Genomic DNA, 72,089 nt, shown 5'->3' on the forward strand with positions numbered 1-72,089 from the left:
CGCGGTAGAAGGGAGTAGGCAAAAGCAAGGTCGGACGTAGCAGAAGGTCGGGGCAGGCAGCAAGGATCGTAGTCAGGGGCAACGGCAGAAGGTCTGGAAACACAGGCAAGGAACACACAAGGAACGCTTTCACTGGCACTAAGGCAACAAGATCCGGCAAGGGAGTGCAGGGGAAGTGAGGTGATATAGGGAAGTGCACAGGTGAACACACTAATTGGAACCACTGCGCCAATCAGCGGCGCAGTGGCCCTTTAAATCGCAGAGACCCGGCGCGCGCGCGCCCTAGGGAGCGGGGCCGCGCGCGCCGGGACAGAACAGACGGAGAGCGAGTCAGGTAGGGGAGCCGGGGTGCGCATCGCGAGCGGGCGCTACCCGCATCGCGAATCGCATCCCGGCTGGCAGCGGAATCGCAGCGCCCCGGGTCAGAGGACGTGACCGGAGCGCTGCCGCGGGGAGAGTGAAGCGAGCGCTCCGGGGAGGAGCGGGGACCCGGAGCGCTCGGCGTAACAGTACCCCCCCCCTTGGGTCTCCCCCTCTTCTTAGAGCCTGAGAACCTGAGGAGCAGACTTTTGTCTAGGATGTTGTCCTCAGGTTCCCAGGATCTCTCTTCAGGACCACAACCCTCCCAGTCCACTAAAAAAAAATTTTTCCCTCTGACCTTTTTGGCAGCTAAAATTTCTTTGACCGAGAAGATGTCCGAGGAGCCGGAAACAGGAGTGGGAGGAACAGATTTGGGAGAAAAACGGTTGAGGATGAGTGGTTTGAGAAGAGAGACGTGAAAGGCATTAGGGATACGAAGAGAGGGAGGAAGAAGAAGTTTATAAGAGACAGGATTAATTTGACACAAAATTTTGAAAGGACCAAGATAGCGTGGTCCCAACTTGTAGCTAGGGACACGGAAGCGGACATATTTAGCGGAGAGCCATACCTTGTCTCCAGGGGAAAAAACGGGGGGAGCTCTTCTTTTCTTATCCGCGAACTTCTTCATGCGTGATGAAGCCTGTAAGAGAGAATTTTGGGTCTCTCTCCATATGATGGAAAGGTCACGAGAAATTTCATCCACAGCGGGCAGACCAGAGGGCAAGGGAGTAGGGAGGGGGGGAAGAGGGTGACGGCCGTACACCACGAAAAATGGGGATTTGGAGGAAGACTCAGAGACCCTGAAGTTATACGAGAATTCGGCCCATGGGAGGAGATCTGCCCAGTCATCCTGGCGGGAGGAAACAAAATGTCGCAAATAATCACCCAAGATCTGGTTAATCCTTTCTACTTGTCCATTGGACTGGGGATGATATGCAGAAGAAAAATTTAATTTAATCTTGAGTTGTTTACAGAGAGCCCTCCAGAATTTAGACACGAATTGGACGCCTCTATCCGAGACAATCTGCGTAGGCAACCCGTGAAGACGAAAAATGTGTACAAAAAATTGTTTAGCCAACTGAGGCGCAGAAGGAAGACCAGGAAGAGGGATGAAATGTGCCATTTTGGAGAATCGATCAACGACCACCCAAATAACAGTGTTGCCACGGGAAGGGGGTAAATCAGTAATAAAATCCATACCAATCAGAGACCAAGGCTGTTCGGGGACAGGCAGAGGATGAAGAAAACCAGCGGGCTTCTGGCGAGGAGTCTTATCCCGGGCACAGATAGTGCAGGCTCGCACAAAGTCCACAACATCCGTCTCCAGAGTCGGCCACCAATAGAAGCGGGAGATGAGTTGCACAGATTTCTTGATACCCGCATGACCTGCGAGATGGGAGGAGTGACCCCATTTGAGGATTCCGAGGCGTTGGCGAGGAGAAACAAAGGTCTTTCCTGGAGGAGTCTGCCTGATGGAGGCAGGAGAAGTGGAGATCAGGCAGTCAGGTGGAATGATGTGTTGCGGAGAGAGTTCAACTTCTGAGGCATCCGAGGAACGAGAGAGAGCATCGGCCCTAATGTTCTTATCGGCAGGACGAAAGTGAATCTCAAAATTAAATCGGGCAAAGAACAGAGACCACCGGGCCTGGCGAGGATTCAGCCGTTGGGCAGACTGGAGGTAGGAGAGGTTCTTGTGGTCGGTGTAGATAATAACAGGGGAACTTGATCCCTCCAGCAGATGCCTCCATTCCTCAAGTGCTAATTTAATGGCTAGAAGCTCTCGATCCCCGATGGAGTAGTTCCTCTCCGCTGGAGAGAAGGTCCTAGAGAAAAAACCACAAGTGACAGCATGCCCGGAAGAATTTTTTTGTAGAAGAACAGCTCCAGCTCCCACTGAGGAGGCATCAACCTCCAATAGGAAGGGTTTGGAAGGGTCAGGTCTGGAGAGGACGGGAGCCGAAGAAAAGGCAGACTTGAGTCGTTTAAAGGCGTCTTCTGCTTGAGGAGGCCAGGACTTGGGATCAGCATTTTTTTTGGTTAAAGCCACGATAGGAGCCACAATGGTAGAAAAATGTGGAATAAATTGCCTGTAATAATTGGCGAACCCCAAAAAGCGTTGGATAGCACGGAGTCCGGAGGGGCGTGGCCAATCTAAGACGGCAGAGAGTTTGTCTGGATCCATCTGTAGTCCCTGGCCAGAGACCAAATATCCTAGAAAAGGAAGAGATTGGCATTCAAACAGACATTTCTCAATTTTGGCATAGAGTTGGTTGTCACGAAGTCTCTGAAGAACCATACGGACATGCTGGCGGTGTTCTTCTAGATTGGCAGAAAAAATTAGGATATCGTCCAGATATACAACAACACAGGAGTATAACAGATCACGAAAAATTTCATTGACAAAGTCTTGGAAGACGGCAGGGGCGTTGCACAGTCCAAAGGGCATGACCAGATACTCAAAGTGTCCATCTCTGGTGTTAAATGCCGTTTTCCACTCGTCCCCCTCTCTGATGCGGATGAGGTTATAGGCGCCTCTTAAGTCCAATTTAGTGAAGATGTGGGCACCTTGGAGGCGATCAAAGAGTTCAGAGATGAGGGGTAAGGGGTAGCGGTTCTTAACCGTGATTTTATTAAGACCGCGGTAGTCAATGCAAGGACGTAGGGAGCCATCTTTTTTGGACACAAAGAAAAATCCGGCTCCGGCAGGAGAGGAGGATTTACGGATAAAGCCCTTTTTTAGATTCTCCTGGACGTATTCGGACATGGCAAGAGTCTCTGGGGCAGAGAGAGGATAAATTCTGCCCCGGGGTGGAGTAGTGCCCGGGAGGAGGTCGATAGGGCAATCATAAGGCCTGTGAGGAGGTAGAGTCTCAGCTTGTTTTTTGCAGAAAACATCCGCGAAGTCCATATAGGCCTTAGGGAGACCGGTTACTGGAGGAACCACAGAGTTACGGCAAGGGTTACTGGGAACCGGTTTTAGACAGTTCTTGGAACAAGAGGACCCCCAACTCTTGATCTCCCCAGTGGACCAATCCAGGGTAGGGGAATGAAGTTGAAGCCAGGGAAGTCCAAGGAGAATTTCCGAGGTGCAATTGGGGAGGACCAAAAGTTCAATCCTCTCATGATGAGATCCGATGCTCATAAGAAGGGGCTCCGTGCGGAAACGTATGGTACAGTCCAATCTTTCATTATTTACACAATTGATGTAGAGGGGTCTGGCGAGACTGGTCACCGGGATGTTGAACCTGTTGACGAGAGAGGCCAAAATAAAATTTCCTGCAGATCCAGAGTCCAAGAAGGCCACTGTAGAGAAGGAGAAGGCAGAGGCAGACATCCGCACAGGCACAGTAAGACGTGGAGAAGCAGAGTAGACATCAAGGACTGTCTCACCTTTGTGCGGAGTCAGCGTACGTCTTTCCAGGCGGGGAGGACGGATAGGACAATCTCTCAGGAAGTGTTCGGTACTAGCACAGTACAGGCAGAGGTTCTCCATACGGCGTCGTGTCCTCTCTTGAGGTGTCAGGCGAGACCGGTCGACCTGCATAGCCTCCACGGCGGGAGGCACAGGAACAGATTGCAGGGGACCAGAGGAGAGAGGAGCCGAGGAGAAGAAACGCCTCGTGCGAACAGAGTCCATATCTTGGCGGAGTTCCTGACGCCTTTCGGAAAAACGCATGTCAATGCGAGTGGCTAGGTGAATAAGTTCATGTAGATTAGCAGGAATTTCTCGTGCGGCCAGAACATCTTTAATGTTGCTGGATAGGCCTTTTTTGAAGGTCGCGCAGAGGGCCTCATTATTCCAGGACAATTCTGAAGCAAGAGTACGGAATTGTACGGCATACTCGCCAACGGAAGAATTACCCTGGACCAGGTTCAACAGGGCAGTCTCAGCAGAAGAGGCTCGGGCAGGTTCCTCAAAGACACTTCGGATTTCCGAGAAGAAGGAGTGTACAGAGGCAGTGACGGGGTCATTGCGGTCCCAGAGCGGTGTGGCCCATGACAGGGCTTTTCCGGACAGAAGGCTGACTACGAAAGCCACCTTAGACCTTTCAGTGGGAAACAGGTCCGACATCATCTCCAGATGCAGGGAACATTGGGAAAGAAAGCCACGGCAAAACTTAGAGTCCCCATCAAATTTATCCGGCAAGGATAAGCGTATCCCAGGAGCGGCCACTCGCTGCGGAGGAGGTGCAGGAGCTGGCGGAGGAGATGACTGCTGAAGCTGTGGTAGTAACTGTTGTAGCATAACGGTCAGTTGAGACAGCTGTTGGCCTTGTTGCGCTATCTGTTGTGACTGCTGGGCGACCACCGTGGTGAGGTCAGCGACAACTGGCAGAGGAACTTCAGCGGGATCCATGGCCGGATCTACTGTCACGATGCCGGCTGGCAGGTAGTGGATCCTCTGTGCCAGAGAGGGATTGGCGTGGACCGTGCTAGTGGACCGGTTCTAAGCCACTACTGGTTTTCACCAGAGCCCGCCGCAAAGCGGGATGGTCTTGCTGCGGCGGTAGTGACCAGGTCGTATCCACTAGCAACGGCTCACCTCTCTGGCTGCTGAAGATAGGCGCGGTAGAAGGGAGTAGGCAAAAGCAAGGTCGGACGTAGCAGAAGGTCGGGGCAGGCAGCAAGGATCGTAGTCAGGGGCAACGGCAGAAGGTCTGGAAACACAGGCAAGGAACACACAAGGAACGCTTTCACTGGCACTAAGGCAACAAGATCCGGCAAGGGAGTGCAGGGGAAGTGAGGTGATATAGGGAAGTGCACAGGTGAACACACTAATTGGAACCACTGCGCCAATCAGCGGCGCAGTGGCCCTTTAAATCGCAGAGACCCGGCGCGCGCGCGCCCTAGGGAGCGGGGCCGCGCGCGCCGGGACAGAACAGACGGAGAGCGAGTCAGGTAGGGGAGCCGGGGTGCGCATCGCGAGCGGGCGCTACCCGCATCGCGAATCGCATCCCGGCTGGCAGCGGAATCGCAGCGCCCCGGGTCAGAGGACGTGACCGGAGCGCTGCCGCGGGGAGAGTGAAGCGAGCGCTCCGGGGAGGAGCGGGGACCCGGAGCGCTCGGCGTAACAACAACCCAGTGACTCCCATGCTGTATTTACTGCCAAAAATACATAAGGATTTGAAACGACCACCGGGCAGACCAATTGTTTCCGGCCGTGACTCTATTATGTCTAATATTTCTATCTTTCTAGACAAAATTCTACGAAAATACGCCATGGGAGCCAAGTCCTTTGTTAAGGACACAACAGATTTCCTGTCTAAGTTCAGAACCATACTCTTACCAGTAGGGGCCTTCATTGTCTCATTCGACGTGGTGAATTTGTACACATATATTCCTTATGATAGGGGGACATTGGCGGTTGTTAGGATTCGGCTAGCTGGATGTGGATCCTCTGTGTCAGCAAGGGATTGGAGTGGACCGTGTCGGTGGACCGGTTCTAGGGTTGCTACTTGTATTCACCAGAGCCCGCCGCAAAGCGGGATGGTCTTGCTGCGGCGGTAGCAACCAGGTCGTATCCACCGGCAACGGCTCAACCTCGCTGACTGCTGAGAAGGCGTGGGACAGAAGGACTAGGCAGAGGCAAGGTCAGACGTAGCAGAAGGTCGGGGCAGGCGGCAAGGTTCGTAGTCAATAGCAACAGCAAGAGGTCAGGTACACTGGTAAGGCAAACACAGTAACGCTTTCTCTGGCACAAAGGCAACAAGATCCGGCAAGGAAGTGAAGGGGAAGAGAAGTCATATACACAGGAAGCAGGTGGAAGCTAATTAGACTGATTGGGCCAGGCACCAATCATTGGTGCACTGGCCCTTTAAATCTTAGAGAGCTGGCGTGCGCCCCCTAAGGAGCGGAGCCGTGCGCGCCAGGACGTGACAGCCGGGGACCGGGACAGGTGAGTGACTTGGGATGCGATTCGCGAGCGGGCGCGTCCCGCTATGCGAATCGCATCCCTGCCGGCAGAGTCAGTGCAGCGCTCCCGGTCAGCGGGTCTGACCGGGGCGCTGCAGAGAGAGGAACGCCGCGAGCGCTCCGGGGAGGAGCAGGGACCCGGAGCGATCGGCGTAACAGCGGTTAAGCAAGCATTGTTAGCTGATGAAAAAGGATCTAGGGAAATAGAATTGATTGTCACACTGCTGGAGTTAATTTTGAGAAATAACTATTTAGTTTTTGATGACCAGTTCTTTTTACAGTGTAGGGGAGTAGCAATGGGGAGTAACGTGGGCCCAAGTGATGCTAATATTTTTATGGCTTATTTGGAGGAGACGGTTCTCTGTGTCCCACCACTTCAGGCATGTCCTGGGGTGGTGGAGATACATAGACGACGTCTTCCTCATCTGGTCGGGATCGGAAGTAGAACTAAATGCTTTTTACACCTTTTTAAATACAATGGATGAGGATGTCAAGTTCACGATTGTTTACTCACAGGACACTGTACAATTTCTGGATGTGGCGGTCTCGATCATGGGAGGGGGGGGGTGGATTGACAACGGATCTATATGTGAAAAGCACGGATTGTAACAACCTACTAAGAGTTGTCATCCATGCCCCATGGTCTAGTCATTACCTTACAGCCAAATGCTAAGGGCCCAACGCATTACCGACACGAATTGGACAAGGCCTTGACAAAAATGTCTGATGCTTTTAAATCTAGGGGATACCTGACCCGCCTTGTGTCGAGACATAGGGAGCGGATTGAACGGGGAGACATAGGGAGTACAAGAGACCCAGAAGTACAGATAAGGATCCCATTTGTCTCCACGTTCAATGACAAGTCTAGCAAAATTGCACAGATCATTAATCAGCACTGGCACTTGGTGGGTGAGGGGCACCCCCGGATTAAGGAATTCCAACAGTGACCTTTCATTTCTTATCGGAGAGCTCCTAATCTAAAGAATAGATTAGTCAAGACGGATGTATCCACCAGACCAATTAATAAACAAACATTCCTGGCTCCACAGAAAATGGGATGTTTCCCTTGCTGTGCATGTATTAATTGTAAATATGTGCAGAGGGGCCACAGTTTTGTACATCCACAGACAGGAATTGAATATAAAATAAAGTTTTATTTGACATGTAATTCTAATTGTATTATCTACATCCTTTGGTGTCCATGCAGATCGGTCTATGTGGGGGAAACGACAAATTATTTGAGTTGAGTTGATTTGCCAGTCTCTAAACATTTCTTAGAACACAACCATCAGGAAGGTGATTTGAAGGCTATGATATTGGACCATATCCCCCCTCCGAAACATGGTGGGGATAGGGTTTCCATGTTGAAAAAGAGGGAATTACAGTGGATATTCAAATTGGGTTCTCTCAAGCAGGGAGGACTCAATGTTGAATTTAAAATCAATAACTATATGTATACTAGATAATTTAAAATCAATTACAATATGTATACTAGATAACTCCTGTCATAGCTCCATTATATCTGTTCACTCGTTTTTAGTTTGAGAGTTGGAAAACTGAATGAACATATGTTGAATATATTTTTTCACCTTTATGATTCGATACAGGGGGAGAGATTTTTATACAATTACTAATTTCATCTCTTTGTATATTTTTACAGATTTGGAATGAAATGAAAGTGGAACACTTCGCCTATCAACAAACCCTTATATAGTTTTTGTACAGTTTTTTTGCCTTGTATTAGGGACCGGAATTCACATTGAATGTGTGGGAAGATGAATGTGGCATTACCATTGGTTCAGCCTTTTCTCTGTTAAAAATGAATAATATATACTACTTTATGTGCTGTGGGGGAATATGTCAGTGGCTACAGGGGTTTCAGCGGTACCCAGCGGGCGCCACTGTGCCCCTAGTGCCATCCTGACAGTGGCTGGATCTTGGGACCCTGCATTCTGTTGGGAGCTGACACCTCCATCCACGACTCACATGCAAGTACTGTTTGCCCCTATGTAAGATGCCACGTAGTGCGCCGTAATAGATATGCACAGGCGCAAGCCGCAGTGCTGGCTTACACCATGGTAATACAATGCTACTGTCTGATTAGTCTGCATTGAATGCGGAAGTCATCCCGTCCCGTCATCCAATAGGAGCGGTGTGCGCAGCGACGTGATTACGGCGATGAAGAGACGCAGCAGAGATGGTCCAGGGACGCGGCTACAGCGATGGAGGGCGACATCCAGGGCAGCGGTTAGCGGCGGGGACAGGTGAGTACTGTATAACCTCCTATACCAGTGGTCTTCAACCTGCAGACCTCCAGATGTTGCAAAACTACAACTTCCAGCATGCCTGGACAGCCCTTAGTTGTCCGAGCATGCTGGGCATTGTAGTTTTGCAACATCTGGAGGTCTGCAGGTTGGAGACCACTGTCCTATACTTTACATTGCACGGATCCCTCAACATACGATGGTTTCAACTAACGATCTTTCATTTGGAACGAATTACCATCGTATGTTGAGGGACCACTGTGTGTGTATGTATATATATATATATATATATATATATATATATATATAATGTGAATTCAGGTAGAAGAAACAGACATGGTCGCACATCTGCATATTATATTTTGATCTAATTGCTTCTCAGCATAAATTCAAAAACTAACAGGTTGTTAGTATACATTTTGATCAAAAGGTACAAGCCCACTCACCACGTCAAGGCCACCTAATTTGAGTGGGTCCCTAGCATAAAATGGCATAGCACTGGGCGGCGACCACCACCGCCGCGACACCAGTGCCCACAGGGGGAACGACCCACTGGCAGAGCGGCCCCAATGCCACTCAAACCAGTCCATGGGTCGCACCTCCCCGCAGACACGGCGCCACGGACGCCCCACAGCATCACACCAGTGTGAACATGGTGTAAAAGGGAGGCTGCTAGTAAAGAAAAGGCCCTTGTGTACCTAACTACTACTTATATAGGGTTGGGCTGAGGGGGTGGGGCAGAGTGCACACACACACATATATATATATATATATATATATATCTAAAAACACACTAATATAACTCAGCGCTGGTTGGGATACACACACAAAAGGGACTACAACTCCAAGCCTGTCCAACCTCCCCCCCTTCACACATAGAAATCATCCCCAGACTGAGATTTATTACCCAGTCCCTGCAGTCTAAAAATCCCCAGCCCGTGCACTTTGTCATCCTCCCCTGCTCTGTCTTCTTTCTCCAGTGGAGACCTGCGTCCTCCAAAAGCAAAGCAGGGGGAGGGGAGATGCGTGCAGTCTGTCCCCCTTCACACATAGAAATCATTAGGGAGGGGGAGCTGTGTACGTCCTCTCTCCCCCCGCTCTGCCTTCTTTCTCCCCCTGCTCTGCCTTCCCTCCCCCAGCTCTAGGTTCGGAAACCTTCGGAGAGCTGAGGGGAGAAGCGGTCGCAAGTTTCCACCTCACACCGGCGCCATTGTCTGCAGGTGAGAACGCGGAGCTCCGCTGCCCATGAATGAAACTGTCACACTGGCCCCGCCCACTGTCCTGCTGACAAATAAGACTAGAACAGCTTGCCGCTCGCTGATTGGCTGTGCTCCACAGTGTGCTCCAATCAAGAGCGGCCACTAGAACACCCCCTTCCCCCACCATGTAGACGTAGTGGTGAGGTGACGCCTCCTCCCGGGCTTCCTGGTCGGTGGAAAGTTTAGCCGGGGGAGATGGCGGCGGCCGTGAAAGTAATGTTGGCTGTGGTGATCCTGCTCGCTCTGTGCGGGGGGCTCTCTGACGGCCAAAAGAAGAAAGAGGTGGGTCCGGCACAGCAGGGAGTTATCAGAGGGCGCCTTCAGATCATGGTCCTAAGAGCAGAAAGTGTTCCTGGAAGGACTGGCAGCCTGTAGAGGTTCCCTTGTCCTTTATCCAGCTACATAGTGTAATGATGAGCAGTGCAGAGACTGTGAGGAGCACGTGACAGATGGGAGCTCTGCTCTGGATTCTCCTGGTGGACTCTGATGACAACATAACATAGTAGGCCTAATGTGACGTCACACTTCCTGCATTATACAGCTGTGGTCTTCAAACTATATCCTTCCTGATGATGCAAAACTACAGCTCCCAGTATGCCCGGACAGCCGTTGGCTGTCCGGGCATACTGGGAGCTGTAGTTTTGCAACATCCTGGGAGTTATAGTCTAGCAACATCTGGAGGGACATAGTTTGGAGAGCACAGCCATAAAGTGATTGTGTGTTCCAGTGCAGAGAAAATGAGGGTATCCTCCTCCATGTCCTTGCTGTGTGTCATCCCTTTATAAGGTGGGATTTCCCCACACATACAGGATCCTGCACAGATTTGATGCGCAGGATTTGTAACTGCAGATTAGAAGCTGTGCTCAGTCATTTAGTTTACATTGAAATCTGTAGCAGAAAATCCTGCGCATCAAGTCTGTGAACCTAAAGGGTATGTTCACATGGCGGATTGGTGCAGAGTTCCATTGAATTCAGTGGGATTCTGCTGCACTCTTCACACTGCAGAATTTCCACGCAAGATGTTTTTGCTGTGGAAATTCCGATTGCGGCATCTGCAGAAAGAGTAGACATGTCTATTCTTTCTGCGGAGTCACAAGGAACTGCATTGTTGTCTATGAGGCAACGCATTTCAAAGCAGTGCCAACAGGGCAAATGTGGGAATGTCCACAGGTATTTTCCGTGCGAACCTGCCGCACATATTGCCTTGTGTGAACCCGACCTAATGCTCCCATTTTTCCATTGAGTGTCTTTCCTCAGTGACGTCTCACCTGTCAATGATTGGCTGAGCAGGGCAGTCCCTCATAGTGTGTATGGACACCTAGTGACCATAGTAGGCCCCATAAAACCTAGTCACAAGGAGCCATGGCTTCTCTGCACTTGGCTGTTCAGCAGCAGTGGTCTCTTATTGTTTTGGAGAGGGCTTGTGAATTCGTGTAAATTCTGAGCTATTTAATGTGTACTTGAACTTACCATATTTTTCGCCATAGAAGACGCACTTTTTCTTCCCCAAAACTGGGGGGGAAAAGTTGGTGCTTCTTATACGGCGAATACACCCCTATCGCGGCGGTCCCTGCGGCCATCAACGGCCGGGACCCGCGGCTAATACAGGACATGCCCTGTATTAACCCTTCAGACGCGGCAATCAAAGCTGACCGCCGCGTCTGAAGGGAAAGTGACACTAACCCGGCTGTTCAGTCGGGCTGTTCGGGACCGCCGCGATTTCACTGTGGCGGTTCCGAACAGCCCCGACTGAATAGCCGGGTTAGTGCTTACGGGACACCGGGAGGGACCTTACCTGCCTCCTCGGTGTCTTCTCCATTCAGGGATCCCCTGTATGGCCGGCGCTCTCCTTCCACGTCGTCGCGTTCGTGCGTCAGCGTGCGTAACGACGTGATGGCGGCGACGGAGAGCGAGGATACCCAGCCGGCAGCAGAGATGTTCCGGAGCGACGGGGACACGGCGACAGCGATGGAGCGACATCCAGGGCAGCGGTGTCGGGTCCGGAGCGGCGGGGACACGAGAGTATTACCTCCTATGCAGTGGTCTTCAATCTGCGGACTTCCAGATGTTGCAAAACTACAACTCCCAGCATGCCCGGACAGCCAACGGCTGTCCGGGCATGCTGGGAGTTGTAGTTTTGCAACATCTGGAGGTCCGCAGGTTGAAGACCACTCTTGGGTTCAAAATCTTTATTTTTTTAGATTTTGCACCTATAAATTGGGTGCGTCTTATACGCCGGTGCTCTTTTTAGTTTAGATTGTTTGTACAGGTATATATTGGAGGAGTTTAAAAGTTTACTATCTGAAGCCTACGTAAACTTTTAAAGTTATGGAAGGAGATTAAAGGGGTACTCTGGTCGAAAACAAATTTTTTTTTTTTTAAATCAAATCAAATTTTTTTTTTTCTCTCTTCATGCAGGCATGGCATGGGGTGGTGGGGCTAGTATGGACTATGTTTGGGGAACATGTTGTATGTAATCATAATGTGTAGTATTGTATATTGAAAAACTATTTTGAGATAACATGTCCATGTTGGAAAACGTCTTGCTTTTGTAAATTGAAATTTACCAATAAAAAGATTATTAGAGGGAAAAAATAAATAAAATCAACTGGTGCCAGAAAGTTAAAAAGATTTGTACTTCACTTCTATTCAAAAATCTTAATCCTTCCAGTACTTAACAGCTGCTGTATGCTCCACAGGAAGTTCTTTTCTTTTTAGAATTTTTTTTTTGTCTGACCACAGTGCTCTCTGCTGACACCTCTGCCCATTTTAGGAACAAATCCCCATAGCAAACCTCTCCTGCTCTGGACAGAGGTGTCAGCAGGGGGCACTGTGGTCAGACAGAAAATAAATTCAATAAGAAAAGAACTTACTCTGTAGCATACAGCAGCTGATAAGTACTGGAAGGATTAAGATTTTTAACCCTTAAGGACCGAAGGTTTTTGCATTTTCGTTTTTCCTACTTGCCTTTAAAAAATCATAATTCTTTAAATTTTGCACCTAAAAATCCATATGATGGTTTATTTTTTGCGCCACCAATTCTACTTTGTAAAGACGTCAGTCATTTTGCCCAAAAAATCGATGGCAAAGCGGAAAAAAAATCATTGTGAGACAAAATTGAAAAAAAAACAAAACGCTGTTTTGTAAGTTTTGGGGGCTTCCATTTGTACGCAGTGCATTTTTCCGTAAAAATGACACCTTATCTTTATTCTGTAGGTCCATACGGTTAAAATGATACCCTACTTATATAGGTTTGATTTTGTCGTACTTCTGGAAAAAATCATAACTTCATGCAGGAAAATTTATACGTTAAAAATTGTCATCTTCTGACCCCTATAACTTTTTAATTTTTGCGCATATGGGGCGGTATAAGGGCTCATTTTTTGCACCGTGATCTGAAGTTTTTAGCGGTACCCTTTTTGCATTGATAGGACTTATTGATAGGACTATTTTTTTTGCACGTACGCCATTGACGTGTGGTTTAATGAACGATATATTTTTATAATTCGGACATTTCCGCACGCGGTGATACCATATGTTTTTATTTTTATTTACACAGTTTTTTTTTTATGGGAAAAGGGGGGTGATTCAAACTTTTAATAGGGGAGGGGTTAAATGATCTTCACTTTTTTTTCACTTTTTTTTGCAGCGTCATAGCTCCCATAGGGACCTATAACACTGCACACACTGATCTTTTACATTGATCACTGGTTTCTCATAGGAAACCAGTGATCGATGATTCTGCCGCTTGACTGCTCATGCCTGGATCTCAGGTACTGAGCAGTCATTCGGCGACCGGACAGCAAGGGGGCAGGTAGGGATCCTCCAGCTGTCCTGTAAGCTGTTCGGGATGCCGCGATTTCGCCGCGGCTATCCCAAAAAGCTCCCTGAGCTAACCGGCATACTTTCACTTTAGACGCGGCGTTCAACTTTGAACGCCATGTGTAAAGGGTTAACAGCGCGCGGCACCGTGATCAATGCCGGGCGCTTTTAGCCACGGGTCCCGGCCCGCTATGACGTGGGGCCACGTCGTGGCCCCGCGTTATAGATCGGGAGCGGACACATGACGTTCCAGTACGTCATGTGTCCTTAAGGAGTTAAGGACCCATGACGTACCGGTATGTTATGAGTCCACTCCCGTTCTATAACGCGGTGCCGCACGCTATTAACCCTTTAGGTGTGGCGTTAAAGGTTGAAAGCCACGTCCAAAATGACGGTTAGCTCAGGGAGCTGTTGAGGATCGCTGCAATGAAATCACAGCATCCCGAACAGCTTACAGGACAACCTTAGGGTCCCTACCTCCCTCCTCGCTGTCTGATCGCCGAATGACTGCTCAGTGCCTGAGATCCAGGCATGAGCAGTCAAGCAGCAGAATCATTGATCAGTGGTTTCCTATGAGAAACCATTGATCAATGTAAAAGATCAGTATGTGCAGGATTGTAGCCCCCTATGGGAGCTATAACATTACAAATAAAAAGTGAAGATCATTTGGCCCCTTCCCTAATAAGTTTGAATCACCCCCCTTTTCCCATTTAAAAAAAAAAAGTGTAAATAAAAATAAACATATGTGGTATCGCCGCGTGGGGAAATGTCCGAATTATAAAAATATATCATAAATTAAACATTTGCAAAAACATTCCAAAGACCAAAAAACCCGATCAATACAAAAATGGTACCGCTAAAAACTTCAGATCACGGCGAAAAAATAAAAAAGTTATAGGGGTCAGAAGAGGACAATTTTAAACGTATAATTTTTTCTGCATGTAGTTATGATTTTTTCCAGAAGTGTGACAAAATCAAACCTATATAAGTAGGGTATCATTTTAACCGTATGGACCTACAGAATAAAGATAAGGTGTCATTTTTACTGAAAAATGTACTGTGTAGAAACGGAAGCCCCCAAAATTTACAAAATTGTGTTTTCTTTTTTATTTTGTCTCACAATAATTTTTTTTTCCGTTTCGCCATAAATTTTTGGGTAAAATGACTGACGTCATTACAGAATAGAATTGGTGGTGCCAAAAATAAGCAATCATATGGATTTTTAGGTGCAAAATTGAAAGTTATGATTTTTTTTTTTATAAAGATAAACCTGGTAAGGACTCATGACGTACCGGTACGTCATGAGTCCGCTCCCGTTCTATAAAGCGGGGCCACGGCATGGCCCCGCATCATAGCGGGTCGGGCCCAGCCTCTAACAACTGCTGGGACCCGTGGCTAATAGCGCGCGGCATTGATCGCGGTGCCGCACGCAAAGTTGATCGCCGCGTCTAAAGTGAAACTAAAACGTTGCTAGTTAGCTCAGGGAGCTGTTCGGGATCGCCGCGGCATCCCTAACAGCTTACATGACAGCCTACCTGCCTCCATGCTGTCTGATCGTCGAATGACTGCTCAGTGCCTGAGATCCAGGCATGAGCAGGCAAGCAGCAGAATCAGCAATCAGTGGTTTCCTTTGAGAAACCAGTGATCAATGTAAAAGATCAGTGTGTGCAGTGTTATAGGTCCCTATGGGAGCTATAACACTGGGAAAAAAAAGTGCAAAAAAAAGTGAATAAAGATCATTTATCCCCTCCCCTAATAAAAGTTTGAATCGCCCCCCTTTTCCCATTTAAAATAAATAAATAAATAAATAAAACGTAGTATCGCGGCGTGCGGAAATGTCGGAAATATAAAAATATATTGTTAATTCATGGTCAATTGCATACGCGGAAAAAATTACGAAGTTCAAAATAACGTATTTTTAGTCACTTTTTATATCATGAAAGATGAATAAAAAGCGATCAACAAAAATGGTACCGCTAAAAAGTCCTCATACCACCCCGTACATGGAAAAATAAAAAAGTTATAGGGGTCAGAAGATGACCATTTTAAACGTATAAATTTTACTGCATGTAGTTAGGATTTTTCCAGAAGTCCGACAAAATCAAATCTATATAAGTAGGGTATCATTTTAATCGTATGGACCTACAGAATAAAGAGAAGGTGTCATTTTTACCGAAATATGTATTGTTGCAATATGGCGTTTTTTTGTTTTTGTTTTGTTTTTTTCAATTTTGTCTCACAATGACTTTTTGAAAGAGTTATGATTTTTTAAAGGTAAGGAGGAAAAAACGAAAATGCAAAAATGGAAAAACCCCGGGTCCTTAAGGGGTTAAATAGAAGTAATTTACAAATGTGTTTAACTTTCTGGCACCAGTTGATTAAAAAAAAAAAAAAAAAAAAGTTTTCCACCAGAGTACCCCTTTAATACTTGTGTAGAGGAAAATTTGACCAGTTGCCCATAGCAACCAATCAGATTGCCTTTTTAATAAATAAAAAAAAAGCCTCTAGACAATCAAAGAAACAATTTGATTAATTTCTATGGGCAACTGGTGAAATTTTCCTCTACTTTTCCTCTTCCTGCCACAAAAAGCTGTGTAAGAAATTCCCCATACAGGTTTTCTTTGTTTTACAACTGAAGTCACGTGGTAGGTTTATTTGATTATTTATGTACAGTACTTTTATTGGCAGAGATACCAGACAGTTGCACGAGTACTTGTAGGTAGCGGGGGCATTTGCACGAGTACTTGTAGGTAGCAGGGGCATTTGCACGAGTACTTGTGCAAATGTCCCCACTACCTAATCAGATGCCTGGGTGCTTATATAAAATTGCCTGGCGTCCAAGCAGCAGAAAACAGCGCTGCCCGGACAATTAAGCATACTGTATCATCACTGTGCTCTGTTAGCGGGATGTTTAAAACTCCCGGGCAATCCCCCTGGCCTAAGACTAACATGATCAGGAGATTTACCGGATGTCCCCCTGGACTTGCTTGGGAATTCAGTATGTCTCCTGATCTCATTAGTCTTCTAAAGGTATGATCTTCTTAAAACAGAATATATGATATGCGGTAAAACAAAAAAACTCTCATAAAAAATGTGGTCTAGGTAAGGGGTTGCTCATCTCATGTTTTAAGGAGCGGTTTCACTTTATATAAAAACCTCTTTATAGACATGTGGTGAACAAAAGCTGAGGATCACTGAGGATGGCACATGGTCAGTTTGTATAGCCTGGGAGGTGGGTTGCAGTGACATAGGTTCTTGTGTATATTCACATAGAGAACATGTAAATATATAACCCAGTGATCATGGTTCTTACCCATGGAAGAATTTCTTATGATGAACAGTCCTGTCCCCATATCTGCAGATCAAATGATCTCCCGATTCCTTGAGCACCTCTATAACATTTTTTTTTAAAAGCAACTGATGCCAGAAAGTTAACCCCTTAAGGACCAGGCGTTTTTTGTTTTTTGCACTTTCGTTTTTCCTCCTTACCTTTTAAAAAATCATAACTCTTTCAATTTTGCAGCTAAAAATCTGTATTATGGCGTATTTTTTGCGCCACCAATTCTACTTTGTAATGACATCAGTCATTGTACCCAAAAATCTACGGCGAAACGGAAAAAAAATCATTGTGCGCCAAAATTGAAAAAAAAATGCCATTTTGTAACTTTTTGGGGCTTCCGTTTCTACGTAGTAAATTTTTCGTAAAAAATGACACCTTTTCTTCTCTAGGTCCATACGGTTAAAATGATACCCTACTTGTATAGGTTTGATTTTGTATTACTACTGAAAAAAAATCATAACTACATGCAGGAAAATGTATACGTTTAAAATTGTCATTTTCTGAGCCCTATAACTTTTTTTTTTTTTTTTTTTTTCCATGTTCAGGGGGCTGTGAGGGCTAATTTTTTGCGCCGTGATCTGAAGTTTTTGTCGGTACCATTTTTGCATTGCTCAGACTTTTTGATCGCTTTTTATTCATCTTTTCATGATATAAAAAGTGTTGCAAACTACAATCAGGGATACTGGTGTGCAAAGGGTAAGCGTGGTTCACCTGAGCGCTCTACTCTCAGTATTATGCATCCACAGAAAAAATTGTAACACACGCTTAATTACTGCTCAATATTCTTCTTTTATAAAGCTTCACAGAGAAATACAATTCTCGCAAAAAAATATATTACCCCATGTGCACAAAAAATATAACAGCAGTGTCCGGCGGAGATCTTTTAGCAGCTCACCAGGTTCTTTGTAGTCATATAACCTGTGTCTAGAGATGAGCGAACTTACAGTAAATTCGATTCGTCACGAACTTCTCAGCTCGGCGGTTGCTAGCCTGCATAAATTAGTTCAGCTTTCCGGTGCTCCGGTGGGCTGGAAAAGGTGGATACAGTCCTAGGAAAGAGTCTCCTAGGACTGTATCCACCTTTTCCAGCCCACGGGAGCAACCGAAAGCTGAACTAATTTATGCAGGAAAAGCCCTCAACTGCCGAGCCGAGAAGTTTGTGACGAATCGAATTTACTGTAAGTTCGCTAATCTCTACATGTGTCCATTGGAACGGCCATCTCCTGCACCCGAGGGTGTGGAAGTCCATACAACGTTTCAAAGGCAACGCCTTCTTTGTCAAGCATAGTGTGAAAAACGCCCATCACCAGATTAAATACATCTATTGTTCTCGCGAGATCTCAGTTCTACAGTGGGAATACAAAGTTACAAAATGTATCAAAAATAATTTAAAACACACTTAAAAATATCAAAGCTCCAGTATACATATATTTATAGAAAAACATTAAAGTTACAGATCTCATTAATTCCGTCCGCTTTTAAAGTGCCTAATTTCTGTATCCAGCGTACCTCATTTCTCAGTAGTTTCATTTTGATTTGTTCTTTATTTTCTCCTTCAACATTCTCAAGTATCTGCCATCTAAGTTAATTCATGTGGTGTCCATGCTCGAAAAAATGTCTCGCTATGCTTGTTTCAAATTTTTCTTTATTTACCGCATCACCTTCATTACTGTTCCCATTGTCCTGTTTTTTTAAAAGTTCTAATTGCGCTCTTGTGTTCGTTAATTCTTTGTTTAATGCTCCTTGTGGTTTGGCCAACGTAGACTTTACCACAAGGGCATTTAAAAAAATAAATCACTTACATGCTGTTGCATGAGTGCCACCCTCTGATGGGAATTTTCGTCCCCTTCATCGGGTGCACCACGACATCTCCTTTGATGATAGCATTGCAGTTCTGGCATGACAGGCAGGGAAACGTCCCTGACTGTCTAGCTTTTAAGAAAGTCTGTTTGCTCACTTTTCTTTTTTACATCTGCTCTTATAAGGTGGTTTGCTAGAGATTTATTTTTTCTATAAGCAAATCTCGGGCGATTACGAAACAGACGGGCGATCTTGTCGTCCTCTGTTAGCAATCCCCAGTATTTACAGATAGTCTGTTTTATAAGTTTAGAATGGCAGTCATAAACAGAAAAAAATGTCACATCATTGTCTTTTCTCTGATCTTTCTTTTTATGTTTCCTAAGCTCTTCTCTCAGTATTTTATCAACTTCTTCCGCTATCTCCTCCACTTCTCTTCTATCATACCCTCTGTTGACAAACTTTTTCATCATAATTTCTTTGTTCTTCTGGAATTCTGTCTCCTCGCTGCAAATTCTTTTAGTTCTTATAAGTTGCCCTTTTGGTATTCCCTTGAATACCTGTGGGGCATGGCCGCTATAAGTTATAACGATCGCTATCTTTTACATACAATGTAGTATCCAGTCCCCCTTCTGCATTTTTGACCACTTTCACGTCCAGGTAGCTGATTTCTTTTTTGTTCACCTCGCATGAGAACTCTATCAAAGGATGACATTTATGAAGATATTCTACATATGTATGAAGCTGAGACTGTGGACCCGCCCAGAGGACGAACACATCGTCCACATAGCGGACCCACAGCCTCAGCTTCCCACCTAAGTCATGTCCAATAATAAACTGGCTCTAACTTACACATGAAAATATTTGCAAGACTAGGTGCCACAAGGGACCCCATCGAGGTCCCCTGTTTCTGGAGGTAAAATTCCTCCCCAAATCTAAAGTAGTTTTTCAACAGAACAATTTCTAACAGTTCAACCAGAAATGCAATTTTTGAATTGGAAAGACTACTATCCAACATTAGATGTTCCTTAATAGCCAGGATCCCCTCCTGAGTGGGGATGTTGGTATAAAGGCTCTTAATGTCAAGGGTACAGAGTAGAACCTCCTGTAATCCAGTTATATCTACAATGCAATCCAAAAATTGATTTCTGTCCCTCAAACAGTTCGGTAGGGTAGTCACTATCTTTTGCAAATGGCTATCTACATAAGTTGCCAAAGGGCTAAGAATGGAGTTCACCCCCGAGACAATGGGGCATCCCGGGGGCTTCTCCATATTCTTATGCACCTCTGGCAACAAATATAGGACCGGAGTCCTCGGGTTATCATTCATTAGTGCACTTTTTTCATGTGTACCAATAATACCATTTTGACATGCTTCTTTCAATATCATATATAGATTTATTTTTTAAACTCTATGGTTGGGTCGTTTTTCAGTTTTATGTTTCTCGTTGGTCACTTAGCTGACTATAAGCTTCACTCATACATACTCTTATCGAGAATCACCGTTACACCTCCTTTGTCTGCTTTTTTTTTAATAATAATTCTTTCATCCATTTTAAGTTGTTGTAAAGCTTTTCTCTCCTCCCCAATAAAGTTTGGTTTCTTATGATCTTTAATCTTATCCCATTTCTCAGTTAGGTTGCATTCACACCTCGTTTTTGCAATACGGTTGCGGTATCCGGTTTGGTTTAAAAAACCGTATTGAACCGGAGTGCAAACCGTATACATAGACATTTCATTGTAAACCGTAGCATCAGGTTGTGTACGTTTTGCATCATTTACGGTTGTATACGGTTTTTAACAGTACTCCAAACCGTAGTCTATTACGGTTTTGTGTCCAGATCCAACCTGTATACGGTTATTTTAAAATGGAGTTCTATGGTAACCGTATGTGCATACGGTTACATCCGGTTTGCACAATACGGTTTTTAATTTATTTATTTATTTTTTTGGGAAACTTAATAAAAAGAAGAACTTTATTTAAAATGTTGACAAACTTTAAAACCGTATATATTTTTTTCAAGAAAAACGTATTAAAACGTATGCAAACGTATACCTGTTTTTAAACCGTATACAGTTTAAAAACGTGAGGAGGCTTATATCCGGTTGCATACGTTTCGGTCCGGTTTGGTGACATGCGTTTTTTTTTTTAACAGAAACTGGATACGGCAACAGTATTGCAAAAACGAGATGTGAATGCAGCCTTACCTCTTTGATCACCACCTGCTGGAAAGAGTCCAGCAGGGGACAGTGAATCGGAGGTTCAAATCTACTTTTCTTTTTTATTTATTTTTTGTGCACATGGGGTAATATATTTTTTGTGAGAATTGTATTTCTCTGTGAAACTTTATAAAAGAAGAATATTGAGCAGTAATTAAGCGTGTGTTAAAAATTTTTCTGTGGATGATATAAAAAGTGACACAAAATACGCAATTTTGGACTTTGAAATTTTTTGGCGCATACACCATTCAATGTGCGGTTTAAAAAGCGGTATATTTTTATTAGGGGTGTGAATCGCCAAGAATTTGGCGATTCGATTCGAATCGCGATACCAGTGTGGCGATTCGATATATCCCGATATATCGCGATACCGTCTAGGTGACGATACATCGCGATATATCGCCCACCTGGGAGCATTCATAGATCCCAATAGACGCCGCTGTCAGCTTTGACAGCGGCGATCTAGTACTCCGGTGCTCACTTTTCTCATGTTATCCCGTCCGGGCTGCAAAATAAAATAAAACGCACTTTATCTTACCTGCCAACGAGCCCGCGGAGCTCCGGTACACTCCGGTACAGGTGTTCGGTCCCCGGGCTGTATTCTTCTTACTTCCTGTTAGTCCGGCACGTCACATGGAGCTTCAGCCTATCACCAGCGGAGGCGGGACATCGCTGCGGCCAGTGATAGGCTGAAGCTCCATGTGACGTGCCGTACTAACAGGAAGTAAGAAGAATACAGCCCGGGGACCGAACACCTGTACCGGAGCTCCGGGGGCTCGTTGGCAGGTAAGATAAAGTGCGTTTTATTAAAATTTCCACATCCCTAAAAGAATCGATTCAAAAATATTTTGAATCGATTCTGTATCGGCAAATGAAAAATCGCGATTATCGCGAGAATCGATTTTTTTCTTACATCCCTAATTTTTATAATTCGGACATTTCCGCACGCGGCGATACCACGTATGTTTATTTTTATTTACACTTTTTTTTTTTTTTATTCTTGGAAATGCCGGGTGATTCAAACTTTTTTTTTTTACACTTTTCTTATGCCATATTATAGCCCCCAGGGGGGGCTATAACATTGCATGTACTGATCTTTACCACTGATTGATCCATCTCCATAGGAATGCATCAATCAGTGTTTTCAGCGATTGAATGCTCAAGCCTGGATCTCAGGCTTGAAGCATTCATTCGTTGATCGGACTGCAGTAAGGAAGGTAAGAGACCTTCCTCCTGTGCTACAGCTGTTCGGGATGCCGCGATTATACCGCGGCGATCCCGAACAGCTCCCTGAGCTAGCCGACACTTTTTACTTTCACTTTTAGCCGCGCGGCTCAGCTTTTAGCCGCGCGGCTCACTATGACGCCGGGCCCGCCGCGATATGATGCGGGGTTACCGTGTAACCCCGCGTTATATCAAGGGAGCGGGACTAGGGGCGTAAGTTTACGCCCTTGGTCCTTAACAGGTTAAACAGATTTGTAAGTTAATTCTATTTTAAAATCTTAATCCTTCCAGTACTTATCAGCTGCTGTAAATTACAGGGGAAGTTCTTTTCTTTTTGAATTTCTTTTCTGACCACAGTGCTCTCTGCTGACACCTCTGTCCATCTCAGGAACTGTCCAGAGCAGGAGAGATTTGCTATGGGGATTTGTTCCTGCTCTGGACAGTTCCTGAGGTGTCAGCAGAGAGCACTGTGGTCAAACAGAAAATAAATTAAAAAAAAGAAAAGAACTTCCTGTGGAGCATACAGCAGCTAAATACTGGAAGGGTTAAGATTTTTAAATAGACGTAATTTACAAATCTGTTTAACTTTCTGGCACCAGTTGATTTTAAAAGAATCTATGAAAAATGCATGAAATCAATGAAAAAAAGGATAGCACACAAAATGGATCTATAAAATAGTGTATACAGTCCTCATTGTAGCTTTCATACCACTTCCAATACCATGTATATTTCTGGACATTTGGCTTCCTCACTTTTGCAGACTAATAAGTTTTATAGCACAATAACTTCTACTTGGTCCAATTATGCTTTGAGCTTGCACATAACTTGGCTTCCTCCATTCCCTCTAACCCTTCTCTTTTTCTATATGTAGATGTTATTATCCGAGAAGGTGGGGCAGCTGATGGACTGGGCCAGCAAGAGACCTGTTATTCGTATGAATGGTGATAAGTTCCGGCGGCTGATCAAAGCTCCACCAAGAAACTATTCTGTCATTGTCATGTTCACAGCTCTGCAGTCACACAGGCAGTGTGTTGTTTGCAAGTAAGGATATGGAAAAGTCATCTGTATTTATAGATGGGGCTCCATGCTGCATTATGGCCCCCAAATAATTCCTCAGTTTATGTACCGTATTTTTCGCCGTATAAGACGCACTTTTTCTTCCCCAAAACTGGGGGGGAAAAGTTGGTGCGTCTTATATGGTGAATAAACGCCTATTGTGGCGGTCCCTGCGGCCATCAACGGCCAGGACCCGTGGCTAATACAGGACATCCCCCGATCTCTGTGCTTGGTCCTGGCAAGGTTCTTCAGGCTTCATTTATCCGAGTGGGATGGCACTACAGATAACCCTGGGAGTTTCTGCAGTGGCGAATTGTCATGTTGGTGGCACAATCACATATAGTTAGCACATAAATGGAAATATTCGTGTTTTCACTGTTTATCTGGCTATAATACATTAGGGTTAGAGATGAGCGAACTTACAGTAAATTCGATTCGTCACGAACTTCTCGGCTCGGCAGTTGATGTCTTATCCTGCATAAATTAGTTCAGCTTTCAGGTGCTCCAGTGGGCTGGAAAAGGTGGATACAGTCCTAGGAGACTCTTTCCTAGGAATGTATTCACCTTTTCCAGCCCACGGGAGCACCTGAAAGCTGAACTAATTTACGCAGGATAAGTCATCAACTGCCGAGCCGAGAAGTTCGTGACAAATTAAATTTACTGTAAGTTCGCTCATCTCTAATTAGGGTGTGCCCCTCTCCGAAGCCTTCAATAGGTCTTTTACTCTGGACACTAAACAAACCTTTGCGAATACTGAGAATGTTTGTAAATCCTAATAGTCTGGAATTTCTTCATAGCTGCAGTATTTGTCTGTCAGCGACCTGATTCACAGGGAAATATGACTGCCCAGATATTATTAGTGTTTTCAAATTTTTTTTTTTCTATTTATCTCCTTTTAGAGCTATGAAATAGAAATGTCTGGAAATGTTCCCAGTATATAAATTTTCTTTCGTGTATGCACAAGATCCACTGAACATAAAGCACAAAGCAGATCCCGCTACTTTTTTGTAAAGCTAGTTATAGGGATTCGTTTTATGTTTTGGTATAAATTAACAAATGTATTCTACATTGTGTAAATGCAATAAACCTTAAAATAAACTTGTTCTCATGCATGCTATCTTGTATAGGCAAGCGGACGAGGAATACCAGATCCTGGCAAATTCCTGGCGTTACTCAAGTGCATTTACCAACAGGATTTTCTTTGCTATGGTGGATTTTGATGAAGGATCAGATGTCTTCCAAATGGTAAAGTGTGAAATGTGTTGCCTTTGTGTTGGTAATGTAGCATTCATCAGGGTATTATTGTAATGGTGTCGTCCTTCTAACCAAACTGCTGTTTGATTCCATTGAACCTGCGCACAAAATAACAAATGGTATCATGTTGCTTGTGTTCCCATTGAAATTTTTTTTGACACACCTGTTCAGACCTCCAAAGAAAAAGTGCTAGAATTGCAAATGTATGTATGTATGGGCATCTAGAAGTATAGGGAAATGACTGTAGAGTACAGTGAGCTGAAATAAGATGTCTACCATATAGGATTGTACAGGACGGTAGATAGCAGTGAACCCTTCTGTGCCAGATAAAGTCCTTAAACATAAAAGTAAGAAAGAGCTGCTGGAAGCAGTAAATCAGTCTATGTAGAGGACATTAGACTTTTCAGGGCCCTGTACGGTATGCAGTGTCCTAAAAAAAATTAGGAGCCACCCAGTGGTGCTGCCAGGGTTGGTGTCACCCATTGAAAACGGCTGTGCTGGGAGTTGTAGTTTTACAACAGCTGGGGGCACCCTGGTAAGAAAAGGGGGGGGGGGGGGGATGCGCTGAGCAGGGATCGTGCTGGAAAGGGGACAGCATTGGTGCTGTAAAAGGGGGGGGGGGTTGGGGGGACACAGTTTACCTGCCTCGGAAGTCTATCTGCTCTGCTGAGCTCCTGTATCCTCCGTACTGATCAACAGTTCTTCCTGCTTGCCAGGGTTATGTGATGTTATGATTAGAGATGAGCGAACTTACAGTAAATTCGGCAGTTGATTACTTTTCCTGCATAAATTAGTTCAGCTTTCAGGTGCTCCGGTGGGCTGGAAAAGTTGGCTACAGTCCTAGGAGACTCTTTCCTAGGACTGTGTCCACCTTTTCCGGAGCACCTGAAAGCTGAACTAATTTATGCAGGATAAGTCAGCAACTGCCGAGCCGAGAAGTTCGTGACGAATCGAATATACTGTAAGTTCGCTCATCTCTAGTTATGTCACATGACCCAAGCAGTGCGGGGAAAGCTGCCGAACAGAAGAGGAGATGAGTAAGTCCCCTGCTAGAGCTCTATACTCCACAGGCCTCCGACCATTCCGGTCACAGGCTGTTTCTGTATGTGCTCATTGTGCAAAACAGTCTGCACTGCAGATTGAGCTTACAAACACAGCTTGTGACAGGGATGGTCTGACGCACCTGGGTCGGGGTGTCACCCTACCAGAGGGTGTGACCTGGTGCAGGAGGCGCTACCAGACAACCAGTCAGTACATGCACTTAAGTAATACAGGTGTTTTACCAGTGACATGTCAGTTCTGATAGGTCAGTTCTTCTGTAGATCTGGACTGTCCGTAGCATTGTATGTGGAGTAGAGATGAGCGAACTTACAGTAAATTCGATTCGTCACGGCAGTTGATGACTTATCCTGCATAAATGATCCTGTGGACTGGAAAAGAGGTGGATACAGTCCTAGGAAAGTCTCTCCTAGGACTGTATCCACCTTTTCCAGCCCACGGGAGCACCTGAAAGCTGAACTAATTTATGCAGGAAAAGTCATCAACTGCCGAGCCGAGAAGTTCGTGACAAATTGAATTTACTGTAAGTTCGCTCATCTCTAATGTGGAGTATGGTTTTAAGTTACAAGGTCCAGAAAAGACCATTGTATGTTGAGACCATTGCCTCAAGTTGAGGGACCACTGTATGACTTTCTGTAGCATAATAACTCTATGATGTGACAGATAATTTTAATTTAATTTTTTTAAAGGTTAGCTCCCACCATCCTTTTATTTATTTATTTTTTGTTGTTTTTTTTTTCTGTCCCAGCCTATTGCCCATCTATCCCTAACCCCCTCCCTGCCTTTAATTATTTTTTTTTAAATATATTAAAAATGCCTTTTGTCTGCCTGGTAGTGTGCTCACTACCAGGAAGACTTCCCCAGCAATCACGGTCACTGATACCTGCTAGGGCTGACACTTCTGCACTTAGTTCACCTATTCAGTGTACCTCTAGCTGTTTCTCCACTACAACTCCCAGCTTGCCCTGACATCAATTAGCTGTCAGGGCATGCTGGTAGTTGTAATGGGGAAACTGGAGGCATACTGTATAGGTGAACAACCCCCCCCCCCCCCCCCCCCCCCCCCACAACATATTTTACCTGTCCCCAGGAGCCGGGGCCAGCATGCGAGGCCAGGGAGCCTGCGTGCATCCTCTTCCTTCAAAATGCTCGCTCCCGCCTGTCTGACAGGCCGGCATCTGTCCGAATTCAAGCGTGACGTCATGCCAGGCTGCAGCCGGCCACTAGGAGGGAGACCCCTAGGGCCTGGTTTTTAAATGTAGATTAAACCATTTAAATGAAAAGTGCCCATTTAACCCCTTAACGGCAACAGGCATAAATGTACGTCCTGACAAATCTACTATTAAATTGCGGGGTAGGATTGATAGAAGACATTTGATTGGTGTTAAATAAAGAACTTGCTAATAAAGTGTTATCACTTATTATACTGTCTTTAGCACGCTTTAGCTGAATTACCCCTGACAGAAAATTGTGTAGTCCTTTTTATTTTCAGTGTCTACAGCTCCTTCCTCCTGACATGATGCATCATCCAATACTGTCTCCAGAGGCTTGGCCAGAGATTTTGTTTGAGCTCAAGCCCCGGACCATGAGTGATGTCATCACCGGCCCTGCCATACACACATATATATAGCTGTTTTTTTTTGTTTTTTTTTACTTGTGGGGGAAAAGTTAAACTTTGAGACATGTAGGGAAAGATCAAGTGTGTCTATACTATCCTGCCTCGTGGTAAAGGATTCCTCAGGTAGAGGAACAGTAGGAATGAATACATGAGGTACTGTTTCACTGACTCTGTAAGGGGATGTTCACATGTGGCAGATTTATTGCAAACATTTTGAAACTCAAAAACAGTTCCATAGGAACATTTCTGATGAATGGGACAGTTACAGAAATTTCTGCAAATAATCTAACGTGTAAATTCACCCTCAGGGTATTATATATACTGGGTACGCTGTAAATCTCATGTTGTGTTCATGTCTTTTTAACAGCATGTAATCTGCATGCTGTGAATCTTCTGTAGATTTGTTATAAATATTTAGGGTCTCTGCACCAAAAAAGAGAATGTGATTAAGGATTCTTTCACACAGTTGGAACAGAAGCTGCTTTCAAGCCAAGGGTTTTAGCCGTGGCGGGTTTTCCATAGAGAAAAATCTGCAGCAGAGCCCATTGAAGCCTTTGAAATCTGCTGCATAAGTTCTGCTGCGGCTTAAACCTGCAATGGGAAACTTGCTTCGGATCCACCCATGTAAATGAACCCTAAAATCAATTGTAGATCTACAGCTGATCAGTTGCAGAAATTTCACAGCGTGTAAACATACGCTAAAAGAAACAGTCTGTAGCAACTGTGAATGAAGTGCATTCTGGGAATTGTAGTAGTAAACAGCTGCTCAACCAGCAAGCAGCGAATAGTGATGATGGCTGAAAGGAGGTACATATCCACAGAACAAATTAATTTTGGTGGTTACAGATCTGACGACCCAAGGTAAGCAATGCTGTATGCATCTGCAGAATTTAAATGTATGTATTTTTTTTTTTTTTTAACCTGACATCGGAATACTTTTTTTTTTTCTCTTAAAGGGGCTATTCCAAATTAAAAAGATTATCCCCTAGCCACAGGATAGAAGATAGCAAGCTGATCAGTGGGGTCTGACCACTCAGACCCCCACACATAATGAAAAAGGGACAAAATTCTCCTTTAAAAGTAGAGCTTGCAAAGTTCAGGAGCCTCATAGAGCTTTAAAGGAGAACTCCAGATTACAAAAATTGTTTACTGCCAGCAGTAAAAAAATAGATGCAAACCTTCCTTCACTCCCCCGGTGCCTCCGGTAACCGGCTCCGGTCTCCGCCGCGATCCTCTTCATGGATCAATCGCCGGCCGCAGCGAAGTCCTGACTCAGCCAGCGATAGGCTGAGTGGCAGTGTGACGTTTTCGGCCCCGGCAGCAGGTGCCGGTGTATTGAAGAATTTTGTGTCTTGAAGCGTTTTCATACTGCCGCTCAGCCTATCGCCGGCTGAGTCAGGACTTCGCAGCGGCCGGCGATTGGCTGAGTGCAGTATGACTCGACGACCACCGGCAACCAGGACGAGGATCGCGGCGGAGACCGGAGCCGGTTACCGGAGGCACCAGGGGAGCGAAGGAAGGTATGTATCTTTTTTTTTTTTTTTTTTTTTTTTTTTTTTTTTTTACTGCCGGCAGTATGGAGGACAATTTTTGGATTCTGGAGTTCTCCTTTAATGGATTGCTAGTCATTTACACTTGCTGAGTTTCATTCATTTAGGGAACAGTTTTCCTCCATTCTCGTGATTGGATGGGATGCCAACAGTAGGACCCCTACTGATCAAGTAATGCCTTATCCTGTCAAATAGGAAAAACATTTTTTGCGTTAGTAATACCCCTTTAAAGTTATACAAAATAAAGAAAACAAATTTTTTTTTTTTTTTTTTTTTTTTTTTCCCCTCAGCTTAATATGAACTCTGCACCGACCTTCATTCACTTCCCACCAAAAGGGAAGCCCAAGAGAGGGGACACGTATGAGTTACAAGTTCGAGGTTTTGCTGCAGAACAACTTGCTCGCTGGATTGCAGATAGGACAGATGTCAATGTAAGAATAGCAGCATTTACAGTAATATATATATTTTTTATCATTATGTATGTAACAAGGGATGTTAAAAATTATCATGTTTAATATCTTTACAGGTACGTGTAATAAGACCTCCAAATTATGCTGGCCCTTTAATGCTTGGTCTGCTTCTGGCTGTGATTGGAGGTTTAGTGTATTTGAGAAGAAGCAACCTTGATTTCCTGCACAACAAAACTGGATGGGCCTTGGCTGCCTTGGTAAGTAAATGCTCTATTTTACTTATGAAAAACATTAGGCTTAGTTTGTACTACAATAGCATGTATTTATATGTAGTTTTGCAATGCTTAAGTAATAACAGAGATGGGCTTGACACTGCATCAACCCCTTAAGGACGAAGGGTGTACAGATACACCCTTGCGTTCTGGTACTTAAGGACCGAGCAGAGTGCTTTATAACTGATGGGTCCCGACTGCTATCAGCAGCCAGGACCCACGGTTAATACTGGACATCGCGCCGATGCCTGGGATTAACCCTATAGATGCCACAATCAAAATGTGGCATCTAGGACATCCGCGGCAAAACCACAGGTCTCGGTCAGCGGAGTGGACGGTGGGAGGGCCCTCACCTGTCTCCTCGCTGTCAGATTGGTGTTCTGATGCTGCAGTCAGGCTCTGCGGGCTAGAGAAGCAGAGCACCGATAACACTGATCATGGCTGAGCCAAAGCCCAGCAATCGCAAGATTACTATTTAAAATATAAGGTTAAACCGCATGGTCAATGGCATCACGTTAAAAAAAAATTCCAAAGTCTAAAATTGCACATTTTGGTCACTTCATATACCATAAAATTTCATAAATAGCAATCAAAAAGTCCCATTAAAACAAAAGTTGTACCGATAACAACTACAGATCACGGCGCAAAAAAGTGTGAAAAAGAAAAAAAGTTTTAGCACAATTTTAAGCATACTAATTTTGGTGCATGTAGTTTTACAATTTTTGAGTAATATAATAAAACTCACATGAATTGGCTATCCTTTGTATGGACCTACAGAAAAAAGTTGTAATTTTTACCGAAAAGTACACGGCGTAGTAACGGGAGCCCCCAAAATTAAAAAAAAAAAAAATTTTGTTTTTCAGTGTCACCACACAAATTTTGTTTGTTTTTGCTGTAGATTTTCTTATGAAATGATTGATGTAAAATATACAAATTACAATCGGTGATGCAAAAAACAAGCCCTAATATGGGTCTGTAGGTGCAAAATTGAAATGATTTATAGAAGGGGAAGGGGGAAAAAAAGTGCAATAACGAAAATTGGCCTTAAGGCCAAAATCGGCTAAGTCTTTAACGGGTTAAATATCCCTAATTCGGTTGGAAGCTTAACCAGGTAGCTACAGACTTTCATATGGGGGGTGTGTGTTTTTTTTGTTTGTTTGTTTGTTTTGTTTTTTAAATAGTATAGTCCTTTGGGGCAAGGGAACACTTCTCATAGCTGCTTTAGGCTGGGTTCACACTACGTTTTCTCCCATACGGGAGCGCATACGGCAGGGGGGAGCTAAAAGCTTGCGCTCCCGTATGTCACCGTATGCGCTCCCGTATGTCATTCATTTCAATGAGCCGACCGGAGTGAAACGTTCGGTCCGGTCGGCTCATTTTTGCGCCGTATGCGCTTTTACAACCGGACCTAAAACTGTGGTCAACCACGGTTTTAGGTCCGGTTGTAAAAGCGCATACGGCGCAAAAATGAGCCGACCAGACCGAACGTTTCACTCCGGTCGGCTCATTGAAATGAATGACATACGGGAGCGTGAGGTTTTAGCTCCCCCCTGCCGTATGCGCTCCCGTATGGGAGAAAACGTAGTGTGAACCCAGCCTTACTCTGGCTGAAAGGTCTGAATTGAAAGACCCGAATAAGATTGTTGGGGGTTTCAGCAGTCGTACAACCAGCAATTGCTTCCCATTCCTTGCCTCTTACAGCTACTAATGGTTTTCTGTGTATGGTTCTTTTTTCCTGTCTCAGTGCTTTGTGTTGGCCATGACATCTGGACAAATGTGGAATCACATCCGTGGACCCCCTTATGCTCACAAGAACCCACATACTGGTCAAGTGGTAAATAGTCTGTTTTTCATTGCTTTAGTTTTAGGAGGGTTATATGTTTCTTATTTCCCCTAAATTGTAGATCAAACAGAAACTACAAACTTTAAGAGCATATAAATCCGTGGATGCAGCTGCCATATCTAAAAGTTGGGATTCTGTTACCTCCATATGCTCTAAACGGTCGCAGGTCTTTAAGCTGTGGTAGTTTCTCAGTATGATCAAAGATTATTTAATAGTAAATTTTATTGTTACATTCACATAAAAAGTGCAGCTGCCTTTTCTCTGTCATATTGTAATGCTATCCGTTACAGAATCTCTTCACTGTGAGTGTGTCCACCTATGGTCTACAAGGTTTAGTAAGGAAGAAGAGTTACTCTCTTATGTAGAAGCTGTGAGAAGCAGATTATAGGATATGCGGTCCATCATAAATTTTCAACCTTTAAAAACTACCTTATAAGTCCCACCACTAGGAGTCCTCATTTTGTCATGGGGTTTATTATCATGGGTCACCATGTAACATAAATATTGTAAGCAGAAGGAGAATCCGGATCAAGGTGCAGTAAAATTGAATGTTCATTGTATTATCCTTGGATGTGTACTTGCTGTACAGGTTGTTCTTTGGATGATACAGTAAGGATTCCATTTACTGCGCCATGAGCTGGATTCTCCTTCTGCTTACAAGACAGTGATTGGTCTGGAGATGCTGCCAACTGGTTCTGGGCTCAGGTGTAGAGCGGTGGAGGTAGAAGCGGTCTACTCACTTTTCTGGATAAAATTTTTATAAGCAAGTGACAGGTCCTCTTTAAGAAGAACCTGTCAGGTCCACTACTTTGATCTGCATTATGCCCACTGTCGAAAGCAAATAATAATGCCATCCACTTAGATTTTGTGCACACAGCTCTCTTGCCTTGCAAAAAACACATAAGGGAAACGGCAGTCTAACATAATATGGGAAGTGGCATGAATGGCTATTATAATGGTTTCTCCTTAATTGGCAATTAAATTGACAATTTAAAGTGTCCCTCATTTACAAAGTCTTTTTACATTCCACAGGAACATGTCAAAAGTTTTGATTGGTCAGGTTCTGAGTGTTCAGACCCCCACTGATGGTTAGAGCAAACGGGAAGAAGTGCGCAGTTATACACTTCACTTCCTCACTTGCAACGATCATCGTTCAGTTGCACTAGTTGGGCTTCACAGACTTATAATGGCATCTGTTTAGTGCAACTGGCTAGCTTATTCTAACTATCGGTTTGGGTCTGAACACTTAGACTCTGACCAATCAAAACTGTCGACATGTCTCTGTAAATGACGAAGAAAACCTATGTACTTCTGCAAATTCTGTTGACTAGTATAACCTGTGATGGTGAATGTGCAGTGTATTATCTGCTCAGTTACTTTTTTTTACTTCTAAACAGCAGAACTATTGGGCTGTTGGTGCCTTACTTCTAATGTAATGCCTCCTTACTACATTCATCTTCTAATTACTATTGATTTTCTCATCTTTCCTGCAGAATTATATTCATGGAAGCAGCCAAGCGCAATTTGTTGCAGAAACCCATATCGTTCTCTTGTTCAGTATCCTTTTCTTGGTTTAACTACTTGGGGACCCAGGGCAATCAGGTACGCACTGGTACTTAAGGACCCAGGGTGTACTTGTACGCCCGTTGGAATTACAGTCCCCGCTGGGCAGTGACCGGACCGGGATGACTGCTGATATCGATCAGCAGGCACCCCGTGCAAACCCCTGGGAGGGTCCTGAGACCCCACATGTCGGCTATCTACGGCCATTCCGGGTCATATGGGTCTCCGGTGACCCGGAAAATAAGGGGGATCGGGGTTGTCTAAGACACCCTCTATCCCCCTGAAGGTGTCTGGGGTCAGAAGCGACCAACCAATAGCAGATCGGGGGAGGGGTAAAGTTCAGTTCCCCCGTTCTGCCCACCCACGGTAATCCGGTGACCGGCGGTGGAGGTCACTTACCGGCGACGATCGGTGGGCAGCGATCCTCTCCCTGGTGCAGTGATCCTGCAACTACGAAAGCCAGTAAGTTGTTGCCTAGCAACATCGGGAGGGCTACAGTTTGGAGACCACTATAGAGTGGTCTCTAAACTGTAGCCCTCCAGATGTTTCAAAACTAAAACTCCCAGCATGCCCAGACAGCTGTTTGGGCATGCTGGGATTTGTAGTTTTGCAACAGCTGGAGGGATACAGTTTGGAGATCACTGTGAGGTGGTTTCTAAACCATGACCCTCTAAATCTTGCAAAACTACAACTCCCAACATGCACGAACAGCAAACGGCTGTCTCTCCATGCTGGGAGTCGTAGTTACGTACCTCCAGCTGTTGTATAACTAGATCTCCCAGCATGCCCTTCGGCGATCAGTACATGCTGGGAGTTGTAGTTTTGCAACAGCTGGAGTTAGATAACAGAACCTAACTGAAGGTTTTCCAACCAGTGTGCCTCCAGCTGTTGAAAAAGTACAACTCCCAGCATGCACAGTCTGTCAGTACATGCTGGGAGTTGTAGTTTTGAAACAGCTAAAGGTTTGCTCCCCTATGTGAATGTACAGGGTACATTACCACGGGCGGGTTTACAGTAAGCTGACTGCTTGAAGTTTGAGCTGCTGCAAATATTTTGCATCAACACAAACTCTTAGCGGGAAACTCGCTGTAAACCCCCGCCAGTACGAATGTACCCTAAAAACAATACACTACACTAACGCATAATAAAGAGTAAAACACTGCATATATACCCCCTTACACTGTCGTCGTAATTTTTCATTTGCACAGCCCACTGTTCCAAAGATCTGTCAAATGCCAGTGGGGTGTAAATGCTCACTACACCCCTTATTACATTCTTTGAGGGGTGTAGTTTCCAAAATGGAGTCACATGTGGGGGGGGTCCACTGTTCTGGCACCACTGGATTGGGAGGCAATTTTTGGGAGGCATTTTCTCCTATTACCCCTTGAAAAAATGTAAAATTTGGGGGGGGGGAAATGCATTTTAGTGAAAAAAAAAAAAATAATGTATTTACACATCTGACTTTAATGAAAAGTCTTCAAACGCCTGTGGGGTGTTAAGGCTCAATGGGTACCATTGTTGCGTTCCTTGAGGGGTGCAGTTTCCAAAATAGTATGCCATGTTGTTTTTTTTGCTGTTCTGGCACCAAAGGGGCTTCATAAATGTGACATTCCCCCCAAAAACCATTTCAGAAAAACTCACTCTCCAAAATTCCATTGTCGCTCCTTCCCTTCTGAGCCCTCTAGTGCACCCACAGAGCACTTGACATACACGAGATATTTCCTTACCCGAGAGAAATTGGGTTACAAATTTTAGGGTGATTTCTCTCCTTTTATCCTCTGTAATAATTCAAAAACTTGGTCTACAAGAACATGCGCGTGTAAAAAATGAAGATTTAGAATTTTCTGCTTCACTTTGCTGCTATTTTTGTGAAACACCTAAAGGGTTAGCACACTTACTGAATGTCACTTTGAATACTTTGAGGGGTGCAGTTTTTATAATAGGGTCATTTATGGGGTATTTCTCTTTTTTTATTTTTTATTTCTATTTATTTTTTTAATGTGATTTTTATTAAGGTATTGTACATAAAAATAATCCAAACAATACAAAACAAAGGAACAAGTGACAAACATCAAAAGGGGCCAGGGCCTTATAGCTATAAACCATAATGCTGACTGTGAGAATGCAAGAAAGCAGAATCTGCTTGTCTGCTGCAATAGCCAACCAGGCCCATAGGGTCACATGCAACAAAGGAGGGGAAAGGGGTGGGGGGGGGCGGAGAGGACAGTAGAGATGGGGGGGGGGGGGCAGTAGGGACGAGAGGGGGGAGGCGGGAGGACGTAGACAAGAGTACATGTAACACTCAAAACAGACCAGGAGGAGGAGGAGGAGAAGGAAGGGAAAAAGAAAGAAGCTGGAAGATATAGAAGGGGGAGGAAGTCAAGGTGGTTGCCGATCCGAAAATCGATCCCATGGCTCTGAGAGAAAAGAAGGAATAGAGTTATTTAAAGAAGCTGTGAGAGATTCCAGGGAACCAATCTAATGAATACGAGTAAGCAGATCGATCTCAGAGGGAGGAAGAGTTATCTTCCAGCACTTGGCGATAAGGGTCTTAGCAGCCAGGGCAATGTGCATAAAGAGCCTAAAAGGCTTCTTGGACAAAGTGGGATGGGAAAGGTGGAGAAGATAAATCAAGGGGTCTAGGGGGACTGAAACACCCAGAGCCTCGGAGATGAGGCGCTACACCATTCTCCAATAATCCGACAGGAGAGGACATGACCAGAAAATATGAAATACCGTGCCCAACCCCACCCCACAGCGCCAGCACTGAGGAGGGATGGAAGGGTTAAGTATATTCAGAAGCTCTAGGGTGTGATACCAGTCCATAAGCAGCTTGTACTGGGTTTCCTTATATGCAGTGCAAATAGACGCCTTTCCCAAATCACCCGCCACTGAGGCAATGTAATGGCAGTGTTTAAAACCTCCTCTCAACGGACCGTCAGGGGGCTGTATGAGTAGTGAGTTTATATCGGAGAGAAGGCCCCTCGCCTGAGGTCCACCACGACATAACCGCTCAAAGCCAGTGGGCTGAGAGACCGTCGCAGAGCCGGTAGTGGAGGACATAAAGTGCCTTAATTGTATATAGTGAAAACGCTCAGATGAGGGGAGATCCCAATGAGAGGCCAGTTGCTCAAAGTGCAGCAGGGAGCGAGAAATAGGGTCAACTATATCAGCCCAACACGAGAGGCCCCGGGAACCCCACTCTCACACCATAATAGGGGACATACCGGCGGGAAAATCATGATGATAAATGAAAGATCTCATAGGCAAGAAAAGAGAAAACTGTTAAACTTCCTGGAACAATACCCCCACACATATCTAGAGAAACACATAGGGCTTAGGAGAGGGGAAAGAGAAAGAGCTGACACTGGAGGCTACCCTAGGAGAGAGGGTGAATAGGGGCCAACCATAGCTTTTCCAGCTCCATCCAGCGGCTATATGCATGGTACGCAGACCAAGCCGCAAGGCGGTGCAGGTGAGCAGCCCAGTAATATTTAGTCACGTCAGGAACTGCCAGGCTCCCCATGGCCCTGCCCGCCATCATGACTAACCTGGGTAAACGGTGTCCTTTCCTGTCCCAAATAAAACAAAATATAGCCGACTGAAAAGAGCCAAGGGCCGACAATGGTACCAGGGTTGACAAAGTTTCGAAAAAATAGAGCAGTTTTGGGAGGATCGATACTTTAACCACTACTATAAGGCCGAAAAAAAATATTTTGCAACCGCCACGTTTCTAAGGGAGCTCTGAGTTCCCTAAATAGATTGAGATAGTTGGCATAGTAGAGGCAGGAATAGCGGGAAGTGATATGGACCCACAAATACTTAATAGCAGAAGAGGACCATTTAAAAGAGGAGTTGGAGCGGAGAAGAGTACACCGAGACAGGGGTAGGTTAAGAGGTAGCGCTTCTGTTTTAGAGAGGTTAACTTTATAGCCAGAAACCATACCATAGGCTTGAAGAGCTTTATAAAGATTAGGAAGGGAAAGCAAAGGGCGTAAAAGTGTGAGAGGCACATCGTCAGTGAATAAGCATATCTTAAATTCCCTATCATGCAGGGAGATGCCAGTAATGTCCGAGTCCCCACTAATCATAGCGGACAAAGGTTCCATGCATAAAGCGAAGACCAGGGGGGAAAGCGGACAGCCCTGACGGGTACCACTAGACCGTGGAAAGGCAGGAGAGGGAGCGTGGGGGAGTTTGAGAGAAGCAGTCGGAGAGGAAGAGAGACCCCGCAGGGCAGTGAGAAAGTTACCAGTGATCCCAAATTTCTGGAGGGTAGACAAAAAATAGAAGCCAAGTGCAATTGGGCGGGGTGGGAGGGGCCGCCGTGACCGAATGACTGTCCAGGGGAGATGAGAAAGGAAGATTAAAATCGCCCCTCAGCAACCACGCAGAGGAGGGGTATCTATGGAATCTAGCAAGGACTCTACATAAAACCGGTATTTGCGATGTGTTGGGGGCGTAGATATTAAAAAGCAGCAGTGGGACCCCACCCAGGACACCCTCCAACACCACATAGCGCCCCTGGGGTTCGAGAAAGGTAGATGAGACTTGAAACAGGCAGGATCGAGAGATAAGGATGGCAGTCCCAGCTACTTTCCTATCAGAAACGGCAGAGTAGGTCTGTTGATAGAGATGGTGTAGGAATTGGAATGATCAATGACGGTCAAAATGTGTCTCCTGAAGGAAAACCACATCAGCCCGCAGTGAGACAAACTCCCGTTGCAATAAACTCCTCTTAGTCTGGGAGTTGAGACCCTTAACATTCAGGGAGACACACTTAACCATGATGGATGGGGAGATGGTGGCGGAGCTAATGAAGGAACATACTTACAGGATTCGGCAGAGGACACAAACGGAAAGAGCCTGCGAGATCCGAACCTTGGAAGAGAAGATGGGAAAACAGAACCTGGGGGGGGGGGGGGGGGAAGAGACGAGAAAAAAAAGAAAACGGGAATACAAAAGGACTGAAAGACAAACATCAAACAAAGAAGACTGCACAAGACGAAACAGAGCAATGCAAGAAAGTGAACTATTGACCAACTAGCCAATGCGGAGGCCAAGACCACCAGGGTGGACAAGAAACCAAGGCATGGGCAGACCATTGCTATGGCCTCGAGGGGAAATGGGAGAACACCAATCAAGAGTGACCACCAAAGAGACAAGCATGCCACTCCAAGGCCATAGCAAATTAGCATCAATTAGATAATCTAGGCTAAATGAAACCATAGGTGACCAAAAAATGAAAAATCACTTCAGCAGCAGAAAAAGGCATAAACATGACAACTTCAGCTTGAAACTGCAACTTTAAATGGGCATTGTCAGATACAAAAACTACTCAGGTGAGGGGGATGCCCTGGCAGAAAGGGCAGCTGGAGGCTACCGTGGGCTGGAAGGAGATGGAGGCAGTTCCCCTACCAGGGAGGCCCAAGATGGCGGCCCTGCGTGGGGACAGGAGGTGGAGAGCTGCAGCACCACAGGCAAGGGTGGCCAAGCATCCCTTAGAGGACTGAGATTCCCAACTGAGCAGGCTGGGGAATACACTCACCGCCGCAGCCAACTCCACTGAAGATGGCATTGGTGTCACAGCAGGAGCAGCGCCCAGGAGCGGAAGTTGCGAGGCCCACTCTACAGCACAGGCCACAGGAGATGGAGCCCAGTTGATCCAGAGCATGGCAGCTGGAGATGGCGGCAACCGACGAGCACGCAGCCCCTGAAAATCCTGGGCCTGGAGCACAGGAGGGTCCCATGTTAGCAGCGAGGTGAGCCCTCTGGATCGCGAGCTCAGGCTGCGCGCGGGGCCTGTTATGGCGGGTGGGCACGCTGGTGGTGCGGCTGGAGGTGCCACAAAGTAGTGGCAGATGCCTCCAGGTGAGATGTTTGCTGGTCCGGCAGTGGAGGGAGGCTTCCTATGTCGCTTGGAGGTCTTCCCCATCAATTTAGAGCAGGGTCACCGGGGTTTGCAACTCATTTGCGGCCACAAGCGCAGGAGCCGGTCTAATGTGCTGCAATCACTGTAGGCGCCAAGCCACGCCCTTATGGGGTATTTTTTAATATGAAGGCCCCTCAAATCCACTTGAAAACTGGTCCCTGAAAAATTCTGATTTTTGAAAATTCGGCATTCGGACAACGTGGAGGCAGGTAGGGACCCTCCTTGTGGCCGTACAGCTGATCGGGTCACCGCGGTGGTCCCGATCGCCGTATCTAAAGGGTTAATACTGGACATCACCACGATCAATGATGTCCGGTATTACCCAAGGGTCCCGGCTACCGTTAGCTGCCGGGACTGACCCGATATGAAGTGGGGTCACTACGTGACCCTGCGTTATATCGCGAGAGCCGGTGCATGACATAAATATACGTCCTGCGGCTTTAAGTGGAAACTCTTTTTAGGTCTAAAGCATTCAATTAAAGCCATACAAATGAATTCCTTTTTGCTATAGACACATATTCTAAAGATGTAAAATTTTTTGTATTTTCATAACCATAAAAACCTATGTGATACATTTTAACATGTTCTGTATGATGAACAAAAAATGGCCCTAGCACAAGTTGAAAGCTCACATTCACCAAAACAGATTCCAAAAATGGTGAGGGATGGAAAAATTTAAGAATGGAAAAACAAAAGTCTGAATTATAACTTACCAATAATTCAGTTCTCAGGAGTCAATCACAACAGCACCACATGAGATTGCCCCCTATCTGCATAGCAACAGGAAGCACAAGAGAGGTTAAAAAGGCCCCTCCCTCCATACTCCCTCAGTGTTTATAAATTTCTAAGAGAGCAGTTATTAAATATACATATAAGAATAAGGGTGGGAAATAGGTGCTGTCATGATGGACTCATGAAAACTGAATTATCGGTAAGTTATAATTTGACTTTTCAGATCGTCCACTCACGACAGCACCACATGCGACATACCATAGAAGTGTAGATTTAGGGAGGGACCACGTTCTGCCCCACCTTTCGGCCAAACCAGAGGTCCTGAGAAGAGGCCACCTTTAGCTTATAATGCTTGAAGAAAGTGTGCAGAGAAGACCATGTTGCCGCTCTGCATATCTGTTCTAGAGGCTGAAGCTCTCTCGGCCCAGGAGACTGAAACGGCCCTAGTGGAATGAGCTTTGATGCATACCGGAAAATCTTGACCCACAGCAGTATAGGAATGATGGATTGCCGACTTAAGCCATCTGGAAATAGTTTTTTTGATGCCTTCTTCCCCCTATTTGGTCCTTGATACTGAACAAACAGGTTATAATCTTTTCTACAGGTCTTGGTAATCTCCAGATAATGTAAGACCGCTCTCCTGACATCCAGTTTATGGAACTCTTCCTCTTTTCTGTTTTTGGGAATGGCACAGAAAGAGGGAAGAAATGAAAATTGGATACAACTTTTTGTAGAGAGGCAGGATTATGTTTTAGAATAATCTTATCTTTGAGTACAGTAAGGTAAGGATAATCAATAGACAAGGCTTGGATTTCACTTTACTCTTCTGGCAGATGTCATTGCCACAAGAAAGTTTTCCATGTAAGGAACCTGATAGCTGAATCTGACAAAGGCTCAAAAGGACTTTTAGTTAGAGATGATAAAACAATATTTAAATCCCAGGGGGAAGTAAGATTAGATCATGTTGGTCTTATTCTGGATATTGCTGAAAAAACCTTTTGACTCATTTGTGTTCAGCAATGCTGACATAAAAAAACAGCCAAGGGCTGCCGCCTGAACCTTAAGTGTACTCAGAGATAAACCTAGATCAAAACCATCCTGCAGGAAAGCTAATATTCTAGGAATATCTGGGTTAAGAAGATCCGGAGGAGAGGAGCCACACCATAACAATTTCTTCCGTTGTTTAAGATTAATGAAGCAAGTAGAATCCTTTTTACTTTTTAGGAGAGTGTAAACCACCTTTTTTTTTAGACCCTTTTGTTCTAGCACAAGCCTCTCAATAGCCAGGCTGCTAGCTGGAGATTCTTTAGATCTTTGTGGAATAGACGGCCCTGGGACAATTGATCGTCTCTCTGAGGAAGAAGAATGGGCTCCACTATGGCAGCTTTTTAGAAGACTGAACCAGCTTCTCTTCGGCCACATTTTTTTTTTTTTTTTTAAACCTGAATTCAGGATCATGCCTAAGAATCTCTTGGTTCTGGAGGGGGAGAGAGATCTGACTTCTGGACACTTATTATCCAGCCTAGGTCTTGCAGACATGACACAGTGTGTTGGACATCCAGAGACAGCAGGTGGTAAGAATTGGCAGTGATCAAAAGATTGAATGATGGGATGGGGAATCTCCTCTAGTCTAAGAGGCCACAACCTCCATCATAATTTTTGTAAATATCCTCCATGCCGAGGATATTCCGAAAGGTAGAGCTTTGAGCTGGTAATGAAATATTTTTTTGTTTAACTGGACTGCAAACCGAAGGTATTTCTGGTGAGGCTTGTAGATAGGAATATGAAAGTAAGCGTCTTTTAAGTCGATAGTCGCCATCCAGACGTCTTTTTTGATTAGAGGAATGGCAGATTTCAAGGTTTCTATTTTTGAACTTTTTGTATGTAATAAATTTGTTCAGACACTTTAAATTTATAATGGTTCTGAAGGAACCATTTTTGGAATTTCGTTCCATAATTTCATATCTTCCTCATTAAATGGAAATCTGGAACAGAATTCCTTGGAAAGGAACAGCCTTTTCTCAGGTTCTTTCCATTCCTCAAGAATAAGATCCTTAATATTGTCATGAACGGTGAACACCTGTTTTATAGGTTTAAATCCCGCAAACATGAGATCATGGATAGAGGTGGACTCAGTTTCAGGAATGCTCATAGCATAGAGGATCCGACAAAGAAAGAAGATCCGGCATATGAACAGATCGACAGGTGGAGATGGATCAACAAACTGAGCTTTAGGCAGAGCCGTGGCAACAGAAGTTTGAACTTGACATTTAATAGAGCAAAGTTCCTCCAAAAAAGATGGGGATTCCTGCTGAATTACCTATCCATTCAGGCTTTACATAGGTGTTTATTATATCCTTCATGTAATACAATAGCACAAACCCCACATTTTTTAGATTTAACTTTGGATTCTTTTTCCTTAGATTTCTTCAGGGCCTCTTTGTCTCCCTAAAAGAGGAGAGAAGGAAACCCATAAGAACAGGGAACTTCCGGTCTTTAGCCAATCACATGGGACATACGCACGTGCCACGTCCAATGCATGTGTGAGGTCACCTGCACGCACACGCAACGCCGCCACCAGAACCCGGAAACTGCCAGGGGAACCAGGGCACCCGAGGCCGGCCAATGAACTAGGTCCCCTGCATAAACTCCCGAAGCGCCGCAGGGGACCAAAAGCGAGACCGGGGAGGCGCCTTAGGAACAGGCCACATCCCGGTACGGGAAAGAAGAGAGGGAGGCCAATGGTGACCGACTCACCCCGCCTGAACTCCACCAACGCAGCCCGCAGGGAAAAAAAGGTACAGACCTCTCTGCACTTCTGCTCCATAGGAACAGGAACCACTGAGGCAGTATGGAGGGGGGGGCCTTTTTTTAACAGCTCTTCTGTTCCTATGTAGGTAGGGGCAATCTCATGTGGTGTTGTCGTGAGTGGATGATCTGAAAAAGAAATTTAAAAAGTTGAAATCAGTCCATTTTTATTATAACTGGTTTAGTGTTCACACAAAATCAGAAAAGTCTTATAAAGCACAGAGTTAAAATCATTCCAGGTTTACAAGAACATATTACTAGGAACTTTCTTTTTTTTGTTGCTCTGCTTCTGCTAAGATTTTACGGTCATTAAATATTTAAAGGGGCCCTGATCACTCACGTTTTTCAGTTTCTTGATCCCAAGATCAAGGGTTGAGGGTTAATAGTTTTGTCTGACAATTCAAGAAATCAGTCAGATGAGTGGAAACTTAATTTTAGTAATGAATTAATATCATTACTAAACAAAAAACTGAGTTAATATCAGGTGATGGGCTGGATTATAGTGGGGTAAATGTTGTATATTGAGGGGCATGTATGACTAATTCACACCCCTGACTAAACCCTCATATCTCAGGAGTGGAAGGTTTTATCGAGTAACTGTAAAATGGTCTGTGATCAGAGAGCCCTTAGCTATGTAATGATGATGCAGACTCAGGTGCTTTTTAGTGTCTTTGCCCTTACATCTGACTTTTAGATGGTGGAGTGACTTTGGGAATGGTCCTTTTACATGAAGCTGCTACTTCTGAAATGGATGTAGGAAAACGAAAGAGTAAGTACTTGTGAAAAACACAAAAATGTCTAATATGACTTCCACTTAGTATTTTCAAAAATGGCTTCTGCAGCTGATATCTTTTTATAAAATTGCTGATATCTTTATGTAAAAAAAACACCTAATGATGGATCTTTGACTACTGCAGTTTGAGGATATGGCCATGTTTTTGGTTTGAATGAAAATTTTCTTAAAATGAACAAGGTACCATTGTAGGTTAAATCAGTGGTGTGTCTCTGCTGTTTGTAACTTGTAGGTGTAATTTTAACCACTTGCTAAATTGAATTCTGCAATAGGAGTCTGACTTTATCTTCTTTTGATAGTAATGTGTGTGGCAGGCTTGGGGTTAGTGGTGATATTCTTCAGCTGGCTGCTTTCTGTCTTCAGATCCAAATACCATGGATACCCATACAGGTAAATCATTGCATTTTATTTTTTGCACCATTTGATTTGTTTCAAGGGGTGATAAATCTTTCTGTGTGTAAATTGTATACTACCCAGTACCATTAGCCATTTCTGCTGTACCTTTTTATAGATAGCAGTCTCCTCAAGGGAAATGCATTAGATATGACCTTTTAAGTGAAAGATTTAAGTGAAGTAACACTGACAGCTTGGGTGTACTGAAGCTGCTCCATGTTAGTGGGTCTTGACTCTGAGGGAGGTCCTGATAGGACAACAACTTTACTTTTGAGGTTGTAGAAACTTAAACTAAAATCATTTCTGCAATTCCCTTAAAGAGTACCTGTCACCAAATTAAACTTTTAATATAGTATTCCTTGTGTAATTAGCAGACATTTTACCAAGTGTTTCTCTGCACTGAGCTTGATTGTCAGCTGCACAGAAAATGAAAGCTCCACAGATTCTCACAGAAAGCCACACACTGACAGCTGAAGGAGAGCCTCACTGAAATCTGCACAGACAGAAACATGCATAGAGCGTGAGGTCTTCTATTCATCACAGTGCTGAAACAGTGTGAGGGTGGAAGTTGTCCCCCAGCAGGCTTCAGTGATGTCATGCCTGCTGGGAAACGCCCACTTTCTCCTGCTGGGAAATTGCACTATGCCTGCAAGAAGAAAGGTATGATATGCAGCATTTTAAAGCTCTGAAATTTTTTTATGGGCAATAGGGGTATTAAGAGTAGTTAGGGAACATATCCTGAGGTAGTTAACAGTTTAGTTGGTGACAGGTACGGTTTAAGAAATTATTATATTTACAAGGCTAGGTTACCTATTACATGAAAAGAAATGTGTATCTCAGATTCACTATTTTGTAGCTACCCTTAGATTGTGGATGCATCTAAACCTATCTTATTTTTCTTTTTTTCTTTAGCTTTCTAATGTCATAGATGGAATTCCATTGTATTGAAGACATTGGTAACAGACATAGGAAAGGTTCATGCTACTTCTAAAAACATCTGCTGATGAGGATTCTACACAATGGATTGTGCATCTAATTTTGCTAAAGAACTTGTTACAAATGAGATTGTTTTCCTTGGTGGTAACTGTGAACCAAAGACCTTATGCAGTGCCTTAGTTAAATGCAGTGAACCCACAACTGTCCTTTATCCTCCAAGGTCATCTTTGTGTTCTGTTCTATAAAATGAAGATCCCTTCGCAAGCCTGGTACAATGAGATTTCCTTATTTTGTCCTCCTAATAAAACTAACTTTTGATAGCTTGGTATTTTGGTAATTTTTTTAATGTGGAGGTTTCCTTTTTCTTGGAGGAGGTGGTGATCTATTCCCTGTTATTTAGCTGCACGTGTTTTAGTAAACACAGTAAACCTAGTAGATCCACTTTAAAAGCACAAGCCATTACAGAGTCATTTGTGAAGCCCATGGCTTTGCTGACCGATGCCGAGGTTGGCAACTACTGCTGTGATGCAGAAGGAAGGTATAGAGGTCCTGCTTATAACCTGCTGTAGCATTTACTAGATGGTGGTGCCATCTAGCAATCCAATTCTTTTTAAATATGTGGTTACTGAAGGAAGGTCTCTCTAGACATCTTTCCCCCCTGAAAAGATGTGTCATACACAGCTTCATCTTGGTACTACCAGTTATGCAATGAACCCGCTAAATAGTTCATTTACTTGATATATAACTGATTGCACATCCTTTTTAAGTGTGTGATGCTTTGTGGAAGTAGTGGAACACAAGGCACTCTTTCACCAGTCCATCTCACCTCTTATATTGTGAATTATTCCAGGTATAAGACTGCTGTGAAACGCAGTGCTAGCAGCTGTGTCTAGCGCTGAATTAATGATGATTTTAGGTTGGATCAGGACTTGCCGCTTTAGGCAGTGGCAAGTCAAAGGGAAGCCTGCAAATATTTGTAAATTGCCAGTGCCAGTGGCCGTGCTAGGACTGGTAATTTACTGAAAACTGCTTTACTTTACTGAAAACTGCTTAACTGTCTGATACAAAAACTTTATGTTGTACATCTTGGCAAAACATTAACCTTTCTTATATACTTCATGAGAAAATTGTATTTCCTATTTTATAGAAATCATGGCTTTGTCCAAGCTGAAGCACATGCATGGACAAATTCCAGTGAGGGTGGGCTAGCACACCTGTGCTCTCTTTTGTCTTAAAGCACTCCTGTGCGCTCTCCCGTCTGAAAGCACTCCTCTGTGCTCTCTCCTGTCCTATCGAATAGAAGAGAGCACAGAGGAGTGTTAGTATAGTGACAGCTGTATAACTCTGTCACTATACTAATGGGAGTCCCTACTTCTAGCGGGGCTGAGCTGTGCCCACAGCTATACTGCCGTGGGTACAGCTCATGCTAGGCAGGAGGTATACATTGTGTACCGCTCGCCCAGCATGAATAAACAGTAAAGCAGTGATCTGTATAGATCACTGCTTTACTGTAACCCCTCACTAGCTAACTCCTTGGAGGGGGAGGGATACACAGTATACAGCCATGTAGATGGCTGTATGCTGTGGGCAGAGAAGTCCACTTACCCACCTTGTTCCTTGATTGGTGTGGCCTCCCCTCTAGTGATAACATCACCAGTGGCAGGGCTACAGACAGAAACGTGGGTGGCTAAGAATTAAAATGAATTTTGCCCATACCGCAATACCGGTTGGGCCCCTTCCACCCCCCCCCCCCCCCCCCCCCCGGCGAATGAGTGAATTATCCGCGCTGTCCCCACATCGGGGAACTAATCATATTTGACCCGCAAGCGCTATACTGACCCCCCCCCCCCCCCAATATGAATTTTCAGCTGCGCTGTCCCCACATCTGTTCTCATGTCACCCACGTGCGCTCCTCTGCTCCTCCTCATGATTTGCGGGCCGCTGGGGCTAGAAATCTACTACAAATAGGTCCCTCCTCATGGTCCGTCCACTGCGGTCCTGGGGATGGGAACGTCACAGAGCAGTCAGCCTATCACCGGCCGCAGCGATGTCCCGCCCCGGCCGATGATAGGCTGGCGGCTCCGTGACTTTCCCGTCCCAAGGAAACTGCAAGAGGACCACAGCGCAGGACAGTGAAGACGGTAGCGGAGGAACGTAGGCAGGTTAGTTAGTTGATTTAGTTGATTTTTGCAGCCTGGGAAACATTATTTGTAGTACAGATTTCTAGTGCTGCGGCCCGCAGCTCTTAGGAGGATGAGCAGAGGAGTGCACGCGGGTGACATGATGTGGGGACAGCGCAGCTGATAATTAATTGTGAGGGGGGAGCGGGGGGTGTTGGGAGAGAAGCGGCACCCAGGTCATATGGGGGGGGGGGGGGGCGAGGGGAATACCTTTAAATACGGTGAAACCGCCATCACTTCAAAAATTACCGTGATACACATTTTTGCTCATACTGCCCAGCCCTAGTAGTTGGAAGATCACAGGAGTCGGCGCATGGCAATACATTTGGTCCAGAGAAAGCTGGTGTAATGCAACGGCTTCCAGAGTTCTGGCCTGTAGGTAGGGGCGGAAGTTAAATCAGAGGGTGCCAAAATTCTAACTGCTGATGCATAAAGGTAGGGAGTCCACTGTTTTTCAGTGTTTGAGTGTGCTGACACCTGCCATGGACTCTCATGCTTCCTCCAAGGGGGATCCTATAAGGTAACTTTTTTTCTCCAGCTACTGTAAGTCTGTTTTTCCTGCATATATTTTGCTGCAAAAACTCTCTTGAATGGCCTCTTACTTTGGGTTCCATTTTTTCCTACAGAGAGAAAAGGAAAATCTGCACAGAAATCTAAGTCAAATAGGATCTCATACTTATCCTCCTACTTTCTTGGCATTATTGATATCTGAGTTGGGTTGGCTGGATATTTACAGGGCAAGGGTTCCTCAGAGTATGACGTATTTGTGCTTTACGATGGGGAGAAAGGCCCTGTCCCGCATTGTTAGCTTATGGTAATCCACAGCTGATAGGGCTGGTCAATGATATCTCTTACATACCAAGGGCAATCTCTGATAACTCCCCTCTGCTTCTTAAACTGTCTGTCTTCTCAATCCTGACCTTGGAGGTGAAAGACACCCATTCTGGTTACAACTCATAGGGCCCATAGACAGAATCCCAGACCAATTACAGGTCATGATAACAATGGGAGACCGAGAATCATGTGGGAGACACTGAACGCCTACCTAAGGGCGTGCCTCAAATTATCTATCTCTTACCTGAAGCGGGAATCCTCCATTAAGGAGGAGGAGCTCGCGGCCAGGTGCTCCGACCTGGAAGCTAGACCAGGGAGCTATAATGTTTCAGATACGTACGAGACAGGGGTGTCTCCCCCTACTCTTTTCTATCTTTCAATCAAGAAGAAAGAAGTGGAGTACACACCTGTATGACTTGCTGTGTGGATTTATTATCAAAAACCGATAGGCTTCAACATCCCAACACCCCTAGATCAAGCATAGCTGGAGTGGCAGGAGCTTCACACCTGAATGACAATGCTCTCTCACGCTCAGAGGCGTTTCCTCAGGTCCCTGGTGACAGCTTCCTGTTGCTCGGTATAGTATTTAAATAGTATACACCCATTAGGTGTGTCATAAAAATGAACAAATAAAAAATGCATAGAAAAACATACAAAAATGTAGTATAAAATAGACACAATACTGTAAAAATAAAGGCAACAAATGCGAATTAAAGGAAGGAGCCCATTTCGTTTCGGTCATTCAGACCCAGAGCTCCTAAAGCTTCAGCCCTAATAATCCTACGTGCTTCTGCACGGGCTAGATTTTCATGTCTGTCTCCACCTTTTTTGGGGCACATCACCCTCTCTATGCCTGCAAATTTCAGAGCCTTACTATCTCCACCATGTGCCGTCTGCATGTGGGTTTTGAACCTCTGTGCTCCTATTCCTGCTCTGACTGATCTAAAGTGTTCTTTAATACGTATGTGGAGTTTCATTTTGTCCTACCTATATAATAGAATCCACACGGGCATATCATACAGTACACTACAAAGGTGCTTTGACATGTAATTAATTGCCTTACAATGATTCTGCAGGCACCAAGGGTAATGGTGTTACCTGTCAGGTTAGAATTACATATAGAACAATTTCTACATTTCATTTTGACTGTAGGTGTAATGTTTTTTAACCAATGTTGTTTTTTTTATCTTTAATATTTTGCTGATGTTTCATTTTTAAGACATTCCCAATGGTTTTACTGCGTCTAAAATTGATAATAGGACTAGAAAAGTCCATATCTTTAACCCCTTAAGGACGCAGGACGTAAATGTACGTCCTGGTGAGGTGGTACTTAACGCACCAGGACGTACATTTACGTCCTAAGCATAACCGCGGGCATCGGAGCGATGCCCGTGTCATGCGCGGCTGATCCCGGCTGCTGATCGCAGCCAGGGACCCGCCGGCAATGGCCGACGCCCGCGATCTCGCGGGCGTCCGCCATTAACCCCTCAGGTGCCGGGATCAATACAGATCCCGGCATCTGCGGCAGTGCGCGATTTGAATGAATGATCGGATCGCCTGCAGCGCTGCTGCGGGGATCCGATCATTCATAACGCCGCACGGAGGTCCCCTCTCCTTCCTCCGTGCGGCTCCCGGCGTCTCCTGCTCTGGTCTGTGATCGAGCAGACCAGAGCAGAAGATGACCGATAATACTGATCTGTTCTATGTCCTATACATAGAACAGATCAGTATTAGCAATCATGGTATTGCTATGAATAGTCCCCTATGGGGACTATTCAAGTGTAAAAAAAAATGTTAAAAAATGTAAAGTAAAAGTAAAAAAAAGTTAAAAATCCCCTCCCCCAATAAAAAAGTAAAACGTCCGTTTTTTCCTATTTTACCCCCAAAAAGCGTAAAAAACATTTTTTATAGACATACTTGGTATCGCCGCGTGTGTAAATGTCCAAACTATTAAAATAAAATGTTAATGATCCCGTACGGTGAACGGTGTGAACGAAAAAAAATAGAAAAAGTCCAAAATTCCTACTTTTTTAATACATTTTATAAAAAAAAAAAATTGTAAAAAATTTATTAAAAGTTTTTTATATGCAAATGTGATATAAAAAAAAAGTACAGATCATGGCGCAAAAAATGAGCCCCCATACCGCCACTTATACGGAAAAATAAAAAAGTTAGAGGTCATCAAAATAAAGGGATTATAAACGTACTAATTTGGTTAAAAAGTTTGTGATTTTTTTTTAAGCGCAACAATAATATAAAAGTATATAATAATGGGTATCATTTTAATCGTATTGACCCTCAGAATAAAGAACACACGTCATTTTTACCATAAATTGTACGGCGTGAAAACAAAACCTTCCAAAATTAGCAAAATTGCGTTTTTCGTTTTAATTTCCCCACAAAAATAGTGTTTTTTGGTTGCGCCATACATTTTATGATATAATGAGTGATGTCATTACAAAGGACAACTGGTCGTGCAAAAAACAAGCCCTCATACTAGTCTGTGGATGAAAATATAAAAGAGTTATGATTTTTAGAAGGCGAGGAGGAAAAAATGAAAACGTAAAAATTTAATTGTCTGAGTCCTTAAGGCCAAAATGGGCTGAGTCCTTAAGGGGTTAAGATCTTGTTCTTGCTGAATAACATACCAATTTTTTCGCAGTATTCCATTGATGGTTTGATTTATAGGGGTGTTGGCAAATGAGAAAATAGCTTTATTGTTCTTTTCTTTGCGGCTGTCTATTCGCTTAGCCCTCTCGAATGCCTGCTCAATGATAATGCGGGGGTAGCCTCTTTCTATTAATCAAATAGTTAGATCCTTAGCTTGTTTCAAGAATACATTGTTATCATTGTTGATTCTTTTGAGGTGGATAAATTGCCAATATGGCACACGCCGCTTGACACAATGAGGATGAGAACTGTCAAAATGTAACAATGCATTCTTGGATGTGGGCTTCCTGAATCCCGATGTAATGAGTGTACCCTGTTCCACCTGGATCTTTACATCTAGGAATTCCAGTGATTGGTCAACAAAGAAATGGGTGAACGTCATGTTAACTGTGTTGACAGAGTTAAGCTCTGTGACGAACTCGCAAAATTCCTGTTATGTACCATCTCATACAACGAAGATGTCGTCCACAAATCTTAAAAATAATATATTGTTGGATATAACGATTGGTGGCCGAAAAAATATATTTTCGTTCAAAAATTGAAAGAAATAAATTGGCGGATGTGCCAGTCGCCGTGCCGTATTTTTGCCGATACCACTTGTTGTTGTTTGTGAAGGTATTAATGTACAAAATAAGGGAAAGAGCCTCGCAAACTAAATCAATAAATTCTGTGGGAGTTCTCAGTACTCTCAATTACCTCTCGGATTGCCTGTATACCCGCATTATGAGGGATGCGGGTATACAGGCTCTCCACGTCAATGGAGGCAAGATGGTACTGGTCTTGCCAGCAGAAACCTTCCAGGGAATCAATAAGGTCGTATCAATATAGGGAAGTGGAGCTCACAAACACACAACACGAGGTTAACTGTGACCCTCTCACCCAAGAGGGAAAAAGTATTTAAAGAAATAATTAAAGAAAGTTCACAGTCCTCAGTGTTATACCCCTTAGGGGTATATGATGGAAATCAATGCAAAAATATTATGTATAAAAAGGAAATGTATTTACTCCAAAGTTCAATCACCTTGATAAACATATAATATAATATTTTACGCAGGGCCCTTGCGTGATAAAACAATGTAGACACAAACATTCATAAAAGTATAAAAATATACATTCAAGGTGTCCACAGGAGATTTGTGGGTATAGTGTGTCCACCTAAAAAATGAAGGCTTCCCCTAAAAGGAGAACAGCTGGAGTAATCCACCTAAGGATAAATGGCTCAAGTCTATGAAACAGAGTTTTGGTCACTCAATGTTAATAGCAGGTTGTGTCCATAGCAGGTTATAAAAGTACAGTCACAAGTTATCAGGAGTTATTATAGTATCCAGTCCTATATTGATAACATCAGAGGAACCACACCAGTATCCACTATTTCACTCGCTGTATAGATGGAAGAGAGAATCACAAGTCTATAGACAGGAATGATACAGTTTTGGCACTATGTGCCACTCACCCCTCCACGCCGGAGTTGTAGTTGTAGTGTGCCTCCAGCTGTTGCAAAACTACAACTCACAGCATGCACTGATAGACCGTGCATGGTGGGAGTTGTAGTTTTGCAACAGCTGGATGTCCCCCCCCCCACCCATGTGAATGTACAGGGTACACTCACATGGGTGGAGGTTTACAGTAAGTATCCGGCTGCAAATTTTCTGCCGCAGCTCAAACTGCCAGCGAGAAACTACTGTGAACCCCCGCCCGTGCGACTGTACCCTAAAAACACTACACTAATAAAAAGTAAAAAACACTACATATACACATACCCCTACACAGCCCCCCTCCCCTCCCCAATAAAAATGAAAAACGTCTGGTACGCCACGGTTTCCAAAACGAAGCCTCCAGCTGTTGCAAAACAACTACTCCCAGTATTACCAGACAGCCACTGACTGTCCAGGCATGAGTGTTACAACAGCTGGAGGCACCCTGTTTGGGAATCACTGGCATAGAATACCCCTATGTCCACCCCTATGCAATCCCTAATTTAGGCCTCAAATGCGCATGGTGCTCTCACTTTGGAGCCCTGTCGTATTTCAAGGCAACAGTTTAGGGTCACATATGGGGTATCGCCGTACTCGGGAGAAATTGTGTTACAAATTTTGGGGGATATTTTCTGCTTTTACCCTTTTTAAAAATGTAAAATTTTTGGGAAAAGAAGCATTTTAGGTTAAAAAAAAATGTTTTTTTACATATGCAAAAGTCGTGAAACACCTGTGGGGTATTAAGGTTCACTTAACCCCTTGTTACGTTCCCCGAGGGGTCTAGTTTTCAAAATAGTATGCCATGTGTTTTTTTTTTTGCTGTTCTGGTACCATAGGGGCTTCCTAAATGCGGCATGCCCCCAGAGCAAAATTTGCTTTCAAAAAGCCAAATGTGACTCCTTCTCTTTTGAGACATGTAGTGCGCCAGCAGAGCACTTTTCACCCCCATATGTGGTGTTTTCTGAATCGGGAGAAATTGGGCTTCAAATTTTGGGGGGTATTCTCTGCTTTAACCCTTTGTAAAAATGTAAATTTTTAGGGAAACCAAGCATTTTAGGTAATTTTTTTTTTTTTTTTTTTTTTTTACATATGCAAAAGTTGTGAAACCCCTGTGGGGTATTAAGGTTCACTTTACCCCTTGTTACGTTCTCCAAGGGGTCTAGATTCCAAAATGGTATGCCATGTGGTTTTTTTTTTTTGCTGTCCTGGCACCATAGGGGCTTCCTAAAGGCATGCCCCCTGAATCGGGAGAAATTGGGCTTCAAATTTTGGGAGGTATTTTCTGCTATTACCCTTTTTTAAAAATGTAAAACTTTTGGGAAACCAAGGATTTTAGGGAAACATTTTTTTTTTTTTTTACATATGCAAAAGTCGTGAATCACCTGTGGGGTATTAAGGTTTACTTTACCCCTTGGTATGTTCCCCGAGGGGTCTAGTTTCCAAAATGGTATGCCATGTGGGTTTTTTGCTGTTCTGGCACCATAGGGGCTTCCTAAAGGTGACATGCCCCCCAAAAATAATTTGTCGCTCCTTCCCTTCTGAGCCCTCTACTGCGCCCGATGAACAATTAACATAGACATATGAGGTATGTGCTTACTCGAGAAAAATTGGGTTTCAATACATGTAAAAATTTTCTCCTTTTTACCCCTTGCAAAAATTAAAAAATTGGGTCTACAAGAACATGCGAGTGTAAAAATGAAGATTGTGAATTTTCTCCTTCACTTTGCTGCTATTCCTGTGAAACACCTAAAGGGTTAAAACGCTGACTGAATGTCATTTTGAATACTTTGGGAGTGCAGTTTTTATAATGGGGTCATTTGTGGGGTATTTCTAAGATGAAGACCCTTCAAATCCACTTCAAACCTAAACTGGTCCCTGAAAAAAAGCGAGTTTCAAAATTTTGTGAAAAATTGGAAAATTGCTGCTGAACTTTGAAGCCCTCTGGTGTCTTCCAAAAGTAAAAACACGTCAATTTTATGATGCAAACATAAAGTAGACATATTGTATATGTGAATAAAAAAATGTATTTGGAATATCCATTTTCCTTACAAGCAGAGAGCTTCAAAGTTAGAAAAATGCAAAATTTTCAAATTTTTCATCAAATTTGGGGATTTTTCACCAAGAAAAGATGCAAGTTACCACAAAATTTTACCACTATGTTAAAGTAGAATATGTCATGAAAAAACAATCTCGGAATCAGAATGATAACTAAAAGCATTCCGGAGTTATTAATGTTTAAAGTGACAGTGGTCAGAATTGCAAAAAATGGCCGAGTCCTTAAGGTGAAAAAGGGCTCAGTCCTTAAGGCGTTAAACATAATGTCCTAATGAACTTTTCGATTCTCACATAGGTGTCGAATTTTTTAAGATGGTGTGAGGGGGCATATTTTAAAGCCCTACTTAATAACCTTTCCTGTGCAATGGTCAATATATGACTACTTAAATTAATAATTGGGGAGCTTAATAATTTTGGGTCGTTTTTCCCATTTTCGGCGGGGGTTGGGAGAGAACATCGATTTCTGACTAGTTTTCGTATCCTCTTTTTCTGGGGATTTCTAGTGATTCTAGTTGTTTTAATGGTGGAGGGACAGGATGCAATTCTGCTATTACTGTATGAGTTTTGGGAATTTGTGGTACCTGTGATTGATATTGAGGTGTCCTGTGTGTTGATTGGGATTGGTAATTGTATATATTTTTGTATGTTGGTTGGTGTTGGTATCTCCTGTAATGGGGTTGGTTGTAGGGTTGGTTGTGATATGTCTGATGGTCCGGATACGATCTGTATTGATTCACATGTACATAATGTTTCTTTTTTACATATGGTTCAGGGGATCTCTGGATTGGGGAATAAGTATGCATCTGTGCCTCCCCAAAAAAATAATTCCTTGGTTCATCTAATGTAGCATATTTATTGTGTGTTTCTACTGTATAATTTTCTTCTTTTTTTGCTATCTCAGGTCTAATGGATTTCATAGTACAGGGTGGGCCATTTATATGGATACACCTTAATAAAATGGGAATGGTTGGTGATATTAACTTCCTGTTTGTGGCACATTAGTATATGTGAGGGGGAAACTTTTCAAGATTGGTGGTGACCATGGTGGCCATTTTGAAGTCAGCCATTTTAAATCCTTGTTTTTTCAATAGGAAGAGGGTCACGTATCAAATTTATTGATCATTTCACAAGAAAAACAATGATGTGCTTGGATTTAACGTAACTTTATTCTTTCATGAGTTATTTACAAGTTTCTGACCACTTATAAAATGTAGAAAACAAGTACTCAGTCCTCAGTCTCCCACCTGTACAAACAGGTATGTGATGGAGGAATGGATTCACTAGACGATAATTATAAAATGTATTTGTACAAATATAGCCAATCCACAAACCGCAGGGCCCTACGGATGTGTAATGGGATTACAATAAAATATTACATTCAGTAATGACTTCTGCCCATATTCAATCATGCAAAAACTCAATTTAAATAGTGCAAATAATATTCGACTAATGGCAAAAATTAAAAATAAAAATGAATAAATAAATAAATACATTTTAACAGAAAGAATAGAAAAAATAATGTTCTGGTAGCCGTCCTGTAACAAAAAAGAATGATGTGGCAAATCCTGTAACAAAAAAGGATGATGTGGCAAATCTCTGGATATCGTATATCAGTTTCATAGATAGCTTGTGACAGTTCCGTAGACAATCTATATCCAATGGTAAATTATAACAGTTTTTAATGCTGGAAAGGAAACATATATTTCTCCTGTGCGGTAATAGTATTAAACTGTATATTTTCTGGCACGATCAAGTATATAACCGTCTCCGCTATTTAATCCTGAAAAGGAAAACGTCTCGGCACTGTGTGCCACTCACCACCCTTAAAGTTTGGGGTCCCGGTATCTAGAGGTTCAGTCCATACGCTGAAAGGCTGCAGAGATAGCATGTCTCGATGCAGCCGCTGCTCACAGCGTGTTCTTCGGTAATCCCCGGTGGCGTGTGATGTCATGGGTCAGCTGATTTCAGTCAGCTGACCTCAAAGGCCGGTATGAGCCGTATACAGGTAAGTAGATAGAAGCTCCAAGGGTGGTTTCAATGATGATACAAATAAGCGGGGATTCGTACACAGAGTTTAAAAGGTCATGCTGGGACTTGTAGTCCGTACCGCTGAGTGGAGATAGATAGTCTCTTATTTCTGTCACAGCTGTAATAATAGATGTTCCATCAAAAGATATCCAGATAATGTCCAGACGAATATCCAAATAATGAATCCATATAAATCGCAAGTAAAACGCAAAATGTGAATAGAGCAGTAGTCCAAAAAAACTTCAAATCTCAGAATAAGAACCAAACGCGTTTCGGGGTGTCAAAAGAAATAAAATATTAAAAATATTAAAATACCCCTTCCTCAGTGGTGTCTAGATCGGTCTGAAGCTCTGGTCTTTAACCCCTTGGGGACGGAGCCCATTATGACCCTAAGGACGGGAGCATTTTTTGCAAATCTGACCACTGTCACTTTAAGCATTAATAACTCTAGAATGCTTTTACTTATAAATTTGATTCCGAGATTGTTTTTTCATGACATATTCTACTTTATGTTAGTGGTAAATTTTCGGCGATACTTGCATCCTTTCTAGGTGAAAAATTTGAAAATTTCATGAAAAATTTGAAAATTTAGCATTTTTCTAACTTTGAAGCTCTCTACTTATAAGGAATATGGATATTCCAAATAAATTATGTATTGATTCACATATACAATTTGTCTACTTTATGTTTGCATCATAAAATTGATGAGTTTTTACTTTTGGAAGACATCAGGGGGCTTCATAGTTCAGCAGCAATTTTCCAATTTTTCGCAAAATTTTCAAAATCTGAATTTTTCAGGGACCAGTTCAGGTTTGAAGTGGATTTGAAGGGTCTTCTGGTTAGAAATACCCGATAAATGACCCCATTATAAAAACTGCACCCCTCAAAGTATTCAAAATGACAATCAGTAAGTGTGTTAACCCTTTAGGTGTTTCACAGGAATAGCAGCAAAGTGAAGGAGAAAATTCAAAATCTTAATTTTTTACACTGGCATGTTCTTGTAGACCCAGTTTTTGAATTTTTACAAAGGGTAAAAGGAAAAAAATCCTCTCAAAATTTGTAACCCAATTTCTCTCGAGTAAGAAAATACCTCATATGTGTATGTCAAGTGTTCGGCGGGTGCACTAGAGGGCTCAGAAGCGAAGGAGCAACAATGGGATTTAGGAAAGTGAGTTTTTCTGAAATGGTTTTTGGGGGGCATGTCCCATTTAGGAAGCCCCTATGGTGCCAGGACAGCAAAAAAAAAACACATCGCACACTATTATGGAAACGACACCCCTCAAGGAACGTAACAAGGGGTACGGTGAGCCTTAACACCCCACAGGTGTTTGACAACTTTTTGTTAAAGTCGGATGTGTAAATGAAAAAAAAATATTTTTCCACTTAAATGCTGGTTTTTCCCCAAATTTAACTTTTTTACAAAGGGTAATAGGAGAAAATGCCCCTCAAAATTTGTAACCCCATTTCTTCTGAGTATGGAAATACCCCATATGTGGACGTCAAGTGCACTGCGAGCGAACTACAATGCTCAGAAGAGAAGGAGCACCATTGAGCTTTTAGAGAGATAATTTGTTTGGAATGGAAGTCGGGGGCCATGTGTATTTACAAAGCCCCCCGTGGTGCCAGAACAGTGGACCCCCCCACATGTGACCCCATTTTGGAAACTACACCCCTCACGGAATGTAATAAGGGGTGCAGTGAGCATTTACACCCCACTGGCGCTTGACAGATCTTTGGAACAGTGGGCTGTGCAAACAAAAAAATTAAATTTTCATTTTCACAGACCACTGTTCCAAAAATCTGTCAGACACCTGTGGGGCGTAAATGCTCACTTTACCCCTTATAACATTCTGTGAGGGGTGTAGTTTCCAAAATGGGGTCACATGTGGGTATTTATTATTTTGCATTTATGTCAGAACCGCTGTAAAATCAGCCACCCGTGTGCAAATCACCAATTTCGGCCTCAAATGTACATAGTGCGCTCTCACTCCTGAGCCTTGTTGTGCGTCCGCAGAGCATTTTACGCCCACATATGGGGTATCTCCGTACTCAGCAGAAATTGCGTTACAAATTTTGGGGGGCTTTTTTTTCCTTTTACCTCTTGTGAAAATAAAAAGTAAAGGGCAACACCAGCATGTTAGTGTAAAATTTTTTTTTTTTACACTAACAGGCTGGTGTAGACCCCAACTTTTCCTTTTCATAAGGGGTAAAAGGAGAAAAAGCCCCCCAAAATTTGTAGTGCAATTTCTCCCGAGTACGGAAATACCCCATATGTGGCCCTAAACTGTTTCCTTGAAATACGACAGGGCTCCGAAGTGAGAGAGCACATGCGCATTTGAGGACTAAATTAGGAATTGCACAGGGGTGGACATAGGGGTATTCTACGCCAGTGATTCCCAAACAGGGTGCCTCCAGCTGTTGCTAAACTCCCAGCATGCCTGGACAATCAGTGGCTGTCCGGAAATGCTGGGAGTTCTTGTTTTGCAACAGCTGGAGGCTCCGTTTTGGAAACACTGCTGTACAATACGGTTTTTATTTTTATTGGGGGGGACAGTGTAAGGGGGTGTATATGTAGTGTTTTACTCTTTATTAGGTGTTAGAGTAGTGTAGTGTTTTTAGGGTACATTCACACTGGCGGGTTACGGTAAGTTTCCCGCTAGGAATTTGCGCTGCGGCAAAAAATTTGCCGCAGCTCATACTTGAAGCAGGAAACTTGCTGTAAACCCGCCCGTGTGAATGTACCCTGTACGTTCACATGGGGGGGGGGGGGGGAAGGAACCTCCAGCTGTTTCAAAACTACAACTCCCAGCATGCACGGTCTGTCAGTACATGCTGGGAGTTGTAGTTTTGCAACAGCTGGAGGCACACTGGTTGGAAAACCTTCCGTTAGGTTCTGTTACCTAACTCAGTATTTTCCAACCAGTGAGCCTCCAGCTGTTACAAAACTACAACTCCCAGCATGCACGGTCTGTCAGTACATGCTGGGAGTTGTAGTTTTGAAACAGCTGGAGGCACACTGGTTGGAAAATACTGAGTTGGGTTCTGTTACCTAACTCAGTATTTTCCAACCAGTGTGCCTCAAGCTGTTGCAAAACTACAATTCCCAGCATGTCTGATCACAGAAGGGCATGCTGGGAGATGTAGTTATGCAACAGCTGGAGGTACGCAACTACAACTCCCAGCATGCCGAGACAGCTGTTTGCTGTGTGGGCATGCTGGAATTTGTAGTTTTGCAACATCTGGAGTGCTACCACTGAACAGTGATCTCCAAACTGTGGACCTCCAGATGTTGCAAAACTACAACTCCCAGCATGCCCAGACAGCAAACAGCTGTGTGGGCATGCTGGGAGTTGTAGTTTTGCAAGATCTAGAGGGCAGTATAGAGATCACTGTGCAGTGGTCTCTAAACTGCAGACCTCCAGCTGTTGCAAAACTACAAATTCCAGCATGCCCACACGGCAAACAGCTGTCTGGGCATGCTGGGAGTTGTAGTTTTGCAACATCTGGAGGGCTACAGTCTAGAGACCACTATAGTGGTCTCAGACTGTAGCCCTCTAGATGTTGCTATGCAACTACTCACCGGCTTCCGTCGCATCCGGGAGCCGTCCTCTTCTGCCGCACGCCGCCGCAGATCTCCGTCGCCGCCGCCGATCCCCGACGCTCCGCTGCCTCCGGAGGGGTAAGTGGACTCCGGCGCCGCTCCTCTTCGTTTTCCCCGTCCTGCCCCGCCTATTGTGGATGGGCAGGACGGGGAAAACGAAAGTAAACCCCTCCGCCCCAGATCTGCTATTGGTGGTCGCGTCTAGACCACCAATAGCAGGGATAGGAGGGGTGGCAACTCTGCCACCTCACTCCTATCGCTTTAGGGGGATCGTGGGTGTCTTAGACACCCGCGATCCCCCTTCTATTCCGGGTCACCGGGTCACCATAGACCCGTAATGACCCGGAATCGGCGCAAATCGCAAGTGTGAATTCACTTGCGATTTGCGCCGATCGCCGACATAGGGGTCGATTTGCGCCGATCGCCGACATTTGCACGGGGTGCCTGCTGATAGATATCAGCAGTCACCCCGGCCCGGTCCCCGCCCGGCGCGCGGCGGGGGCCGAAATTCCCACGGGCGTATGGATACGCCCTTCGTCCTTAAGTACCAGGACGCAAGGGCGTATGCATACGCCCTTCGTCCCCAACAGGTTAAATATATTCCTCATGATTAACACCTGGCATGTCCCTAAAGTATCTACAAATACTGGGATGGACTTCATTCACATGGAGACATGGATAATTTCAGTGGTTGCTAGGAGCAACAGTTCTTATATACAATTTACAACAGTGTTATCAACAATAGAAAACATGAAGATAATAATATAAAATAAAATATAAAAAATAATAATGGATAATAAATAAAGAAGAATAAAAAATAAATAAAATAAATAATGAATGATGAAAAATATTATATTAAAAAATATTGAAAGATATTGGAAAAAATAAATAAAAAATAATAAATAATTAAAAAAATAATTAAAATAAAATAAAAATAAAAATGATAAATATAAAAGCAAATAGAATTGATTCAATATTCTTCTATATGACTTGGATGCTGATCTAGAGGGGAAAAAGCAGGACGATCATTCTGTACTAAATTCATGCATATAATCACAGGGCTTGGGGACCGGTCAGAGGATAGCCCCGGGTACCAGTGACGGGGCCAGCCTCTGCACGGAATCCAAGACCTATAGAAATCTGAAGAGTTCCAGATTTGAATTAAGACCCCTCGGTTCCAGACTTTCAAATTCAAAAATCTTCTGACTCTCCGCCTTGGACATTCTCACCATGTGACTACCACCTCGCCAATCCTGTTTAATCTGTTGGATTCCTGTAAATACTAGCCCTGAGGGGTCCCTATTGTGGCATGTTGAAAAGTGACTGGACAAAGGGTGTTTAAGGCAACCTTTTCTAATATTATATATGTGCTCTGATATCCTAATTCTGAGGGATCTTTTTGTTCGTCCCACATATTGTTTATTACAGTTGCATTGCAACACATAAATGACTCCCTTAGTATTTGAAGTTATTAATTCTGGGATTTTCCAACTATATGAATTAACTGTAGAATGTACTACTACAGTTTTTTTCGGACCATGTGTGATACGACAATTTGGACAACTTCCACAGCATACAAAACCCTTAGTTGTTAACCAGGTTTGAGATGTTTTTTGATTATTAAATTTTCTCACTGTTTTAGCTATAGTGATCCCAAAGTTTGGGGCCTTTGTATAGATCACAGGGGGATTTTTAGGTAATATACTACCAATACTTTTGTCATTTTGGGCTAGATACCAATGCTTTCTCAATATTTGTTCTACTGTTTTATGGTCGATGTTATAAGGTAGAACTATTTTCGGTTGTTGTTCCCATATCCCTATTTCTTTAGATTGATTTTCCAAAAAGGTCTTTCTATCTAATTTATTCACCTCACCCAGGGATTTCTCTATTATTTGTATGGGATATTGTTTTTCTATGAATTGTGAAGTTAGATTCTTAGCTTCTTCTTGAAACTGTGTTTCCAGAGTGCAATTTCGTTTTAAACATCTGAATTGGCCCTTGGGGACATTTATTAGCCACCTGGGTAAATGGCAACTGTTGAATTGTATGTAACTGTTCTTGGCAGTTGGTTTCACAAATGTTTTACATTGTAATTTATTGGATGTAGCATAGATTTCTAAATTCAGAAACTCTATCTTTTCTCTGTTCATCGTAGATGTAAACTTTAAATTATGATTGTTCACATTTAGACCTTTTATGAACTCTTCCAGATCAGACTGAGCACCCCGCCAAACTAAAAAAACATCATCTATATATCTTTTCCAGAGCACCAGGTTCGCGCCGAGCTTGGGACTGATGGTGTTAATCATGAGGAATATATTTAAAGACCAGAGCTTCAGCCCGATCTAGACACCACTGAGGAAGGGGTATTTTTAATATTTTTAATATTTTATTTCTTTTGACACCCCAAAACGCGTTTGGTTCTTATTCTGAGATTTGAAGTTTTTTTGGACTACTGCTCTATTCACATTTTGCGTTTTACTTGCGATTTATATGAATTAATTATTTGGATATTCTTCTGGACATTATCTGGATATCTTTTGATGGAACATCTATTATTACAGCTGTGACAGAAATAAGAGACTATCTATCTCCACTCAGCGGTACGGACTACAAGTAACAGCATGACCTTTTAAACTCTGTGTACGAATCCCCGCTTATTTGTATCATCATTGAAACCACCCTTGGAGCTTCTATCTACTTACCTGTATACGGCTCATACCGGCCTTAGAGGTCAGCTGACTGAAATCAGCTGACCCGTGACATCACACGCCACCGGGGATTACCGAAGAACACGCTGTGAGCAGCGGCTGCATCGAGACACGCTATCTCTGCAGCCTTTCAGCGTATGGACTGAACCTCTAGATACCGGGACCCCAAACTTTAAGGGTGGTGAGTGGCACACAGTGCCGAGAACGTTTTCCTTTTCAGGATTAAATAGCGGAGACGGTTATATACTTGATCAAGCCAGAAAATATACAGTTTAATACTATTACCGCACAGGAGAAATATATGTTTCCTTTCCAGGATTAAAAACTGTTATAATTTACCCTTGGATATAGATTGTCTACGGAACTGTCACAAGCTATCTATGAAACTGATATACGATATCCAGAGATTTGCCACATCATCCTTTTTTGTTACAGGATTTGCCACATCATTCTTTTTTGTTACAGGACAGCTACCAGAACATTATTTTTTCTATTCTTTCTGTTAAAATTTATTTATTTATTTATTCATTTTTATTTGAAATTTTTGCCATTAGTCGCATATTATTTGCACAATTTTAATTGAGTTTTTGCATGATTGAATATGGGCAGAAGTCATTACTGAATGTAATATTTTATTGTAATCCCATTACACATCCGTAGGGCCCTGCGGTTTGTGGATTGGCTATATTTGTACAAATACATTTTATAATTATCGTCTAGTGAATCCATTCCTCCATCACATACCTGTTTGTACAGGTGGGAGACTGAGGACTGAGTACTCTCTTGTTTTCTATAATTATACCATTTCTGCTTTTTTTTGGGGTGAAAAAGCATCTCAGTTAACCTCGTCCCCTGTTTTTTGTGAGCTGCACACAATCGATACTATTTTTTGTTTCACTTATAAAATGTGTTCAATGTGCTGCCCATTGTGTTGGATTGTCAATGCAACCTTCTTCTCCCACTCTTCACACACTGATAACAACACCGCAGGAGAAATGCTAACACAGGCTTCCAGTATCCGTAGTTTCAGGTGCTACAGAAACAAAAATTGGAACAGGACCCTCAGTTTACGCAGAAGATTTTGTTCAGCGATGAGGCAAACTTTTATGTGAATGGTGAAGTTAACAAACAAAACCACCGCTATTGGTCTGACACTAACCCACATTGAATAGATCCCTCCAAGACTGTTGGAACACAAAAAATAGATGGTATGGTGTGGTATATGGGGTACAAAGATAGTGGGGCCATTCTTCATCAATGGAAACCTCAAGGCCACTGGATATGCAAAATTGCTACACGATGATGTGTTTCCCTCTTTATGCACTGAAGCTGGCATGTTCCCTGAGTTTTTCCAGCAAGATGGTGCACCACCACATTATGGGTGTCAGGTCCGAGCATTCCTAGATGAACAGTTTCCTGGAAAGTGGATTGGTCATCGTGGGCCAGTTGAATGGCCCCCAAGGTCTCCCGATCTGACCCCCTTAGACTTTTATCTTTGAGGTCATCTGAAGGCAATTGTCTATGCTGTGAAGATACGAGATGTGCAGCACCTGAAACTACGTATACTGGAAGCCTGTGCTAGCATTTCTCCTGCGGTGTTGTTATCAGTGTGTGAAGAGTGGGAGAAGAGGGTTGCATTGACAATCCAACACAATGGGCAGCACATTGAACACATTTTATAAGTGGTCAGAAACTTGTAAATAAAGAATAAAGTTAAAGAATAAAGTTACGTTAAAACCAAGCACATCATTGTTTTTCTTGTGAAATTCCCAATAAGTTTGATGTGTCACATGACCCTCTTCCTATTGAAAAAAAAAAGTTGGATTCAAAATGGCCGACTTCAAAATGGCCGCCATTGTCACCACCCACTTTGAAAAGTTTCCCCCCTCACATATACTAATGTGCTACAAACAGGAAGTTAATATCACCAACCATTCCCATTTTATTAAGGTATATCCATATAAATGGCCCACCCTATATTTTGCCATAATAGTTTTTTTGTTTTTCTATGTATGATGACCTCCTCTAATTTATCAAATTTTTTGCAAATTAATTCTTGTTGTTTGAGATATTCTAAATTCTGGTCGCATTTGTCCAATTGGGACTTTAAACTAGATATATCCAGGTCTTGAACTGAAATGAGATCTTGCCTGCGTTCCAATATTATTTTGACCAGACGTTTAGAATAATCTTTTAGCGTACTATCCCATTTTTTATTGAATTCTTCTCTTTCCAAATCTCCCGCAAGAATCTTGGATAGGGTTAAACCTTTTGGTATCATATTGATATCCAAGAGGTGGGTTAAACTTTTAATTTCCCACTGATTTTTAAGTCTTTTGGATAAGACATTTTCTAATTTCCTAAAAATTTGGATTACTGCTATATTACTTTGTTCATCTGTTTTAGGTTGTGCAAGATTTTCATTCGCAAATTTAAAAGACTCAATAGACTTTTACTTATTCTCTAAATGCGACCAAATGTTCATATTGTAATTGGAGCACGTTCACACTTAAAATTTGAATGAATACAGAACAAGGGGGAATGTGCAGCTCACAATTAACTAGCCGAGGTAAGGAGGTTGTACACCTACACCTGGTGTTGGGGGTTTGAAATAATATAATTAAACAGTAACCAACCCCTCAAGACTAGTACCAGTTACCTGATACATAGATGAACAATAGACGTAATCTTAAATACCTTGATCATGCTTCAATTATAAGATAAAACTTATGATAAAAAATATAAATGCTTTATTTTTAATATAAAATATCAAATAATGCAATTTGACCTCATAACACAGGGCCCTTGTGCAGAAGAAAGCAAATATAATTATAACTTACTGATATAATAAGAACAAACACCGATATCTAGCATTAATAGAAAAATATAAAATTGATGTCACTTTCGGTAATCTGGCAATTGGTAGTCCAGAAATGGTCTAAAGTCCCGTAAATAATAAAGGATCCCGATATATCTGATGTGAAAAGAATAAAGTATAATTACCAGCCTGGTACAAGTCCCAACAAAGCGTCACCTAAGGATAGATGGTGAGGTCCGCAATTCTTGGGTGGTAAAAGACGCTGGCATGCGTCACCGCGGCGGTCTGCCTGCCACAGACCAGATTGAATGGATGCCGCTCTCAAGCTCTTTCGCTATAGATGGTATCAAAAGCTGCACTGTTGCAGACCTCGTGGTATCCTGATGGCGTGTGATGTCACAGGCGCTAGGCAATGTTGCCTGTATGTTGGACTCAAATAGTGCTGCTGGTTTAGCACAAGATGTTCAAGGTTGAACGGAATCCTCGGGTAAGTATGTAGTTAGGTATCGGTGGTGTAAAGGAGGCTTAAATACACCTAGATGCGTTTCAGGGCTGTTATATGTAAAACACGGTCCTTTCCTCAGTAGGTATGTATGTTTTTTGAAGCTACAGATCCTTTATATAATCGTCCGGTCATAATCAAATGAATTGCACAAAGATGGTACTTGGGATGAACAAAGACCTAGAACGGATCATTGCAAAAAATGTTTAGTTTATAAGACCCGAACTGGCATCGGTATCAGCCGATAATTAAATGCTTGCAGGTTTTTGTTACCGCATCATGTGTATAGACATATAAAATCAAAATAGCAGCAAAAATAGGGACATCATAAACTAATGAACGAAATATGAGGTAAATCATTAGAATACATAAAAACAGTGAATAATATACCTTCACAGAAATAGGAGAATTTATATAAAAGAATATGTAGTTGAAAATAAAAATAGAAATAATAATAATAAAAAAAACATAAAAAATAAATAAAAATAAAAAACAAAATGTAATACATGTGAAATTAGAAAATAATTAAAAAAAATTATGAATGGAGATAAAAGTAATAATAGTAATAGAATAAAAATAATATAAAAATAGGTAAATCCACAAAATAGCATAAAATTAGAATATACTATAGAGAATATACTAATAAATAATATCTTGCAACCCTACACATTTAGCAATACAAATCTAAATCACATAGACTCAATATAGCCCTACACATTTTGCAGAACAAATCAAGAATACATAACTCAATATTACATGTAGACCTTTCTTGAATGAAAATCTTGATCTTGATCTTTGTACAATTCATTTGATTATGACTGGACGATTATATAAAGGATCTGTAGCTTCAAATAACATACATACCTACTGAGAAAGGGCCGTGTTTTACATATAAAAAATTATGCATGACAAGACAGGCTCCTCATCACAGGTACCTTCAGGAAGTAGTGAATTCAAGGGATAGAGATCTGTCAGGACTGTGGGAGGTAGGCTGTGTGTGAGGTCAGGACGAGGGGTTAGTGTAGGCACCATTGGCAGCATTTTCACTTACCCAGTATATTGTTATTCAGTAAACTGTGTTGTTAAGTGTGCGCATGTGTGTGTTCCAAGTTTCTCACAAAAAAGGTATCAGGTTGATTTGTCACCAAAAAGTAACCTTTATTTATTACATCAAAGAAATTAAGAAATAAATTTGCCATATATTTCAATAATGAAATTTAAAAGCATTGGTAATAATATTGATTAGCTCTTAACAAAAAAAAATTTTTGGGGTATAAATTCAATTATACAAAACAAAAAAAAGAACATCAGTACTTTGAAAAAGTGTCAAAAGCAATCCCATTTCACATACAGTGACTTGCATATGAATTCACCCCATTGGACTTTTTTTTACCATAAAATCCCATAACGCTCTCTGAGATAACTTAAACCTGACTAAAGTAATAGAGATTAGTAATTTACTGAAAATTAACTTATGAAAATCAGACATTGCTTTCAAATTGTTGTTCAACATCGACATAATGATGGTACCTGAATGTAATATTTTGTTGCACAACCTTTTGAGGCATTCACTGAAATTTTGTGATTTCTTTAACTCTCTGAGACCTCTTCTCCAGACTGCAGGTATCTTGACCCACTCCTTATAAGATCCTGCATCAGATGTCTCAGGGGTGAAGGTATCTTCTCCAGACTGTAGGTATCTTGTCCCACACCTCATAAGATCCTGCTCCAGATGTTTCAGGTGTGAAGGTGTCTCCTACAGACTGCAGGTATCTTAACCCACTACTCATAAGATCCTGCTCCAGCTGTCTCAAGTGTGAAGGTGTGTTCTCCTGATTGCAGGTATCTTGTCCCACTCCTCATAAGATCCTGCTCCAGCTGTCTCAAGTGTGAAGGTGTGTTCTCCTGATTGCAGGTATCTTGTCCCACTCCTCATAAGATCCTGCTCCAGATGTCTCAAGTGTGATGGTGTCTTCTCCAGACTGCAGGTATCTTGTCCCACTCCCCATAAGATCCTGCTCCATATGTCTCAGGGGTGAAGGTGTCTTCTCCCGACTGCAGGTATCTTGTCCCACTCCTCATAAGATCCTGCTCCATATGTCTCAGGGGTGAAGGTGTCTCCTACAGACTGCAGGTATCTTGGCCCACTCCTCATAAGATCCTGCTCCAGCTGTCTCAGGTGTGAATGTGTCTCCTACAGAATGCAGATATCTTGTCCCACTCCTCATAAGATCCTGCTCCAGCTGTCTCAGGTGTGAAGGTGTCTCCTACAGACTGCAGGTATCTTGGCTCACTCCTCATAAGATCCTGCTCCTGCTTTCTCAGGTGTGAATGGGTTTTCTCCATCCCGCTGATTTCAGCTTCTTGCACAAATGATCAATGGTATCAGATTAGGGCTCTTAAAAGGCACATCATAATATTCCAATGTTTCGCTCTTAGCCATTCTTGGGTCTTTTTAGGTGTGTGTTTTGGATCAATATCCTGTTGGAGGACCAATGACCTGTGACTGAGACCAATGTCATAAAGCTTGGTCTCAGTCACAGGTCATTGGTCCTCCAACAGGATATTGATCCAAAACACACACCTAAAAAAAACAAGAATGGCTAAGAGCGAAACATTGGAATATTATGATGTGGATTTTAAGTGCCCTAATCTGACACCATTGATCATTTGTGCAAGAAGCTGAAGTCAGCAGGATGGAGAAAGCCCATTCACACCTGAGACAGCAGGAGCAGGATCTTATGAGGAGTGGGACAAGATACCCGCAGTCTGGAGAAGACACCTTCACCCCTGAGACAGCTGGAGCAGGATCTTATGAGGAGTGGGCCAAGATACCTGCAGGCTGGAGAAGACACCTTCACACCTGAGACAGCTGGTGCAGAATCTTATGAGGAGTGGGCCAAGATACCTGCAGTCTGTAGGAGACACCTTCACCCCTGAGACAGCTGGAGCAGGATCTTAGGGGAGTGGGCCGAGATACCTGCAATCTGGGGAACTTGACACCTTCCCACCTGAGACAGCTGGAGCAGGATTTTATGAGGAGTGGGCCAAGATACCTGCAGTCTGGAGAAGACACCTTCACACCTGAGACATCTGGAGCAGGATCTTATGAGGAGTGGGCCAAGATACCTGCAGGCTGGAGAAGACACCTTCACACCTGAGACAGCTGGTGCAGAATCTTATGAGGAGTGGGCCAAGATACCTGCAGTCTGTAGGAGACACCTTCACCCCTGAGACAGCTGGAGCAGGATCTTAGGGGAGTGGGCCGAGATACCTGCAATCTGGGGAACTTGACACCTTCACACCTGAGACAGCTGGAGCAGGATTTTATGAGGAGTGGGCCAAGATACCTGCAATCTGGAGAAGACACCTTCTCTCCTGAGACATCTGGAGCAAGATCTTATGAGGAGTGGGCCAAGATATCTGCTGTCTGCAGAAGACACCTTCACCCCTGAGACATCTGGAGCAGGATCTTATTGGTTGTACAAGATACCTACAGTCTGGAGAAGACACCTTCACCCCTGAGACATCTGATGCAGGATCTTGCATTCACCTGCAGATACCTGCAGTCAGGAGAATAGGTCTCAGGGAAGGAGGAGGATGGTGGCTGGGGACTGGAGCGGAACACTGGAAACACCCCTGAAGTGGAGGAGGTAAACAATTTTTTACCTGCAATTTGGAGAAGACACCTTCTCTCCGGAGACATCTGGAGCAGTATCTTATGAGGAGTGGGCCAAGATACCTGCAGTCTAGAGAAGACACCTTTACCCCTGAGACATCTGGAGCAGGATTTTATGGGGAGTGGGCCAAGATACCTGCAGTCTGGAGAAGACACCTTCACCCCTGAGACAGCTGGAGCAGGATCTTATGGGGAGTGGACCAACATACCTGCAATCTGGGGAACTTGACACCTTCACACCGGAGACAGCTGGAGCAGGATTTTATGAGGAGTGGGCCAAGATATCTGCAGTCTGGAGAAGACACCTTCACACCTGAGACATCTGGAGCAGGATCTTATGAGGAGTGGGCCAAGATACCTGCAATCTGGAGAAGACACCTTCTTTCCTGAGACATCTGGAGGAAGATCTTATGAGGAGTGGGCCAAGATACCTGCAGTCTGGAGAAGACACCTTCACACCTGAGATAGCTGGAGCAGGATCTTATGAGGAGTGGGCCAAGATATCTGCAGTCTGGAGAAGACACCTTCACACCTGAGACATCTAGAGCTGGATCTTATGAGGAGTGGGCCAAGATATCTGCAGTCTGGAGAAGACACCTTCTCTCTGGAGACATCTGCAGCAGTATCATATGAAGAGTTGGCCAAGATACCTGCAGTCTAGAGAAGACACCTTCACCCCTGAGACATCTGGAGCAGGATCTTATGAGGAGTGGGACAAGATACCTGCAGTCTGCTGAAGACACCTTCATCCCTGAGACATCTGGAGCAGGATCTTATGGAGTGTGGGCCAACATACCTGCAGTCTGGAATAGACACTTTCACACCTGAGACAGCTGGAGCAGGATTTTATGAGGAGTGGGCCAAGATACCTGCAGTCTGGAGAAGACACCTTCACACCTGAGACATCTGGAGCAGGATCTTATGAGGAGTGGGCCAAGATACCTGCAATCTGGAGAAGACACCTTCTCTCCTGAGACATCTGGAGCAAGATCATATGAGGAATGGGCCAAGATACCTGCAGTCTGAAGAAGACACCTTCACACCTGAGATAGCTGGAGCAGGATCTTATGAGGAGTGGGCCAAGATATCTGCAGTCTGGAGAAGACACCTTCACACTTGGGACAGCTGCAGCAGGATCTTATAAGGAGTGGGACAGGATACCTACAGTCTGGAGAAGACACCTTCTCTCCAGAGACATCTAGAGCAGTATCTTATGAAGAGTGGGTCAAGATACCTGCAGTCTAGAGAAGACACCTTCACCCCTGAGACATCTGGAGCAGGATCTTATGAGGAGTGGGACAAGATACCTGCAGTCTGCTGAAGACACCTTCACACCTGAGACATCTGGAGCAGGATCTTATAAGGAGTGGGACAGGATACCTACAGTCTGAAGAAGACACCTTCACACCTGAGACAGCTGGAGCAGGATCTTATGAGGAGTGGGCCAAGATATCTGCAGTCTGGAAAGGACACCTTCACACTTGAGACAGCTGCAGTAGGATATTATATAAGGTGTGGGACAGGATACCTACAGTCTGGAGAGGACACCTTCTCTCCGGAGACATCTGGAGCAGTATATTATGAAGAGTGGGCCAAGATACCTGCAGTCTAGAGAAGACACCTTCACCCCTGAGACATCTGGAGCAGGATCTTATGAGGAGTGGGACAAGATACCTGTAGTCTGCTGAAGACACCTTCACACCTGAGATAGCTGGAGCAGGATATTATGAGGAGTGGGCCAAGATACCTGCAGTCTGGAGAAGACACCTTCACACCTGAGACATCTGGAGCAGGATCTTATGAGGAGTGGGCCAAGATACCTGCAATCTGGAGAAGACACCTTCACCCCTGAGACATCTGGAGCAGGATCTTATTGGTTGTACACGATACCTACAGTCTGGAGAAGACACCTTCACCCCTGAGACATCTGATGCAGGAGCTTGCATTCACCTGTAGATACCTACAGTCTGGAGAATAGGTCTCAGGGAAGGAAGAGGATGGTGGCTGGGGACTGGAGCGGGACACTGGAAACACCCCTGAAGTGGAGGAGGTAAACAATTTAAAAAACATTTTTTATGGTGATAACTCTGAAAGTTGACCAAAAAACCCCTCTCCCACTGGATAACTACTTTCAATAAGAAAACATCAAAAGTTTCTAAAATCCGGAAAAATAATTGCGACGATCACTGCACATTGCAAATTCCTTTGCTACAGCTTCTATGTCTATTTCATCCATTATGTCTTTATGAATGTTTAATTTGATGCCTAATCATAACCATTGCCCTTGTAACTTGTGAAAATTAAGTCTGGAACAAAAATATGTTAACATTAACAAAATAGAAAACCCTTCACCTTACACCGCCTGAAGACTATGCCTATATGTGGTAACAACATACACTCCCCCTGTATGAAGTGTTGGATGTTTTACCACATATGTAGGCAAACTTTGCTGTTTTGAAGTGGAGGAAAGCTGGGTGAAAAAAATATGGCTGTAATTTTAGTAGGAAAGCTGAATGATGATTCCTGTTATTTCTCACAGGATTCATCAGTCAGCTTTCCTAGTAGAAAAGCTGAGTGATGATTCCAGTGAGAAATATAATTGCAGCCATATTTTTTCCACCCAGCTTTCCTACACTTCAAAACAGCAAAGTTTGCCTACATATGTGGTAACTCCAAAAATATAATTGAACAAATATAATTGCAGTCAAAGGAAAGCTGAGGGAGAAATAAAATTGCAGCCATATTTTTTTCACCCAGCTTTCCTACTTCCTAGACTTCAAAACAGCAAAGTTTGCCTACATATGTGGTAACACATATCTAGGCAAACTTTGCTGTTTTGAAGTCTAGGAAAACTGGGTGAAAAAAGTATGGCTGCAATTATATTTCTCACAGGAATCATCACTCAGCTTTCCTATTAGGAAAGCTGAATGATGATTCCTCTGAGAAATAACAGGAAATATCATCATTCAGCTTTCCTACTAGGAAAGCTGAGTGATGATTCCTGTGAGAAATATAATTGCAGCCATATTTTTTCCACCCAGCTTTCCTAGACTTCAAAACAGCAAACTTTGCCTAAATATATATTACCAGATATTTAGGCAAAGTTTGCTGTTTT

The 72,089-nt window shown here is 43.5% G+C and overlaps 1 protein-coding gene across 2 annotated transcripts; it reads left to right on the top strand.

Annotated features, from left to right (window-relative positions):
- The first annotated feature begins 9,614 nt into the window (after nt 1–9,614).
- MAGT1 (magnesium transporter 1) lies at nt 9,615–44,736 on the top strand. 2 transcript variants are annotated; one of them, XM_056539182.1, is made up of 10 exons: nt 9,615–9,757; nt 23,071–23,240; nt 24,383–24,500; nt 29,027–29,167; nt 29,263–29,403; nt 31,163–31,252; nt 32,755–32,818; nt 42,991–43,065; nt 43,389–43,479; nt 44,395–44,736. In XM_056539182.1, the coding sequence occupies exons 2-10, from the start codon at nt 23,071–23,073 to the stop codon at nt 44,408–44,410; spliced, it is 906 nt and encodes a 301-aa protein (XP_056395157.1). In that variant the 5' UTR covers nt 9,615–9,757; the 3' UTR covers nt 44,411–44,736. The 2 variants fall into 2 exon arrangements, with proteins under 2 accessions (XP_056395157.1, XP_056395156.1); XM_056539181.1 differs by lacking the exon at nt 9,615–9,757 and adding an exon at nt 9,833–10,078.
- The last annotated feature ends 27,353 nt before the right edge of the window (nt 44,737–72,089 follow it).

This window comes from Hyla sarda, chromosome 9 (assembly GCF_029499605.1).
Source record: "Hyla sarda isolate aHylSar1 chromosome 9, aHylSar1.hap1, whole genome shotgun sequence".
NCBI lineage: Eukaryota > Metazoa > Chordata > Amphibia > Anura > Hylidae > Hyla > Hyla sarda.

Coding starts and splice junctions, on each gene's coding strand:
- MAGT1 (XM_056539181.1), top strand. CDS start 9,992: ATGGCGGCGGCCGTGAAAGTAATGTTGGCTGTGGTGATCCTGCTCGCT. Junction 10,079..23,070: donor ACGGCCAAAAGAAGAAAGAG/GTGGGTCCGGCA, acceptor TTCTATATGTAG/ATGTTATTATCCGAGAAGGT. Junction 29,404..31,162: donor GATGGGCCTTGGCTGCCTTG/GTAAGTAAATGC, acceptor TTCCTGTCTCAG/TGCTTTGTGTTGGCCATGAC.